This window comes from Cebidichthys violaceus, unplaced genomic scaffold (genome assembly GCF_023349555.1).
Source record: "Cebidichthys violaceus isolate CVI_PGR_0920_01 unplaced genomic scaffold, fCebVio1.0.p SCAF_7, whole genome shotgun sequence".
Lineage (NCBI taxonomy): Eukaryota > Metazoa > Chordata > Actinopteri > Perciformes > Stichaeidae > Cebidichthys > Cebidichthys violaceus.
In genome coordinates, this window is record NW_027176927.1 from 14,652,825 (window position 1) to 14,724,913 (window position 72,089).

The 72,089-nt window shown below is 39.9% G+C and overlaps 3 protein-coding genes and 1 long non-coding RNA gene across 6 annotated transcripts; 3 read left to right on the plus strand and 1 right to left on the minus strand.

Moving 5' to 3' along the window:
* Nucleotides 1–24,395: 24,395 nt before the first annotated feature.
* On the minus strand, nucleotides 24,396–33,836 carry LOC137890889 (uncharacterized). The gene is made up of 3 exons (XR_011105317.1): nucleotides 33,651–33,836; nucleotides 32,764–32,851; nucleotides 24,396–24,454 (listed from the first exon to the last, which is right to left on the minus strand). It is a non-coding gene; the product is annotated as an uncharacterized lncRNA (long non-coding RNA).
* sp8b (sp8 transcription factor b) lies at nucleotides 25,632–30,869 on the plus strand. Of its 2 annotated transcripts, none has more exons than XM_068735722.1 (2): nucleotides 25,632–25,758; nucleotides 28,468–30,869. In XM_068735722.1, exon 2 carries the CDS (start codon nucleotides 28,501–28,503, stop codon nucleotides 29,803–29,805), a length of 1,305 nt encoding a protein of 434 aa, XP_068591823.1. In that variant the 5' UTR covers nucleotides 25,632–25,758; nucleotides 28,468–28,500; the 3' UTR covers nucleotides 29,806–30,869. The 2 variants fall into 2 exon arrangements, with proteins under 2 accessions (XP_068591823.1, XP_068591821.1); XM_068735720.1 differs by lacking the exon at nucleotides 25,632–25,758 and adding an exon at nucleotides 27,931–27,992.
* A 4,012-nt stretch (nucleotides 33,837–37,848) lies between the features above and the next one.
* Nucleotides 37,849–44,605, plus strand: macc1 (MET transcriptional regulator MACC1). Of its 2 annotated transcripts, XM_068736211.1 has the most exons (5): nucleotides 37,849–37,957; nucleotides 40,568–40,687; nucleotides 40,789–42,836; nucleotides 43,031–43,219; nucleotides 43,343–44,605. In XM_068736211.1, exons 2-5 carry the CDS (start codon nucleotides 40,573–40,575, stop codon nucleotides 43,544–43,546), a joined length of 2,556 nt encoding a protein of 851 aa, XP_068592312.1. In that variant the 5' UTR covers nucleotides 37,849–37,957; nucleotides 40,568–40,572; the 3' UTR covers nucleotides 43,547–44,605. The 2 variants fall into 2 exon arrangements, with proteins under 2 accessions (XP_068592312.1, XP_068592311.1); XM_068736210.1 differs by lacking the exon at nucleotides 37,849–37,957 and having other exon boundaries at nucleotides 40,558–40,687.
* Nucleotides 44,606–58,759: 14,154 nt separating this feature from the next.
* Nucleotides 58,760–60,095, plus strand: twist1b (twist family bHLH transcription factor 1b). The gene is made up of 2 exons (XM_068735761.1): nucleotides 58,760–59,418; nucleotides 59,594–60,095. The coding sequence occupies exon 1, from the start codon at nucleotides 58,886–58,888 to the stop codon at nucleotides 59,390–59,392; it is 507 nt and encodes a 168-aa protein (XP_068591862.1). The 5' UTR covers nucleotides 58,760–58,885; the 3' UTR covers nucleotides 59,393–59,418; nucleotides 59,594–60,095.
* Nucleotides 60,096–72,089: the final 11,994 nt, after the last annotated feature.

Below are 72,089 nucleotides of genomic sequence, written 5' to 3' on the forward strand. Positions count from 1 at the left end.
AATACCCTATTTAGCTGCTTGACAAAATTCTTTTGCTTTAAAATAGAAAAACAATGGCAATTGTTTTCAAGTGGACTCCTTTACACTGTCCAAGTCTCTGAATTTAAATAGAAATAAATTATATTAACGTCGGCTGTGCAAAAAGTTAAAATAACTTTATGAGACTCAAATTATTTTGTTATCTGTGATTCATTTTTAATGCATGGCCAGACAAACATTTTGGAACCGCGATCGGTTCCAAAGCCATTTCTAAATGGATTACATTTTGTGAAAATTATTCCGTTTTGGTACTTTGCTCTCAGAATATATTAACAATTAGTCCATTTCAATTAACATGGAAATTAAAACGGCATTTTCCAGTCAATTTAACCACGATGCAGCCATTAGGGGCTTCTGGTGTGCTGAGCATGTTTGTTACTCCGATCTCCAGTCTATAAATGAAACAAAAAGAGAGAGAGAGAGAGATTCCTGCTGCATATCAGGAAAGCAGTTTGATATTCCAGTAGAAGCACGTTATTTCATCCTTTTAAAAAATCTTAACAGTAAATATTCCCACAAAACGTTACTACAAAATCCAAACATTCACACAATTTGATGCAAAACTGGGTCTGTACTGACAAATAGCATCTTCTCATTCTATTCAATTACACTGCAATCTGGGTTGAATTAAATAATAATGAAATGTGAACATTTTGCAAACAATTTTCTTGGATAATGTAGAGGTGGAGCACTCGACACATCCAAACACAAGTTGTGATATCTGTTTTTCTCTTCCCACTGAGTAAAGTCAATAGATGGTGATATCAACAGTGTTGACAGCAACAGGAAGCTGTGCTCCATAGCTGTCAGCAGGCTGTGGGATGCAACATTTGCATGAAGGAAGTAAACACAACAGCACCTAAAGACAGGGGGAGGGCTCTGGTGTAAACTGTTAGGTGAGTTTCTGAAGAGGAAAGGTGTTTTTCTGTATGTGCTCTAGTCTCACAGCCTGTGCTGTGTTGTGACAGGCGGGGGATCTGCATCAGTCAATTATATGTCCCAACAGACTTTTGTGCTAATGAGCCGGTCCAACCATCGGCAGACTTCCCCTGTCGTCCAGAAAAGATCACTTTCATTGCTTGCAGAACTAATTCAGGGCACAAAAGTGGGAGCTTCACCATTGCAGCCTCTTTTACTGCTCCTTTTGTGGAGGCTTTAGAAGTGCGCTGAAGAGAGGGCCTAGCGCTCAGGCCTCTTCATCTCCAGTCCATTGCCTGTCATTAACATACATATCCATATGAAAAGTGGGGTAAGGCCGGAACAGCTGTCCAGTTAAGAGGCAGTGATTCCCTCTCCCAAATGCTGACAGAAGCCTTTAGCCTTCCTTGGGCAATAATAAACCAAACCATTTAAACAGTCTTTCAGAGAGTGAGAAAGAGATTGGGCATTCACAGGCATCGGTGGCCCTCATTGGCTTGCAACAGTCTCTTGTAGATTCACAAAAGTTAAGGAAAAAACCAGGGGAAGAATCACAAAACTAAGATAATATCATAAAATGACCCCAGAAATAGATTATCTTCTTGTTGAGAGAAGAAAAAACACACATTAACTTCAAAACAATAGTTCAGAAGTTAAAAATGTTTGTATATTTTTTTAAGTGGTTAAGATGGATTAGAAACAGCAATTGTTGCACACAAACGCTGCAATTTCAGCCGGGTTATCTACATTAGCTTTAGATGTGACCTCTAAGTGTTGCCAAAGATTGGACATTCCAATAAAAATGGTATATTTGTTTACTCTGAGAGCTCTGTGTTGAGGGCTTTTCACCCTGAGCAAAATGATTTGGTCTAAGGGGACTTGAGAAGTGTATGGGGATGCAACTGAGCAATCCTCTTGTTTAAACTTGGGTGGTGGGCATGAAGACAGAGGTTAAGTGACTTGCCCCAGGTCACATGGGAAGTCGTTTACTTAGGGTGGATTTTCTCATAAACCCTCATCCACCTAGGCCAAAAGACTTTCTATAACATTCATTTAAAAAGATCACTTATTGAATTCTTACTGTGGTTCACATGTTTTTGTCTAAAAGTGGATGTTTGACTGCAGAAAATAACAAAATAAGATTTTATAGTTTTACAAAATCATATCTTTTGGATAATTATGGGGACGATTTGTGATTTAATTGGCACCAGTTTGGGATAACTTGGATTTGATTTCCCTAAAACATTGAGAGAAAACGGTGACTAAATACTTGCTGCATGTATACTGTATAAGCAGTTTGCAGAGTGAATTTAAATATATTTTACTGACTAAATAAATACTAAATACTAAATTATGATGATGGAGAAGATTGTATGGTGGTTGCAGTTGTCTGAGTGTTAGTGAAAGAGCTTACATATTATATCTTCTATATTAATTTTGTTATTTTAAACACAACAGATTGATATTTCTTATGTTATTTAAAATCTTTACAAAAGGATGATTGAGAAAGAAAAGTGATTGAAAGCAAAACCATAATAATAATAATAATAAGCAAATTACTGCCAATTTGTGTAATTTATGTTATAAATGACAAGAGGTTCACTGATCAAAAACAATAAGTATTATTATTATTTTCACTCAGTCATTGAAGACTGCCTATAACGTTATGCTAGACTTTAGTTCAGGGATCTTTTTGAATTGTGTCTCCTTCCACTGAGTGGTTTTCTATGCTTGAGATGCCTCGTTCTCTATAAAAGGAGGTAGAGGGAGAAGCCAGAATCCGGATCTAATGAATAAGAAAAGCCTTTGGTCAAAAGGGGACTGGTTTGTCTCTTCATGGGTTGCTTTTTATTCAGCCTTAGAAAGACGAGGAGTCCTGATTGATAAATCCCCTCCCTTGCCCCCCTGACGCCTGTGACCCCAGAGTCATCAAGTACAATGCACAGCACCGTAAGTTTCTAAATATGCAATTGAAAAATAGAAGGAGCGAATTTGTGTCCATTGAGGGAGCTCTGACATGCTTTTACAGAGATGATTATTCCGAGGCTGCACACCCAGCGGGCTACCAGCAGCTAGCTCCATGCAGGATTGATTTTCCATCTGATCCTCTTACCCCCCACCTCCTGTGCAACAGCAGCATCCAAAAACTACCGTAATGGCACTTGTTGCAAGCGCTTAAATCCAGCGGAAGTGCTATATTCATAGATAACCAGCCAACACCTCAGGCCCTTACCTATCACACTCCCCTTTTGGTCTATCCTTTGTTTATCACGGGTTGTGCTGTTTGTTGTCTCTGTAAAGTTCCACAATTCATTAAAAAAGGAAAAGGGGGTGGGGAGCAGAAGAGAGGGACAGAGTATGGAGAAGTAAAGCTGGGGCTGTTGTGAGGGAGCAGGGGGTAAAGGGGAGGGATTAGGATGACTTCTTGAACACATTTTCTCCCTTTTGCTGCAATTAAACAAAGTAGGCCTGTGATTAGTGCAGCGCAGGGAGCAGAGAAAAAGACACCCTTGAATCCCAATGGAGGGACCTGACTGAGCATTATTGCCTGACAATGCCTGAGTTTATTGCTGAAACCTGCTTACCCTCCTGCATGGCAAACCATGGGAACTCCAGTCAGGTGGAAACTTTTTCTCCTTTTCTTTTCCCGCTCCTTGTTTGTCTCCCCCCTCTGACCACGGAAGCCCTCCAGGAGCTCACAGTGTGGTTGAAGCCACACAACTCCCCCCTGTAACTGAGATGTTTAGGATAAGCTCTGCCTGGGTTTTGTGCATGAGCTCACACTTGTCTGCTGTTGTTCGAACACAGTTAATGATGAGCTTCCTCTGTTTTTTCCACACCCCTTCTCTCTCTCCTGTCCTCCTCCTCCACCTCCTCTCTCCGCTCCTTTTCTCCTTTCTTATTTGAAGCTAAGCGGCTGTTTAAGTGGAGTGCCTCCTCCCTCTGGCTCTTGGGAATGCTCTCAAGGGGCCCTTGCCTGGCACTGTGTGCATGACACATAATGAAAACAATTTTACGCTGCAGAGGGAAGTATGAGGCAATTACGGATGTGACAGCCACCTGCAGACTCACCCCCCTACAGTCTCCAACTGCACACTTCTAACCACTGCACCATTGCCACACCACCACACAGTGTCACCGCACTGGTAACCACCACCACCCCCCACCCCCACTACCATCCCTCACAAACACACACTCCACAAGCTCGCAGCTTCATGAATATGTGATGGCTTGATGATGTTGTGAATGGCTGGGGCAGGTGAGGAGGGGGTGAGAAAGACCAGGCCTGTAATAAGTTGCCCAGCTGGAGGTAGTGTTGTGGCCCTGTCTCCCTGTGGCAGTCCATAGAGGCATCTCTCCACAAGCACTGACCCTGGGATCGGCCTCCTGAGGGGAGCCAAGAGATGACGTGACAGGGGCGTGCAAAGCGCTCCCCCAAATCTCTTGTTGGCCAATTTTACACATGAAGCCAGGCCCAAAAGCCCAAGTGGCAGGCCTAACAGAGCCCTGATTTAATTTGATAACCTGCTTAGTGAATGTGAATTAAATGAGTATTTCACATACAAATTATCTCCTTTCACCACTGAGAATTACTCTTTTGGTTTGGAAAACACAGATGTCTATGAACCTCTTGGGTATTTCTGATTTGCTTTGTTTAACACATCCAGATAAATCTGGTCAATTTAGTCTTGCTCTTCTCAAGTGTAGTCAAGACAGATATGAAACTCAGAGCAAACACAACACATTGTCTGTCCACAAGGTCACGCCTTTAAAAAACCCCAAGGTATGTAAAATGAAAAAGTTGACCCACATATATGATGTGTGACTGTTTTAAGTCTTCAATCTGTCAGGTTTCTGTCCTAAAGCACTTGTTCTAAAGCCCCCAGCTATACACAAAGCCCCTCTGACCTGAAGATTATTCAGAGTGAGGCCAAAGGCTGTATTTTATGCCTGCCAGTCCCCAAGAGCTGCCTCCTGATAGCTTGATGTGTCCTTAATGGCCCCACTGAACAGCAGAGACAGCGGGGTGATGAGTGGATCCTCGGCAACAACTGACACATTAGAGACCAGCTGATAAAAGCCACTGGGTAGGTTCGCACACACACACACACACACACACACACACACACACACACACACACACACACACACGCTGCTCACGCTTGCACCGCCTCAGACAATGATGTCCTACATGACACAAAGCACAAGGGTATAAACAAAGACACTAGCGGGTTATGTGAGCATGAAGCGGATCATGAGCGCTGATCAAATGAAACATAGGAGGGCACATTGTGAAAAATGGCCCACTGAAAGTTGATATTATGCAATGGTTTCTGTACCCATCAATCCAATAAGGCCATGAGGACTATATTCTCTCAGTGCTCGGAAGAAGTGTAATATAATAGATGAGAAGATCAAGGTGAAACAGGAATGAATAAGTGAAAACAGCATATCTAAGCATGAAAAATATCACAGGAGACATAGCAGACAGTAAACTGAGCAGCTAAGAGATGAGAAGTAGTAAATTAATCTTCCTGCAATATCTTGCAGAAGAGAAAAGTGCACCATTCTTTATTTCTTATAACAACTCAAGACAAATGACCACAGCCGGTACATTAGTTCTGATAAAGGACATGCAAGAAAGACAATGGCTTTCAATTCCTGATTTAATCAACCCCTGGCATGATGTACATCTGAAAATAACAAAATAGATTAATCAGGAATCAAGACACGGAGGGGGTGCAAGGGCAAGTGTCTGATTCCTCTGCATGAAATATACATAGTATAATAAAGGGCCTGATGCTGCCAGCATAGCCTGCCACGACTAGGCACCTGTGAGATTGAAGCTGTGGACATTACCAAAATACCTGACTGCACAAAATTAATGAGAGCAAAACTTCAGTGTGTGCACATACAGCTCGATCTGGGGAGTCTTAATTTATTTTCTCTTTCCAACTCATCCTTTACAAAAATGACAGTGTCTTCTTATCGATTTTACACTCAGAGATCAATCAGCTTTGACCTGACTCAGAGAAAATGTACAGCCCCCTCCCCAACCTCCACATTCAGTGAGCTCTGATCTGCTAAAATGGCAGGAGGGGGTTATATGACCCCCCTCTCCTCTCACTCACACACATATACACACACTAAACCCATCCTCTGTCTGTCTAAAAGCCTGACTGCAGTTAAAATAAGCTAATCTACAACGGAGGAGAAGACCGCTTCCTTGTTCAGACTGATTTGAGTCCTCCATCTCATCACCCCCCTGCCCGTACTACACTCCCTCACCTCAGGCAAAGACATGAGCACAAAAGAACTGAGGATGAGAGCTGTTTATATAGGAGAGCGACTACACACAGAGAGCTGCCAGAGTAGAATATGACTGGACTAAAGGAAAGCCTGTCATAGCCTCAAAAGTGCCCGTTTTCTGTTTTAGATGATTGACTATAATAACTCAAAGACCCATAAGTGTAGAATCAATCTGAGATAAAAAATGACAAAGTGTTTGGGTTCACAGTACACAATCTGTTATAAGAGTGTGACGATACCTGTTGAACCAAATGAAGCGGGGGAAAAAAATGAATGTTCATGTTCTCCTAAAGGATGCTTTCCCATGTTTGTCAAAACGAAGACAAGGCCAGAGAGCAGTGCTCCGTATGATCCTAGCGGAAATGCATGGCTGAGTATTATCCCTGCCTGGCAGTGGCATTCGAACGACCAGCTGTACAGAGATGGCCATGCTGTCGTACTGCCCCTCAGATGGAGCAAACTGTGCCAGCGAGAGTCAATGGTACCTGGCATTGGGCACACAAAGCCATTAGCCGAGGCCATTACCTTGCACTCGGGCCTGGAGGGTTAATCCAGGGTTAATTCTATTGGCCTGTCTGGCAGAGGAGATGTGAGCAGACTGACAGCACTTCAGTACATTCAATACAGGAATACCAAGTCCGTCTGGGGATGAAGGCACTTTTTCATCATCATGCTTTTGAGACGGTAATGAATGAAAATGGAATTTTGTAACTGACAACTGGACGGATGAAAGAAGTGTTGATTGCAGCAGAATACAAATGGATTTTTCAGTATTCAGAAGACGATAAAAGTTCTGAGTGTGGCAGTGCTTTTTCCTGGATATTGTTTTGTAAACCATCGGACATTGAATAGTAGAAATAATGATGTTGAAAATAAAAAAAGAGTACAAGAGTGTGAGTGAAATCTCAGCATCAGGAACCTTAGGTGAAATTCTGTTTATTGTCAAATGTCATTATTAGCTCCACAGCCAACTGTTGTATTGCCTAAAACTGCCACAGATGTGCAAATCTAAATGGCCACATCCAAATAAAGCCTAAGCAGTAGGTATACGCTCATGATTGATAGTGTGACCAAATATTTCTATATTTAACAAGTCTCTCACATGGACAAGGTTATTATAGGCTTATTACTGTCACACATTGACAGGGTATAACTAAAACAGTCCATCATTTTAGCAGTGCTTTCTACAAAAGAAAAAAACATGCTCAACAACATCATATCAAATAAATGACACTTTATTCCCTGAAACCAGAAAGTTCATTTACAAAGGACTAGCTGTTGCAATCACAGCTCTAATGTAGTAGTGAGGAGAAAAAAGGGTAATTGGTTTGGTAAAGATTGTTTTCCATCGCACCATAAAGCACTACACAATAGAAAAGGTCGTCAATTAAGCAATCATGAATACCAAGTACCATAGCTGATGAAAATAGGCCAGTGGTTTAAATAGATTTGCAAGCAATTTACCTTTTCACAATGTTGGCAATCTGATGCAATTTGCTCGCAATTTTGTCTGCTTTCAGTAGCACTCTGAGCTGACACTACATGGTGCAAATGGCAAAGAGGACCACATAGAAAATGTAAAACTATCTTGGCCACATCAAGGTATCAGAATGGCGCTTCATCAGGAAAATTACAACAATTAGCATAAGTGCTCCAAAATCAACACTTTAAATGTCAGCGCCAAAGGTTGGGCCACAGATGAGCAAAGGGTGCGCAATGTCCTCCAGGATGGACTTGCCATGGAACGCAAAGCAATCACCCATCATCTCTTGCCAGTGATGGCCCCACAATTGCTGTGACATTCTCTCAGGCCTGTCATTCTTGGTCACAGACTGTTTTTCCTCTCTGCCTTGATTTGCTCGCTGCAGAAATGTGACAGCCTTGCGTTTATACTTCAGAGACTAATTTGTTTTCCTCTAACTTTTTCCTCATCATCTTTCTTCTGCACAGGGAACGACTATTATGTATCTCAGGGTCAGGTCTAGATATTTTTTCTATTTCACTTCATGCGGGTTCACTGATTTCTCACATGAAACGATGTGAAACTGAAATAAAGAAGTGTTGGGAGCAAAGATAGTGGATCCACGATGACCTGAGACATTTTGAGCTAAATATGATTAATATTCATACAGTGCTCGACATTAAAAACAAAACAAAAAACAAACATGTGTGTATACTCACTACATGAAGACTATTTAAAATTCACTTCTGAGAAAAATATAGCAGGTGCCTACAGTTAAAAAAAGCATATGACAATATTATTAATGTAATGAATACATTTTGGGAACCATGAATTACTTACTAAGAAAACATATTCAAAAGAAACTTTAGCATATTGTAAACTATATTCTGTCAATGTAAAGATGTATGATCCCCTAAATTAAAACAAACCTGTGTCACACTATTCCTGTTTTTAATCTTACATGTGACTACAATACAATGTAGCTAACAGACAGAACATGATTGGATTAGTCAATCATCAAATTGTCTCAACATTGACGGGAAGTTGAGTATAAGTAGTTTGTGTAAACGAACGTCTGATGACACCTGAAAGAACACAAGTTACTAATACTTAGCTGTACATGGCAGCTTTCAAATGAAACATCTGATTTTTAAGGCGGCATGGCCAGGACATCTCTCAGTTGAGGTTAAGTATCTGTGATAACAACTCAAAATTATCTTTATGTCTCATCTGCTGCCTGAAGGCAACACCCAAGCTAAACTTCTCCCCTCCCCTCGCCTCGCAGTCTCTCCGGTTGAACTTGTCAGAGATTGCCAAAGGGGACAGATGTGTACGCTGTCTGACTATGTCATGACGGAGCAAGAGCCAGACGAAGCGGTTGAAAAATGGAAATAACGTTTTATTGTGTTTGAACAGATGTAAGCGTTTACTGACTAGGTTGCATTCTAGTGATTGCTCTCTTTCATGCATTTGACTGTCGAATTGTAAATGCTGATACACTGTCAAAAACTACAAGTCTAGAACTCTAAAGCAATAATGTTTTTGTTTAACATGAAGCAAAGTATTGACGTTGATTTAGAGTAGATCAAGATGACAACATCAAAGTTTTCATGCAAGAAACCTGATTTATCAAAGAATAAGACCAAATTCAATTCAGTTTTAAAGCATCTGGCTTACTTAAAATGAAATGTGTTGTACTTAATTTGAGATAGTTTTGGAAAATAATGTCTATTTATGCCTTTTAACTTGATATTGTGACTATTCCGTAGCATGTGACAATCCTCTTGGGATTTGCATTGATTGAATCTCTGGTCCAGCTCTCTTTTGAAAAAAATATTTTGATTTCAAAACTCTTACAAGGTTTAATAAAGGAAACATGTAAATGAAAATAATAAATATTAAAGACTTAATTAATCTGGTGAATAAATACAGAAAAGTAATGGCCCTTGCTGTGTTTTTTCATTTGCAAACAAGAAATATTGATTAGCTGCTGAAATGAATTACCTGACAGGTCTGTGATGACCGGTACTGGAGTTGACCTATAGAAATGGCATATTGTGTACACAGCTAGTAATGAATGAAATGAAACTGATACAGTTTAGAAGGTCACTGAGATGCTAAAAAGGAAGTCAATCTTATATATTTTTAAACATTCTGCTAAAAAGAATCAATTAGAGATTAAAGAAGCTGAATTTGATAGTGAAATGTTAGAGACATATGGTTTTAAAACAACAAGGCACAAAGTGTGTGAATGAAAACACCATCAGTTGTGAGTGTCTCTTTGAGGCTCCTGTGTTTGTTAATTTGTCTATATAGATTTCAGCTCATTCCATCCCTCTAATGCTGCATTTTGTCAATAGCTGGTCACAGTGTTGTCTGTTCCTCACTGTGGTGTATTTAATATTTACCAGCGTCTGAGCCTTATTAAAGCAAGATGAATTAGCCCCGTTGCGATAGATTTTCTTTCAGCGCAGAGTGAAAGAGAGCAAAGTGAAAAAGAAAGATAAAAGCAGGGAGGAGGGAAGCAGAGATAGAAAGTTTGTGTGCTCAGATGATCAGCATGCGGGGGCCCCGGCTCGGGAGCGGCCCCCAGCGTTGGAGGAGATGTGAGCTCTCTGATGATGGGGTTGCACAGATGGGCTCGAGCCTGGCTCCCAGCTCGCTCCTTTGTATAGACCCTGCTCTCTAATTACAGCTGATGAGTGTGTGTGTGTGTGTGTGTGTGTGTGTGTGTGTGTGTGTGTGTGTGTGTGTGTGTGTGTGTGTGTGGGAGAGTACGGGGGAGAGGGGGAGGGAAAGGGGAACTGGAGGAGGGGAGGTGGGGGACACACAAGCAGGTGACAGTACGAGGAGAGGAACCTGTGGCAGATCCTCGGCACCATCAGGCACAACGTAGCCGCAGCCTGACAGCTAATTAGAAACGACACGGATTTCTCCCAATGTAACAGATGTTGCCTAATCAGTCCAGCTCGGGAGAACCCTGCGCCAGCAACATTTCATGCACAATTTAACCATCTAAAAGGGATGAAATACTTAATGCATTGTAAGGCCAGCACAGCTGTTTCTCTCGTCAGAAAATTTCCCAGTCAAAAATATGCATGTTTTATGTAACTCTAACCGAGTGTTTATAATGCTATAATAGCTGACAAAAAATTGCTGCCACACATCTGCCAAAGATTTCAGCTCTATTGGTTACCATAACATCAATAAGACCGAATGCAGATTTGACTTTTCTCAGTCGTGAACAAGTTGTCTCTCCCTGACAAAACATTCAATAACTTTTCATACAACAGAAAAGATCTTCTTTTTGCAAGGAATCAGCAATTCCAATTTTAAATACATTTAAAAAAATGCTTGTGTGGCTAAAGGAACATTTTATATGTTGTTGCTTTCTTTAAAATTAAACAATAAAACATAGATACAATCATTGAATAGCCTAAGTGTTTTAAACCTTATAGTTTCATAGCATTTTGTATTTTAGTAGCAGTGGAAATTCAGACATGTATTTTTTTCCCTTGCAAAATACTAAATTGTATGCATATACTCCATTAAAACCACATAATATAAATCACAAATCTCTATGCCAAGAGGAAACCGTCTGCGATTGCGATGGTAATAATATGTTCTATTTGTCTCACTATCAGATAAATGTAAATTTGTGTCCTCACTGCTCCTTTCACATCTAACATTCTCCATCCAGATCTTTTTCTTCCTATCTGCTCCAGTATTGGCTATATCTCCTCAACTCTGCATTTTTATCTGATTCACTGGATGACAGGTAATCTAGCTGAAAGTTCCAACAATTGCGCACAAAGAAAAAAAGCCTTGGCTGATGAAATCTGAGCAGTTATCACACTAACCATTACCTGTCAAGCCCTCTGCTCCAATCTAAGGGTGCATCAATTTTCTGAAGAGGAAATCAAGGGCGAGGAAGAAAAGCAGTCCAGATAAACAGTGACAAAGGCCTCTTTTCTGCTGCTTTTATTTATGATGGGATGTTGCTGTGCGGGGACCAGGGCAAGGGTTTTATCAGACCAACTGATACATCTTTGATAGCCAGGGAGTCTTCACCCTTGATGAAGTGTTGCACTTGCCAAAGAAGATTTCAAACTCAAATGACTTTCCCTTGAAAAACCTGTGGAGATAGGGGAGTCTCTGAACGGCCACACACGGCTGAGTGAAGTGACAGACTGAACAAACAAAGACACAAGCCTGTGTGTGTGTGTGTGTGTGTGTGTGTGTGTGTGTGTGTGTGTGTGTGTGTGTGTGTGTGTGTGTGTAGTCTTGCCTGTGGATGACGTGTAAAGCTTGTTTTTCGTACGAGTGTTGTGAAAATAAATAATCCTTAAAAATGGGACACTGATGCTTATGTGTCATGTAGATGCCAAGTTATTCTGCATTTGGGAGGAACTTCTGCAATATGTCTCGAAATAAAGAAGCCAAACTGTTTATTCCCTCCTTTTGTTTTGAAAGAGTCTTTATGAAAACCATTTCTCTTTTACACTATAGACAATGTGCACAGAAATACTATCCACTGTTTTATCAAATACTGTTGAATAAGACTGACACACTGCTGATGAAGATTTAGAGCTGATGATGCAATATAAAAACAATTATCAATTGGTTTGGAGGACACACGAGTACAAAAAAAAAATACACAAAATCAAAAAACAGTTCTACTTTACAAATATATCTAAACCAAATAAAAATAAGTCCTCAAATCCACTTTTATCGTTTTTAGTTTACTTTTAGAAAATGTTCAGTATCTCTATACTCTGATAATGTTTCCCAAAGAGAGACATTTTATCAGTACATATAATTTGCATATTATCTATAAGGGGGATACATACTCCACCTCAAGGCCTCTGTTTAGGAGAGATGTTAAATCTATAGGCTGACAGCATCCTGTTTTGTGTCTATCCAAACACAACATGAGCTGTAGCCTCGCGCTAAATTAATCTTGAGAGCATTGGTGATGTGTAAATAGGGTTGGTTCCAGATTGCACTGGATAAACACATCATGATGTTAGTTCCGTTACAGTGAAACATTAAAACACAAATAATGGATCAGATTAGATGCTCCATATAAGAAATCCAGAAGTATCATCAAGAAATACAGCTAAGTGGATGACAGCTTAAGTATGTAATTCCTCCAAACAAATCAGTATCCATGAATGACTGAGATGTATCATAAGCCATCATCATAGCTGCTCTTGCTTTAGCACCACTGTTAAAGCTTTATGGTGGGATGTTAAGGAAGGAGGTGGGACTCTAAGCCAACTGTCCTAATGTTGTGATAGCTTTGTGTGTATTCGTGTGTGAGCACATACTGGACATACAGGCTAAGGGCTCCCATGTCGACAGTTAACTGAGTAGACAGAGAGGAACCATAATTAGATTCATCTACTGGTATTGACAGATGCGACAAGACTCCAGTCTGATCGATACACACACTCACCATATTGTCCCAAATACCAATAACTGTGAATATCCATCTTAACCGCATTAGTTACAGTCAAATAATTAAATGTGCCCTTTAAACATGGATGATCCTAACCGTCAGATGTTAATAAATAGATCTAATTTTGGTCCGCATAAAGCAAAGATTGTCATATCTGGAAATGAATTGTAATTGTGCCATGATAAACAATCTAATCAAAACATTCAAACATTTTCAGCTGAGTACATTTTCATCACGCTAATTAAATTTAATGTCGAAGGAAGAAGAATAAAATCCTGAAATGATTCAAGTGCAACAAACCAGTTACTTGTAAAGTAAACAGGTGATTGTGTCCTGTTGTTCAGTAACCCTTGAAGTGATTTTCATCGTGTACTTGATGATGGATATTTTGAAACATCAAAATCACAATCTTTAAAAGGGTAAAAAACAACATCAAGATAGTTGATTTGGTCAAGAAACAGGAAGAAGCTCATATTTTCCGTCTGAATCACCAAATTTCACAGAGGGAAGAAAGCCAACACATCCTCAATCTTAATCACGTGTTTGGTCTGCTTTATCAGTATGTACATGATATAGTGTTCTTGCATGGATGACTTTGGCCCACCACATTCCGCCCACAAAAAGCTTTTCCCTGTGAATCCCCCCCCCACACAAACAGGGAATCCATTATTGACAATACCAAACACTCTCCTACTCCCTGCCATTGCCATTTGACCCCCTTAGTACTTTTTTCTCTATTCAGAATCACTGATAGCTTTTTGTTTGCCATAACTGCCCCACTTATATTTCCACAAGCGTAGTCCTGCATTGACTGACTGCCTGGGAGCAATGCATATAGCCAAGCAGTATATAGCACATAATCGTCACCATCGTTTAGCCTTTAACAATGCCATTAAAATCAGCTCAATGGTGACATCTCAGCAGCTGCCAAGGACATCAATACGTATTTTTGTGCAAGTCGAGGCAGAACTTAAGCTAAGACACGTGATAATTGATACCAATTAACCAACGATAAGCATTGTCCTTACAAACCATATGTCAGACATGCTATTTTGTTCACAGTGATTATTTTTGCCTTAACTAATGACTGAGATGTGTATCACCACATAAAACTGACAAACCTGATTTGGTTGAGAGGATCTCTCGCTTTCCTGCTCATTGACTGAGCCACTCTTACTTCCAACTGTCAAACAGCAAGCCATTTGAAAACTGTTAATACTTCACAAAAGAAATATACTGTCTGACACATAACATGCGAAATGTCATCATGAACAAGTAAGCGCTTAATTGCGATACAATAAAGGATTGAAAGATCAGTGAAAAGGAAACAGAAGATATTAAGTTAGCGAATTTGGTCATTGCTAACAAACTTGGAGCTTGATGGTTGGCGAGTTGTGACAGGTAATTACTCACCCTGAGAACAGGAGAGACGCTCATATTTGATGAATGATTCACGTGTATTTTAATTACGTTTGTCCTTTGACCTCCAGGGCAGACTAATGTCTTTTGGGTCACCCCCTGCACACTCACAGACAGACACTTTCTCTTTCGTTCGCTCTCTGAAACACACACACACACACACACACACACACACACACACACACACACACACACACACACACACACACACACACACACACACACTGGGAGAGAAGGCTACAGGAGTCCCAGTTAATGGGATTACCCCAGCAGTCCTGAGCCATCCCTAACCTCACCTCCAGGTCCCACTGTGGCAATCAGAGGCATCAGCATCCTTAACGCATCATGGAGAGTGCTTGTGATACCACGCTGTGGGGACCTCTGCTCTCTAACCTCTTAACACAGCAGCACTTTAACTGAAGTGACCTCTGCTGCTTTATAGAGCTGCCCCCAGAGGAGACCTAAACGCAGCATCCAACGGGTCACGGTATAAGACACCATTAACCCGAAACCTCCAAGCTGGACTCGGTGTGTTTAAAAATCTCTCCTCCGGCAATCACAGCAGCATCAACACCTTGTAGGTTGACCCTGTCACACAGGAGTCCAGATACTTGATCCTTAATGCGAGGGTCACATCTCTAATGGATCTGTACTCGTGCGTCTGTGATATGTGTAGCTGACAATAAAAAGACATGCTAATTTTTATGCTGCTTTGATACTGAAAACACAGAACCGGGTACACATTCCTTCCTATCCACACTCCCAACACGATTACTTAGAAATGAAGCGGAAAATGGAAGCGATTTATTAACGAGACATTAGAGGCACTTTTAATAACCTTCCCATCCTGCTCAGCAGGGAGCTGGGGATTACACCACACAGGTTTCGGTGACACCAGAAAGGAAGTCCCCCGCCGGGTGTGTGAAGAGCGCAAAGGGACACAATACCCAGCCTGGGGTTCTCACATCCCGCTCTGGGCCCTCACCCCAGGGGGAAGGACAATGGGTTAAAAAGGCATGAATGTCCTGCCTATCCAGGATATAATGTAGGTGGCTGCCACTGGGTCTGAATGGCCTAACAGAGCAGCGGAGGGAGAGGCACAAAGAGCCCATAATAAAAGAGATTCCTCGGGTCAGTAAAGCATTGCATTCACTTTGGCCTCCACAGCTCACAGCCTCTCCTCTCACATTCACCTTTAGTCTAAACTGCAACAGCTATTGGTTATATTTAAAACAGCAAATATATTTGTGAAGTGCAAGTGTTGTTCTATTGTCTAGAAATAGATCTCAGAAAAATAATCAACATTTAAAAACTTTATCAGCCTTTATCACTTTTTTAAAATGTAGTAAAGCGAAACATGTTAAAGTAAAGGTTAATATAATAACTAGTACTTTTTTATTGTTACTATTATAAGCAGCAGTAGTAGAAGTTGTACTGGTACAGACTGTACATGATATTTAATAGGAAGCGTTAGGCATTCATTGGAGCTTGTTTGAGTGCACTTAAGAAAAAAAGGATCCAGTTTAAAAGGAAAAGTGTCACTCCCACTAAAAGTAGGGGAAGGATTAGAGTAATTCCACAGTATCAGGTGACATATGTTCGTGCAGAAGTGTGAGAAATCAACAGCTTGATTACATCCTTTTAAATGTCTGTCCGCTAATAATTTGTCTAGTGTCTAGTATTGGCAATATGCTCAGGTTAACTTAAAATACTTCAAGTATTCTAATAGTCAGAAAGTGCATAGATTGATCTGTTATGCAGCACAAAAAGGAAAAGAAAACACTTATCTAATACATGCAAGTGTGTCCATTGACTGCATGGAGAGAACAATCATTAAAATGCGTAACCATTGTCCAATTCACTGGCTGGGACAATCAGATAATGCAAGGAGACAAGGGATGATGCCCACACAGACGCATGCCTTTACTGCACCCTTAATCTAATTAAAGCAAATAAACTTATAACCGATCTCCTCTGTGACAAAACACTGCTGAGGAAGCTAATTTGCTTCCTTGTTGTGGCTCCAGAAACAGATAATACTGTTTTATTACACAAAGGTCACCAGGGAAATTAACTTCTGGGCCAGCAAATAAAAGAAAAGGCCCGGCACTCAGAATAACAAGTACATACTGATTACATTCAATCATGAGAGTCCCAGTTGGATAGGACACTGACCTTTCTGTCGTCTTGTCAGGAAAGAAGATATGTAAACGCAGGATGCGCCACTTACACAGGACCATCTCTATGTTGCATTGTGGAGACAATCTAGCGAGGCAGCCACTACAAGGCAGATTGCACAGGTTGTCCATTTGAAATAAGTTTCATTTTAACAGTTGAATAGAAATTCATGGCTTTTTTTCAGAATCGAAGAGCACTAAATTGGATTAAGAGCACACCACTGAATTCACAATGAGTGAACAAAAAAAGTTTCAGTGTCTTTGTTTCCCATTTAATACAGCCAAAGTCTCAGGGTATTATTAGTCACCCTCCATTAAACTGATAAGACAATTTAAGTTTTTCTACTCAGATGAGATGATTTACCATAGATCGACAAAAAGCAATCATTCGATGATTATCTAGCTTAATTTGTGGTATTATTTGTTTCAGTTTCTCCTACAAACACCAAGCTGGATGTTACTTTTAATGTAAACTTTCATTTCATTTCGTGCCTCTTGCCGGTGCAGTTATTCACTGTCTCCCTCTTTCTCCATGATTGATGTTTACAGGTCATAGCAATACTCTTAACTCATTAGTTAGAAAGGGAAAGATGGGAGCACTTGCTGGAGTGAGATATTGCAGAAGAACAGAGGGAGCTATTTCAATGTAGAGACAGAGAAACTTAGCGTCAGTGTGATAATAGCCCCTGAACTATTGCATGTTTCAATCAATGGAGACAGAAGTAAATAAAAACCAGAGGGGAAGATTCACCAGCATCGATCCCAGCTCAACACAGACCTTGCTGACAATCTATGGTCTAGGCCAGTAATGCTCCCAGTCATCTACAAAATCAATGAAACTCATCCTTTCAATAGCATCCAATTATTAGCACAAAGTAAAGGCAGCCTTCCACAATAAATCAGAAAACTTTATTGAAAAGGGTCGCAGACAAAGATGAATGCTAATTGGAACGTGAATAAGTGCAATACTAAAAGAAAAATACTATTAAAACAATCAACAAGGGTTGCAAGTTTGAAAAACTTTACTTAAGTAAAGGTATAGAAGTATTTGCAGAAAACATATACTTAATAATGTACCTAAATTAAAAGTAGTTGCGATGCAGAACAGCCCCTGTCAGTGTTATACAATGATATTATTGGATAATAATATCAGCAGCACTTTTTAACTGCTTCATATACTGTTGGATCCTTAAATGTGTAATAATGGATTATATCATATAAACTGATCATATGCTTTGTATGTAAAACCTTGATCTGATAAGTAACAAATAACTTCAGCTGCTAAATACATTTTGTGGAGTAAAAAGTAAAAAGTAGAGAAATGTATCTTTGAAATGTACTGGAGAAGTAAAGTATAAAGTACTTGAGTAAATGTATTTTATACTAAATGTACTTTCCACCACTGCCCAAATGACGATGATTTACCTCTAGTGGAACCGTCATATGTGGAAAAAAACTGGAAAAACAAACCTCGTTTTGGATTCATTTGCCCAGGTTTTGAGATATCTGCCTCCACCCAAATACCAAGAAGGTCAATTGAATTGCATTTGTGGTGCTCATAACAAAGGACATAAAAAAACAGACACAATGTCCCATTTACCCAAAATAACGCAAAGATCAAAAAATATTCCCCTATTCAAAATACTTCCCTCCCTTTTTCAACCCTTGACAGTGTGTTCTGTGGGTTACCTGGAGTAACAGGGGCATTGCTTTGAGGAAAGAGAGATTCCTGAAAAATTCTGTATCGATATTTTTTTAATGTTGTGGGAACCACAAATTAAATTCCATTCACCTCCATCATGTTGGGGTGGCTGACAAAACCTCACAAAAAAGTATCTCATAACTTGGACAAATAAAAACCAAAACTATCGGCATGAGAAGACACTGCTAGAGGTGAATGATGAAATATGTTTTTGTAATTTAGGTAGACTTGTCCTTAAATAATCAATCCCTGCATGTTGTGAAACTGCAAACACTACATGTGTGATCCAATAATCTATGGGTTTTCTTTGTCATTTGTACCGCAGCTTACAAATTGAGATGAATATTGTAATAAATCTATACCACTAAGTAATCATCACGACCAGCTGCATGTGAACCTCTCAGGACAGTCTGGGTTTTTTCACAACTGCTGTGTGGTTTACATTAGGTGAGGGAGTATCCAATGTTCCCCTCTGCTGGCCCCCAAGTAATAACCATTAATTTCCCATTATAGTTTGTGTTAATTAAAAAAGCTGCAGGTTTAATTGCCGTTAAATGTAATGATGTTAGATCTCATGTTCATGTGTTCAGCTCCACCCATCACCAGCTCGTTACTCAGACTTGCTGGATTTAATCAGATAGAGAAGGAAGACTTGTCTGTAATTATCTGCTCTGCTTCATCATTTAATCTTACTAAAACAGCTCCTTGCATGTGCTGCAGCCTCAACTTATAATACGTCTTGCTGAGATGAGTGTTGATGATGAAACACTGACATAAAGTGTATATATATTTTTTTTTTCAGAACCACTCTTAATTTCTTAAATGTATCCGATAGTGAGTGCAATGCCTGGTGGAAAAAGCAACATTGAATTAGCTTAGCATAAAAACAAGATTTGTGTGTTAACATAAAATCAGCCACATTTGGGGAGCAGACAGGACAGTATCGTGTCAAACGAGTGAGTGCTCGATTGAATTTTAGTAGATGAATTCACACCAACAAAGTAGTACCCTCAGTGGTTCAACTCACTTAAACATTTTTATGTCCGAGCATTTATGTAGAGAGTATGGTATCACTCCAATCGTCACTTGTTTCTATGGAATGTATATGCTTGTTTCACAGTAAACAACATCATGATCGGGGATTACAAAAATGAGTACCAGTGAAAGAGATACCACAAGTCATCTTGCTGTAACTCCTTTGGTAAATGAGCCATACAGTGTGTTGTGGCTTTGATGCTGACCCACACTCATAAAGTATTACAGGTATTAAAAAACAATTATCTGCCATTCTTCTAAAATGGCCTCTCCCAGTGCGATGCTCTGCATTGTAATTTAGTCGGCGCTGCAACGGAGTGCAAATCCAGCTGTTGTGCAATCGTACACCGAACGGGACGGTTCCTGTAGCGAGTGTGGGAGGATCATGGTTATTACTGCGCTAATTTATGAGCCTTTTCCAAATGCCATAAATCTGCTCTGTTCAAGAACACAGTACCTGGTAACTGTGCACACGAGATCAATCAACTCCTCTTCATCCAAAACTACTTTTGGGTGATGTTACCATTCATAACAGGAAGCTATCAGCTGGCTGTGTCAATTCTCGTTTGTTAAAAGAGGTATGTTATCATTAACAGTGACGTTATAATACTTGCTTCAAAAGTCTAATTCTATATGAATAAATAAATGATACATAAAAAGAGTCAAACACCGCATCCATCACTGTGGTAAAATGCATGTCTAGGTGCATTTATTGTTGTGGCACACAAGTGAACATGTCAGTTCTGCAGTATTTGAGTCAGTACAGAGGTCTAGATTTCCAACGATCACCAGCTCACTCAAGAATCTCATATCAAGAGCCTCTTTCACTGCATTGTTGGATGAGGTGCTGGTAGAGCACACTTGCTTGCAGTATGGTGGGGAAGAAAATCTGATTAAACAATTAGTGTCAATTAGCCCCGACCAAATCATTCTACAAACAATTGGTCTCTAGTGCCCGGCTTAATTACGAGCGACTTTCAGCTCCTTATCATGAGCCATGTCGCCCGTGATTCATGTCCGACTCACGCTTGTCCCTCAAGCACCATCAATTATCCACCAGTAAACAAATTCACCAGGCAAAGGATTTAAAAAAAAAAATTAAAATCACAGCTCCAGGTCCCAGGCCTGATTAGCATACCTCTATGTATGCTCGTCAGCTGCCGTGCAACTACAAGTGATCAAAGCAGCGATGGGATGAGATGAAAAGTACGCTAAAGGACAAGAAGAGATAATGATCTAGATTTAGGTAAAATCACAACATTTTTTAAAGAAAGTGCCCCGATTCCCCTCCAGGCTGATGCTTGATTGAAAACTGCCACATGAATTAAAATATATCATGCTATGTTCATATTATGCCAAATACAACATTAAGTGATTCATTCGTTGTCAGTCTCTGGAGAGACATGCTGTGTGGTTTACGGTGATAACAGGAGGAATTTTAAAGTTTTGATCATGCAAACACAAAGGCGCACAGGCACAATCACATCTCAAAATGTGAGGTCAGAGTTCTTGATTTCAACGCAATAACACTCACACATATACAGCGAACATACACAATGCACAGAATGTGTGAAGGGGAGAGACAGCAGGCAAGATGACATGTTAAATTACCCTGGTGATGTATAGCTTAATGAACCCCTTGTGTTGATCACGCTCCACATTAATCAACAGCCATGAACAGATTCCCTTATTTTCTCAATGCTGCCTTGATAAACTGCAATTTCATTTAACCTTGGACAGCAACTTTAATAGCTTCCACAGGACAACTGTCAATACTTCCCTGGGTATACAGTGATTAAATTGCAAGGCGAGAAGTGTGTCCCTGCTTCCTCCTCATGCTCATCCTGCATCTCCCCTCCCCCCTTTCACTTCACTTCAAATCACAATTTGTATTTTCACACTTCACACAGTCCGCACTTAAAAACCAAAGTCGAAACAAACATTTTTGGACTCCACCTGGCAATCACTGGAATTATCTGTTGCTGTGGTTTTGTTTTGACTCATAAATTAATTTGTCATTGTAGCAACTCACTTTTACATGATATATCATTTTATTTACCAGGAGAACAACCTAGTGATTCTCTTGGATTTCTCTCGGACTTTATTACTTCACATTGTAGAAGCTGATATCCTTTGCAGTTTTAACGTTCTGTCTGTGTATTGTTTTACTCTGTAGACAATGAACATATCCCTTCATTTTAAACTAGCCTATAATCTCAAAGGCTATTGCATCTATGTGCCCAAAACTTTCACACAATGTGTAAAACACACGCTAAATTACTATGTTGAAGACGTGAGGTGAGCGGTCTTCCAAGCTTATTTCCATCTCACTCATTTCTGAATTTTGTTGTTGTCCATGAGTTCAGTGGACAGGATAAAACAAGATGGTGACAGGCAGTGACCTGAGCCCTGTCATAATGATTTTCTGTGATATCCTCCACCCTTGTCAATTTAGCATAAATTATCAGCCATGAAAGGCCTGCTGGCTGATTAAAACCAATTGTCTGGGTAGAGAAGGACAAGGCAACCTCTTTATTATATGATAAACTAAGTTAATGGAAGAAGACAATCTCCCCTCTGGGAAATCGGACTGACTCTTAATTAAAGCATTGTGTTTTCTCTGCTAGATAGAAGGGCCTTTATATTGTTCCAACATGCACTTGAATGAAACTTTAAGGATAATGTGATAAATAAACTGAAGCTACACGTCAGGAGTGGAAAAAAATACATATGTATCCTGTGTGAAGAGAGGGAGAAATGGGATCACATATCTGTGCAGCTTGCAAATGTAATCAACGCCAATCAGGTGATACTCATCGTCAAAAAAATAATGCAACTGTGCACTTTAACAGATTTGTTTATCAAAAACACACGCCTGACACTTGGTAATTACACTTGATTTCAAAACACATTATCACCTTTGGAGAACATGTTTCATTATCACATCCGCAGCAGAAAAGATTCCAAGTTGCGTGTCACATGTTAAGCAGAAGAAAATCAGTGTGTGTTTGTGCAGCTTCATCTCCGCTCAGGGAACAATACAAGTTTGCCTTACTCTTGTGCTCCGCGGATGACATAACAGAAAAGCAAACATTTCTCTGTCCTGTGCCTCTCGTTGGTTTCCTCCACCCACACTTGAGAGGTGACAGGCGTACACCCGGACTTCCATTATTATCCAACACAGCAAGAATGCCTCCAGGAGGATAATTACTGAAACTTGAAGAGCCAGGGCTAATCCTAAGTACTTCACTTTGTATGACTGCCTCGCCCGCCTGTCTCTTAGGCTGCCGCTCACACTGACAAAGTGCAATGTTGGGCTCAGTGAAAGTCAATAAGAAGACCTCATGGCTCACAGATATAGCATTCAAGCCAAATGGCGGCAAAATACACTGTTATCTCTGTTTATCATAAACAGCCTGCGTTTGAAACACTCTAATCTATCACCTCAGATGGGCAAACAAGTGGCCTGGGAAATACAGATCATAACATCCAACAAGGCTATCCAACAAATGCCTAAATTAATTATTCAACTCATTTTATTTTGATAATAAGAAGACAGACTTTCGTTGAGAGAAGAGATAGATTGTGGTGGGCTTTAGCAGTTTCAGGAGGGCAGCCCTGGCAGCAATATATCGTGAACTATAAAGTCTTGGCCAAAGAATTTCCCTGCTGCTGCCATCAGGCGTGCTCTGACTGATAGGACGAATCATTAGCAGTCTTGACATATTTGCGTGACAAGACCCATCATATGGCACCCACTGCAAATCTGAGGATGTTAGTTATTTAACATACAATTATCTTAATATAGGGAGGCAAATTGCGCCCATCCAAATTACCATTTACATGGTTTCCATGTAAACCAACAACATGGCAACAGTGAACAAAGCCAGTGCCGGGGTTGTTAAATATAACAAGCAACTTTAAATTAAAGCTTTCAAACAGCCTGAGGAGCCTGACAAGCTCATTTTATGATTTTATTTTATGTGGATGTAATAAATATATACAATTTTGACCTAATGGAGGGGATGACCAGCTTCTTGTTTTGATTTTTACTCCCGTCAGACACAACTTAAAAAGCTAAAGAAAGTTTTTTGGGCGGCTCTCTCCATTCATCCCAGGAGGAACCAGATGCTCCCGTCCTGCCAGACAAAGCCGGGAACAGCTGCCTGATCGATACCCGACAAAGGCTCAGAGGTTAGAGCAGTCAAAAGATTGTTAACTAGCCATTTTATTTGCCAGACATTTATATCATTGTTTATGGTTCAGTGCACCCCTTCAGTACAGGCCATGCTGCACACCTGTGCTTGGAACACTTTCAGGGGCCCACATTTCATGACCCCGAAGGAAAAATGGCACACCGTCTCCAAGTTAGATAAGATACTAATATAGATACATAGATTAATATGGTTATTTTGTTTTACTATTTTTTCAGCCATATTTGCATCATTAAAATCCATGTCACCACATTTTGAGTCATTGTCAGCAGCCCATTTGAAAGATTAAAATGATATCTAACTGGCTATCAATATAAAGGCTTTTAAAAAATAAAAAAGCATCAATATGTGTAGGTTTTAGGTTGAGTGTAACGTGTAGTTGTGAGTGTGCATTGATGGCAATGGAGGGTGGTATTGGCCCGTATTTGCACATTCCTGCATATGCATGTGTATTTATGTTTGTGTTGAATATGAGTGTTGGTTTACCATGCATCCCAGCCGGCAACACATGGCTTTGCGGCCACCGCTCTGGCTCGTGTTGTGAGTGTCCATGCAGGCTGGCAGAGAGGGGAGACCCTCTCTGTGGCTCACCCAGGCGGAGAGGGGCTTCCTGCACATCTTTTGTCACACCATTTGGGCCCTTGTGTCTGTGGCTGCCCCGCTCCGGACCCACTTGGCAGCTCACAGTGCAGACGGACATCTGCTCTTTCCAACCTCCTGGTGAACAGAGAAAACAACAACCAACAGACCTTGCTCTCTTAGTCTCTGCTCTGCATACTTTACAGTTACAGAGTGTCTGTTTGGACAGTAACAATGTTATGATGCAGCAACAACAAAAGTCACATATCTACTAATAGGATAGACCTAATAGTGGGGATACTCTGTTTCTTAATTGTTATGAGTTAATAACAGAGTTTTAACAATGTACCCTGTATATTTCTATTTTTAAGATAATTATGCAGGAAACGAAGGAGTGAGTAGTAGGTATGAATGCATACACCCTGAGCAACAGCGATCTTCTAATTGCTTGTGAATGCCACAAGTGATTACCTCCGGTTTTCTTCCGGAAAAAAATCTTTATAAAAAGGAAAGCCTTCAGATTACCGAGTTGCGATGTAAATGTCCACATTAAAGTATGTTTCTGCATCTTTGGCTTGACTCCTTTCTCCCGGTTCTCTAAGCGGAGTGATTCTGCAGTACGCAATATTGAACCCACTTTGTTCGTGCTCAGCGGCCCAGAATAACTCGGTCATTATGGTGGCGAAAGGGACAGGTTTTGAGTTTGATTTCATGATGGTAATATAGCCCATGTGCGTAGGAGAAGAAAGCCTTCAATGGGGACATCTGTTCAACGCGGCTTACAGTTACAGCCGTGCGATAAGAACAACCTGTGCACACCATATGAACTAGGACCAACCCTGTCCCTGCTGAACGCAACAGGCAACAAAAGAGGGGGTTTTTAGAGGTAGTGCGCTAAGAATAAATTAGACACTCACATTTCGATGTGCACGCGGATTAAATATAACTTGTACCTCTGTAGCTCCAGCAGCGAGACGTTTCCTGTCGAGCAGTTATCACACTGACCTCTGACATCAGTCTTGCTGCTATGATCGCTTGGTAATTTGTCACCAGAGGCCAACATGTCCCCTGTAGCTGTAGCCCATATACCTTGCTCTCCGAATGCGTAAAATCACTATTGCGCATAATATTGTGAATCATCTGGGAGGAAGAGGAAAGGGGAAAACCAGTTTGATCACAAGTGTTTAATTGTGTATGCCGAAATTTAAACTCGAAATATATGAACATATAATATGCATCTTTATATACATGTTAACAGTTTGGATGCGTGTAGTGGAAACAGGGCTCTGCAGATATTTTCCAAGTTATTCCTCATTGAATTGCCAGTGTAACATTTATCTGGCATGGTCCACAGTCACACCGGCAGCAGGAGATGTTGTGTTTTACTCTGCTGAGAGCAAACGTCGAGGGTCAATCAATGCGCTGCGGAGCGGAGGAGCACGGTATGTAGGTTTTATTCTCATCATTACTTTGTCACATTTTATTCGCCTTTAAACGCTGTTACATAATGTTCACAGCTTGTTAGGATTTTCGATAGTTTTTTGTGATTGGGTAGTTTGACGGAAATAAAATAATGAATGAGCAGAAAACAGATCGATACAACTTCTTTCTTATCTCCAACGTCAATAAGCCATGTGAATGTTTGTTTTCTTCTGTTTATCTAAAATCTGTCCTTGCTTTCATATAAATTTAAGGCTTATCGTCATTTCTCTTTTTTCCCTTAAACTATTTAAATCGACACTTTACGCGTTAGTTTGAGAACAAGCGCTCATACATTTAAAGAATAACTTAAAAAGAACAATATATTCTATTACCGATTTAAATAAATAACAAATGTCATAAAATTGTTAAAATGGTCCCTAAACATTGAGGAATAACACGGGTACTGTAAGAAAAATTATCACGATAACTGCATTTACAATGTTGCTGCATCTGTTTCGGAGTTGTTTGTTTTTAAACTGTGCAACCTTATGAATAATTTGGGCCGTTTTAGTTTTAGCTCCTTCATTTTTTACATCTGAAGGTAAAGCGGTGTAAATTAATCCCAAAAGCTGTTGTCCAATCCTAGAAACACAGGAATTAATCAGATAGTCCATCTATCACGCTGTGTAATAAAGGAAGCGACATGGGTTAGGCAGATGATGTGATGAATAATCCCTGGTCGTTTTAATTAACTTTTCCCTGTCCTGTAATGACCAAGCTGGTCAACAGACCCGGTCAATAAGCATGTTAATATCAAACAAATAAAACTGCGGATGATTAAAAACCTCCTGCGTTATTAAATTTGAAATTCAAATGAAATTTATGCTCCCAGTGCGCACTGAATGCTAATAGCGCCCACAGAGTCCCAGGGTTCAACGCACGTTTTGCCTACAAGTTCTTATTATGTAACAGGCGCTTCCTCCGTAGGTTTAACTAAATGTCAGTGGGCAAAGTGATGAACCTATTCAATATAACCAGCTTATCATTTTATTTTCAGTCTGACACAGAGTGTAATCACTTACCTTAATAAATAACCTCTGTTAACCCGAGGCACCAACACGCTCTATGTTGCCAATAAACCAGCTTGAGAACATTTTACTTTTTTGAATTTTGTCATTTTGATTCTGAATATGCTCTAAAGTCATCGACCCCCTTCATCATCTTCTTCTTTATTTGTTTCAGACTAATATAGAGCATAATAAAATGAATAATCCTCCACCGGAATGCACCATCTACCATTTTTAATCAAAACTGTTAAGATAATTGAACGCAATTACAGTAATGTGAAAGTTTAAGACTGTGTAATATAGGTCCACAAACGGAACAATGCAGCCTTTATATCGTGTGTAATAGTTTGTGTATATTAATTCTTAAGAAGTTAAAACGTGCAAAGTCCCGCAGGGTGATTTATGCCAGAATAAGTTTCTAATATGAGGAAGATGGGGGGGGGGGGGGGGGGGGGGGTTATAAAATAAAACACCTGAGCAGCTTAAAATGATAAAGTGATGCGCTGAAGTAAAAACACGTATGCGCAGGATGAAGTGCAGTTGACCCACTTAAAGTTGTACCGCTGTTAATATCTAGGGAAATTGGTTTACATTCAACTTTTTGAGCTGAGATGATCTAAGACGGCTCACCGTCAGGAACATTGAAGAGTAGCCTGATTTGAAAATGGAAATTGAAATTAAAACGAGTTTGCAGTTTTATTGCGCATGGATCTTAAGCTTTTTGGTGGTGTCATAGTTTACCATCATTTTCATTTACCGACATGACCAAGCGCAGCCCATCATCCCGCTTTCTTTAAATTTATGGAACGTGATGTTCTGTAAAATTTCAATAAGTGGCCCCCTAATTCCTCCTTCCTAATTCACTCTCATTTAACTTTACCTTCCTTCCGCTGTCTTTTATTATGGAGGGGGCGGTGGGGGGGTGGAGGAGGGTGGAGAGCTGTCTGAGGCGCTCTATTGATGACCTCACGGTAGTATGTGGCAGTGCGGCGGGACGGAGCCGCTGATTGGTCGCCCGTGTCACAGCGGCACTTCAAAGCCGGAGAGGAGCCTACAATTGTGGAAGAATGGGCGGAACACATCATTGTATTGCACACCTCTAAAAAAACAGTGCTCTGATTCATAAATATAAAAAGATCCTCTGAGGAGGGCAGTGTTTTTGTGTGATGGCAACTTCACTTCTAGGGGTGAGTCGAAAGGACTTTCTTACTGGTTTAATTAGTTCTTGTCATTGTCCGGCGAAGGGGGGATTAAACTTACAGCCGACGCAAAGTAGCAGCAAAGGCAGTGCGTTGGTTTTATTTTCAGCAAGCGCTTCGTCTGAGACAGCTGAGGCTCTGTAGACGGGATAGGAGTTTGACCCTGGTGCTCAAAACACGCATGTTTTCCTTGGTGTCCTGTTTGGCATGCATTTGTAAGCGCTGTGTGTCGCATTTCAGTTGTCTACTTTCTGTTCGTCCAGGTAGGAACTGATGAAAGGCAACTCTGTTGTGTTAATTTATTTAAAACAAATATTAACTAAGGGTTTATTAGACCATCTGCTTAAACTGTTTGCTACTCATCCTTCTATTTCGAGCTCAAATACTGCAAAGAAATGTCTGTAATGAACTAGTTAAACTTGTCCGACTGACCAGTCACTCACAGCTTTTCTTGTTCTTTCAGGAGGAGCCGAGATTAGGATCGACTCCTTTAGCCATGTTAGCTGCAACATGTAATAAAATAGGGAGTCCGAGCCCTTCACCGTCGACAATTTCGGATAATTCCTCCTCATTTGGGAAAGGCTTCCACCCGTGGAAAAGAGCCGCTGCGAGCAGCTGCAGCCTCGGATCCGGTCTGTCCGGCTTCGGGGTGTCCCGCAATGGATCCGGCATCTCGGACTCTTTCGGCACCAACACCTCCACCGGATCCAGTGCTTTTTCCCTCACGTCTGGTGCCTCATCCGGTTCACACTTTGGAAACGATTATTCTGTTTTCCAAGCGTCGGTTTCGGGCAGCACTCAAGAAGCCAGCCACCAGCCGGTATTCATCTCGAAAGTGCACACCTCAGTGGACAGTTTGCAGGGCATATATCCGAGGATGAGCGTTGCACATCCCTACGAGTCCTGGTTCAAATCGTCTCATCCCGGTATCCCCACAGGAGAGGTTGGAACCACCGGAGCCTCTGCGTGGTGGGATGTGGGAGCGGGATGGATTGATGTTCAGAACCCTAACGGAGCAGCACTACAAACGTCCTTGCATTCCGGTGGACTCCAGGGCTCCTTGCACTCTCCTCTGGGCGGATATAATTCTGATTACTCGACTTTAAGTCACTCTGCTTTCAGTACAAGTCCCTCTCCGCACCTGTTGACAACCAGCCAGCACCTGATGGACGGTTTCAAGCCGGTGTTATCCTCTTATCCGGACGCGAGCCCCTCTCCATTAGGCGGGGCGGGGGGCACTATGCTCTCCGGGGGTCCACCTGCATCTTTAGCAGGGTCTCCGAGGTCATCTGCCCGGCGGTACTCAGGCAGAGCCACCTGCGACTGTCCGAACTGCCAGGAGGCGGAGAGACTGGGACCGGCTGGCGCCAGCCTCCGGAGAAAGGGTCTCCACAGCTGTCACATCCCCGGCTGCGGGAAGGTTTACGGGAAAACGTCGCACCTAAAGGCGCACTTGAGGTGGCACACCGGCGAGAGGCCGTTTGTGTGCAACTGGCTCTTTTGCGGTAAGAGGTTCACGCGCTCCGACGAGCTCCAGCGACATTTACGCACACACACCGGGGAGAAACGATTCGCCTGTCCGGTGTGCAACAAGAGATTTATGCGTAGCGATCACCTGAGTAAACATGTAAAAACTCACAGCGCCGGAGGATCTGCCGGCTCCGGCTCCGGTGGCAGTGGAGGGAAGAGGGGTAGTGATACCGACAGCGAGCACAGCGCGCCGGGAAGCCCTCCGTGCCATTCCCCCGACCTGTTGCACCCACCTGAGTCCACCCAGGGAGTAGGTATGAACGGCCTCTAAGACTCCCCTTAGTGAAGTAAAAACTGTACAACAACTAAGTGTCGTGATGGAATTGTCCCGGAGGACACGGAAGTGGACATACTTTGGTGTATGCGAAATGCTTCACAATGAGTGTTGTCATTTAATGAGAAAATAGGCCTAACGTTTCTTTGACTTTTTCCAAGTGTTTAAGACTACTAATTACTTACATAGCTGTACCATCACAAACTTCTCATTAATAGGCTACATCTGCGGTGTGACAGTGTAATCAAGTTATTGTGGGCACACTGGAACAGGGCACAACTGAAACTTTTGTCCCCCATCCGATACTGAATTCAACCTTGATGTTTTATTTCCCAGCATATGAGAAGCAAATTATATAAGCACTGCTGTGGAAAAAAAAATGTAGGCCTGCAAAGTTGTGCTACTACTGTCATACATATTGTTCAAAACCAAACTCTGGCACTTTATTATCGAGCAGAATAAATTGTTCATTTGTGTCCCTGCGGATGGACTGCTCGGTAGGAACAAATACCTGTAGAGTGTGGTAAGATACGGGATGGGATAGTTTCGTTTTATCTGTCTGATCCTATCAAGCGTTTGATAATGGAGGAGCAGTGGTAGGTTCATATCACATATTGCTATTCAACAGCCTGCAGTATGTGCGTCAAGTTTGTAAGTAGGCCAGTTGAGGCTGCTTATACTTCGCTGCAAAATGTGTTGTACATAACGAGAAATGTAGTTTAGCATAATTACAGCCCGATGTAAAGGTGAGTAATGTATTTGTCCAGGAGACGATTTTGTATAGGTATTTCTAGTTGTATATGGACTCTAGTAAATATTTGAGAATATACGGAAATGTACTTGGATTTTTCTTTGACATGATATGAAATGTATTGTGGGGAGTTATATTTAACCACGAGTTTTCTTGTATTTAGGGGTCTATCATTAGGCGCACTTTGAATTTATTTGTGAGGTTTTGAAATCATTTACTGTTTACCCGCTCATTTAATTTAAGTAAGCATGTTGTAAAGTGATTTTATTTTACAATGATATTTTTTTTCCCTCCGAGAATGGCTTTTTATGTAAGCCACTCAATAAAGTCAGTATGAATTCAGAAGCAGTGGATCGACTCCGTTTGTTTGAGTGCTGAAGATAACATTTTTCTCAATGGCAGACCAGGGAGTGTAACAATTATTATATTGCTCAGAATGTATTATTTTATATTATAAAATTATGTAATTTTAATGAAATAATACAGATGTTGCGTTTCATGACCTCCGTGTACAGCTGGTGGTTTTTACACGTTTTTCCGGCCAGGGTGGGAAAAAGGCCTGCAGCACCGTCGAGGCCTCACCCAGAAATGAGATTACATTTCAATAATACAACTGAACAATTCAATGCTTTAAACAAATACAAAGTCAGTGTTGAACGAATTTAAATTCAGGCACAATTCCCAAGTGTTTCTGTTGAGCTGGAAAATAAAACGTCTGAGTCCGAAGTCAACAGGTAAAAAAACGCCTAATTATGTTAACCCACCTACTATATATATCATACAAGTATCATCCCAAAAGGTAGCCTACACTCTCTTTCTCCTTTTGTTTGTATGTATTTGTTTTCTCAAATTCAAAGATATTAATTTAGAAGCTTGTTTTTTTTCTCTTTGTAAATCAAACTTTCTTGGTCACCAGACATTCCTCCAAAACACGCACCTTTTGTTGATTCTAATTTGTGTTGATAATAAATGCGTAGTCGATTTTAATGTTTACATAAAAACTTACATTACGGTCTGTAAATATTCAAATAGTATAATACACTTTAAAAAATAATAATTCTGTAGCCAGCAGTCTTGTTTTAAGGTTGACCTTAATATCAAATTAGACAAAATCAGTTGCCAAAAACAAAAATTAAAAATGATCAGTTTAAGCTTTCAGAAACTACAACTAATTTAATTTATTTATTAACAATGTATTTATCTTCATTTGCTATTTATATTTTATCTCTGTAACAATGTATAATTGGATTCAAACCTTGAAGCCACACATCGCTTTTGTATTTTCTGTCGGTTACAATTGATAATAGAGATAACCCCAATGTTTCCTATTTCATCTTTTTTCTCGTCTCTGGTGTTTTGACGCACACGCACCTAACCCACATTATAGTGTGCGCACTGACGTTCAGATCATCCCGTAAACCGTGTTACAGAAATGATAAGCACGGAAAACACCAGCCAGTCTAATTATGCCATCTTTTTTTGAAGTGGTCTAATGTGTTTTCTGTTTCTAGGGCTTATCGTTGAAGGGTAAACTAAAGCAAGTATCTTTCAAACTTCTGTTGGACTGTTTGCTCTGCACAGCTCTGTAGCGCCATCTAGGGCCTGTACGTTCAACCAACAGCAATTATAGTCCAACCAATTTAGAACAGCAGTTTATGGTTGTTGTTTAAGCAATCTCTCTTCCAGTATTGCTGCATCAAACCATCTTTACAAATTCAACTGTTTGGCACAGAGACTAAAAGTTTGATTTCAACAAAATCAGCTGAACATTTGGGACTATCCCTTTCTCCACATTAGACATGTGCATTGAAAAGGACGACATAAGGTGATCAGTTCACCACCTTGAATCAGACATGCTGCAGGTCTGGCTTAGATGTCAGTCAGTCAGTCAAGGATTAATCACAATCTGGTGACAGATACTCATTAGAATTACTCAAGCGTCTCTGAGAATGCTTTCAAAATGTTTCAAACAATAAGCAAACTAGAAATGAAAGACAAAGGACTTACAGGTCTTGCTATTCAATATGCCTCATTTTGTTGCAGTAGAACCAGCGCTATAGATGTTCTCTGTTTCCGTCACTTACATACTCTGTTTTGTTGAGATTTCTGGGGGGGAAAAGCCCATAACGACGTTTCTTTTTCTTTCTCAATTTTATCTTCCCACACACACTAAAATGTACAAGTGCACACACATACATACATACGTGGGATGAAGTTGCAGCTGGTTCCATCTTTGCGTCCTCTTCCCCTGCCTCCTCTACTCTGTTCAAACGTCTTCTCAACCAGAAGACGCTGCGGGGGAAAATATCAAACGTTAAAAGTGAAACCAAGCAAAGTTTAGGGGGAACCAAGGAACTGAAATAGCAGTGCAGATGGACTTTGACTGAGGAGATCAAGCCTTTGTTGGGTCACTGAAGCACTGTGGGTTATGGAGGCAGTTAAGGCCTACAGCCCAGTCACACTAAACCCCTTGAATTACTTCTAATAATCCCAAAACAATAAGTAATTACAGACAGAGATTGTCATCTGCCACATGTATTTATACAGGCCAAGGTTTCAGTAAAGTCAGAGACACGACAAAAAGCTGTTCACTACTTATGCAGCAAATGTGTTCACATAACAATGACCATCAGGAGAACGTGAATACTTAGTTATGTTAAGTCAAGTTTTCTTAAAGTTTGACGTATTAAGTTTTTTTCTGTATTTCATACTGTATTATTTAATATATAGTCATGAAGAAAAACACTTTTAAATTCCAGGCAAGACTACACTGACATTTTTCCACTGACAGAGTAGTGGGTAGTTTTAAAATACATTTCATAAACAGACAATAACCTGTACTGGATGACATTTGATACATTCAACAATTACTCTCTTATTACCACAAACTGCTACTGAAATGTGTGAAGAGATACGTTTTACTCAAAGTGGCCTTGAACAGAAGATATATTTTTCTGTCAAACAACAGCAGCCTTGAAGTTTTCCACTGCCTCAACAGATGATTGAAGTGTCAAAAAGGAATGATTAAATATGAACAGAGTAATTTCAGCTTAATGTCTCAGAGTGCACTGTGTTGTCATGGTATTATCACCTTCACAGACTGTTGTGGCATCACCTGGTCCTCTAAGGAGGGCCGCTGCTGCCCGTATTTGAGTTAAATTGGCTTCAGAGAGGAAGGGCACACATGCCATGATGAAGAGGGTGAGCTGCCAACTGCGGATGAAGTCCACAATAACAGGTTTGGTCAGCGCACCCAGCGTGTAGGCAGCCAAACCCAGCTTTGATCCAGTCACCTAGAAAACACAAAAGATAAAAGGATATTATCCTACGCTGGTTTTAAGAAATGCCGAAATGTCATATTCCGCTTAATAAAAGTCCAGCTGAATCACAGTCTTGACTGCAGGTTTCATGGAAATACCAGCTCCTATTGGCATGATGAGATATATTGGGTTTTCTAGCTCTACCAGCAAATCACAGTGTTGCGGTAACACCTCTCACCGATGATGCATCTGTGGCCAATTTTGTGGTTAAAACCGCCAACCACACGGTCATTGTCATCAAACCAGCCAATCTCCCGGGAAAGGCAATTTGACGAGGCTAAGAGGTAAGTCAAAAATAATTAACAGTAATTGCTGCAACACTGACAGCGGTGCCCTTATACAATGCTTTCGGCAATTTAGATTAATTTACATCACAGGTGGTGTTTGACCTGTCTGATAGCTGAGTGGAATACCTGCAGACTGAACCTCAGCTCTGTTGCTGGTTTTCGAGAGTCCAATTTAATGACTTCATCACATCATTGTGTATAAAACAAATATTGTGTATTTTCTCCCATGATATCAGGGTGAACCACCTCAAGGTCTTTGAGGCTGCTTACACTCACATGAACCAGAGTAGGCATGAGATTAAAAGACATGATCACATTAAATGTTGCCAGAGGTCTCTATGAAACCCATATGGTTTTTGTAAAGATTATGGGAACAAAGTGACAGACGGCTCCACTCAAGATGAAGGATCTTGTTGCAGGTAAGGCCTGAGACAGGATCTTGGTGAAAGTGATGCAAGCTTTCACTGTTTATTCGTTTTTGTAAACAAATGTCTGAGCCATCACAAGCGGGTTTCCCAAAGCTTTCCTATCACTGTGAAAGTGATGGACAGAGACATCGGTAACATCAATATTACAATGAGAGCTGCAACAATTGGTCAAAAAGTAAATTTATTGGCAGCTATTTTCATAATTGATTAATTAACTTGATTTTCTCAAAATCAACTAAAAAATGCTAAACATTTGATGGTTCCAGCTGTTCAAACAGAAGATGAGGATTTGCTGCTTTTTCTGGACTTACATTACAGTAACTTTTGGTTTTAGACACAAAAAAGGACATTTGAAGACATCAACTTGGACTCTGGGAAACCATGATGGACATACTGTATATATGTATATATGTATATATATATATACACACCAAGTTTTACACAGCTCTATTTGGGCCTTTTTAAAATATCCACAGTCATAATTGGCACAACATTTATCTGAATCCCTGCTTCTGCTTTGGTGTTAGCAGACAGTTTCTTACTTGTTGGATTGGTGAAAATCTAAAACAAACAGATAAGACAATCTCTCTCTAGGTTTAGAATAAAAAAACACTGAAAGGTCGGACCAAAGGAACGATGGCGAAATAGCTCCACCTAGTGGCCAAAACATGTCAGCTTCACCCTTTCAAGAACTTGATCCTTAAATTCAGTTTGTCATATGATAACGCATTTAATTATCCAGGGGGTTAAAATTGGGTTTGCAGATTAAGTTGGATTCATTCAAATCTATAAATCTGTTACAAAGTTTGTCATTCTTCCTGTTTGTAAATTTTAAATAAAACAGAATAATTCTTTTCCAAAACAAACACTTAAAATGATCTTTATCTAAAATAATCTAATTTGACACATGTTATCAGTGAGGGCGGATGTGAAGTGTATCCACACTAAAAATCCTTTCCCCAAGGTGTAAATACTATTTTAGCAGTAGGGAGGTGGCATTGACATGAAGAAACAGACATTGTTTTAAGCTGAAATAAAGGACAAGGGCTCTTTGTTAAAGTATTAAAAACACCATATGTAATAGTGTACATACACCAATGACTTGATTTGTGTACTTAAAACACACATTTCTGTTTAAAACAATATGGGTTTTTTTATATTTACAGGCAACATAAATGCAAGTTTAAAAGTGACTCCTAGATTTTCAGGCACGGGCACAGAACGGAAATTGTCTACAGAAAATTCAGCTAAAGCATTTTCATTAATAACTGCACCTCATAATGTGGTAACAGCCCCCACATAGTAGGAAAAGCAGGTCAAACTAAAGTTAAAGATGTCTAACCCCGACAGTGTGACAGAGAGTTATGCACAACACCAGGACCCTGACACTGAGGCAGCTAAATGGACTCAATGGACAGCTTTGGATACACAGGCAATGTATCAACATGGTGCAACAATGGTGCAACAATGTACTGATCCCCTATTAATGGGATCAGTACATTGTTGGTTTGGGTCTTTTGATGAAATTTGTTGAAAAAAAGAAAAGAAAAATAGAGCATGCCACCAGCAGCATTATCCCATCCATATGTTTACAACAGCCACAAGGGAGCAGAATTTGCTAACACATCTTTCTTTTCAGATACTCAATAGTGACTGTGCGTTCCAATACCCATATACCATACCATTTAGTATGCCAGAAAATATTTAGTATGTCCCAATACATACTGTATGTCATTTGCAGTATGCCAAAAATACCAGGATGTCCTGCATCTGGTCATATTTAGCAGCATGCTAGCCAGCATGCTTTTCTGGCTATTCTGACCCACAATCCTTTGCAGCGACATGAGCAATAGAGTCAAAGTTTAAGATGCAACGTCATGACATAGCAGTGTGTCCCACATGTATGCATACTGCATGCAACAGTTCATACTTTGTAAGGTCAGCTGTATGTACTAAATCTCGTAAAAATAAAAAAGTATGCGATTTGGAACGCAGCTCAAATAATCTGGCTCAGTGCTGATAATGAAACGATTGCAACGGTGTTCAGGTGAAATGTGGCAGCTTGTGTCTGTTTTGTTTCATATTCAGGCAGTTAACACCAACATCACGCATGCACAGCTCAGGAGCATAATGAATGGTGCAAAACAGAGGGGAGTTCAGATATAAAACATTTACACGTTTCAACATTCAATTAGTTTTGTGCTCAATCACATATAAAATACTTTTACTTGTGTAGGAGGGGGATGTTAATCAGTCATGCTAAAGTCCAGGCTGCAGCAGCCACTGACCACATTTGCTACATGAAAATTCATAATCTACTCAAGAGTGCTTAGTTGCATTCCTTGTGAACTTGGATGCCAGGGCCTCCATCCAAAGACCACAACATCTCTGACAGACCATTTAAACTTCAGTGTGGATATTCATCAGCCAAGATAACAGTTACAAAACAAACAGTAAGTTTCTCCCAAAGGGGTAGTAGAAGTTATTAGCTTTCATATGCTTTTGGAATGAACCTCCAAAGCTATAAGCAGCTGAAATAGTGGTTTCGTGTTGGATTATTTCTATAACAAATATAAATGCTACAACAGTCTCAAATAGTGATCAATTCAGGCATTCATCACAGTAAATGTATGTAACCTGTTCAGAGAGATAACATGACTTGTGTCCTTGATGAGATCAACCTCTCAGTTCATTTTAGCTTTGATCTAGTCACTCGAAACCGCAGTGATAAGACAGTAACATCAAGAAAACCCAACTATCTGTTTCTAAAATAAGTCTCAAATGAATGACCGAGATGAATAAGATGAAATACCATTATAACCCTTATTCTGTCATTACTGGCTTATTACCGCAACAAGCACATAAAGTACTTGTCAATTTGTTTTTACTCTCAAATTCCCCAAATGCTGTGACTTCACCGTATGAGTGTAAATATATTTAACAAATAATGAAATGCTCACTGGGTGGATTGACCTTGGTTATTGTGTCTACTCCAACCGGTGTGAGCCTGTTACTGCAACGTTGTTTGGACGCTTATCACTAAACTCGGGACTCCTGTCGAAACTACAGAGGTATCGCTCAGTTTCAGGTGTTGCAAGTCTCGTGCGTAAACAGAAATGTGCATTTCGGGTATTGTAGTCGCAATCCGCGAAAGGCCACTCCTCCGCCGGAGTTCCTGTACCATTCGAAACTCCCAGTCCCAACATGCTCCGTGGCTGAGAGCAAACAGGGTAGAGATCCGTGACGTGAGGAGGTGAACATCATAATCACGCCCTAGAAAGAAAAAACGTGTTTATTGACAGTGGATTGGCCTCTTTTCCTGCCAACACTCCGAAGCAAAACTACAACCATCTCATGCCGACGGTGAGATCAAACTTTGTTTTCTTTTCTCGCATTTGATGGTTTTTCTTCTCTCATTTTCACAGTAGGAAGTGGCCTGTACGGGATAGCTTTATTAATGTGTAACTACTGAGTAGCTGTAGCAATACACCTGCTGACACTGACAGGCTACATGTCAGTGAGACTGGTGCAGCTAGTGACGCTGGAGCTGTCTGAATCTGTGCTGCTGTGTACTTCTTACTCCGCCTGGATTATTAATGAATGTCAGATTTGTTTGAGAATTTATTATCTGATTACATTTTAAAAAAAGGGAAACATGCACAAGATTATAATCAGCCTAGTTTATTTATTATCGAGTATGGCTACTGTACAGGAATCACAGTACAGTGCATCGTTAATAAGCCCGTCATGTGGTATTTCATCAGAATATACATTTGTACTGTCAGGTGTACAGTGGCACTGCACTTTGATCACAGCAAGAAGCGCTGAGAGAACAGACTACTGTGCCGTAGGCTTGACAAGACCAACCTGTTTTTGTGCACTGGTGTAAGAAACCACATTATTGATGACTGACTCACTGTGACAAGTCATGAATGGGTAGTGTCCTTTTACGCAAACAGTGACAAGCAGAAGAGTTGAGGCTTCATACCACGCTTGGAACTGTTTTCCTGTAACAGACTACAAAGAGCCCGAGGCTCTCTGTGCTGAAGGAAACATAGTTGAGACAGAACAATAACTTTACTCTCATGTCTTTATTTGTTCAGGTGTCGGTTGTTGTCATGTGTCACAGCACCTCAAAATATAAGTCTGCTTATGTTTAGGCCCGCAACTAAAGATGACTTTTATTTAAAAGATATATCTGCCTATTAATTGTTTTTGAATAATCTTTTGTAAAATGTAGACAGAAAGTAATGAAAAATTACTGAGAACCCATTACAAAAACATTCAAATTGTTTGTTTCGTCCAAACAGCAATCCAAAAGATTTTCAGTTTGCTATGATAGAAGACTAAAAAAAAGCAGCAAATATTCATACTTCAGAAGCGGTAGACAGTCAAATGTTGGCATTTGTGCTTAAACAATGACTTATGACTTGAATGAATGCAATAATATTGTTGGCAATTTATTTTGTGACCTACTAATCAATTCATAGAATCAACTCAAGAAGGGTCAAATTAATTCAGGTGATATCAGTATATCAAAAACAACAGGAATAATTAACGGGAAAACAAACCCATCCTGCAAAGCTTGCATGAAATGTATATAAACCGAAACAGATCGTACAGCTTATTTATTTCCTCTTGCTTATCTTTTCACCTTCTCCTTTTTCTTCTTCTGTATATTTAATTTAGTTACTACTTAAAAAAAATATATATATATACACACACACACAGACACACACACACACACACACACACACACACACACACACACACACACACACACACACACACACACACACACACACACACACACACACACAAACTGTGTACCCAACTGTGCAAGTTTTAGGCAGGTGTGAAAAAATGCTGTCAACTAAGAATGCTTTGAAAAATCTAAATAATAATTCTTTATTTTTATCAATTAACAAAATGCAAAATGAGCAAACAAAAGAAAAATCTAAATCAAATCAATATTTGGTGTTACTACCCTTTGCCTTCAAACCAGCATCAATTCTTATAGGTACACTTACACAAAGTCAGGGATTTTGTAGGATTAAAGACGCAGTGGTCGGCCAAGGAAACTTAGTGCAGCAGATGAAAAACACATCAAGCTTATTTCCCTTTGAAAGCTGAAGATGTCCAGCAGTGCCATCAGCTCAGAACTGGCAGAAACCAGTGGGACCCAGGTACACCCATCTACTGTCCAGAGAAGTCTGGCCAGAAGTGGTCTTCGTGGAAGAGTTGTAGCCAAAAAGCCAAACCTCCGACATGGAAACAAGGCCAAGCGACTCAACTATGCACTAAAACATAGGAACTGGGGTGCAGAAAAATGGCAGCAGGTGCTCTGGACTGATGAGTCAACATTTCAAATATTTGGCAGTAGAAGAAGGCAGTTTTTCGCCGAAGGTCTGGAGAGCGGTACAATAATGAGTGGCTGCAGGCAACAGTGAAACATGGTGGAGGTTCCTTGCAAGTTTGGGGCTACATTTCTGCAAATGGAGTTGGACCTACCAGCCGAGTTCCTTCAAAAACTGTGTGCAAGTGTACCTAGAAGAATTGATGCGGTTTTGAAGGCAAAGAGTAGTAACACCAAATATTGATTTGATTCAGATTTTTCTTTTGTTCGCTCACTTTGCATTTTGTAAATTGATAAAAATAGACTGTTAACACTTCCATTTTTTAAAGCATTCTTAGTTGACAGCATTTTTTCACACCTGCCTGAAACTTGTGCACAGTACAGTATATATGTGCCCCATGCTGACCCATTACTTATTTGTGTCCTTTTATGTTTTGTAAACCAATGACAGCTGTTATAGTATTTGCTAGTAAATCCAAATTGTCTACATATGTAGGCACAAGTTGGTAAATAAATGGAGAAAAAAATCTGTCTTTAAGAAATAAAGTAAAGTTGTTGAATAGTAAAAGCTGCAAGTTCATTTAGAAATTAAAACAATATAGTTTTTATGTTTACAGATGATATGGCAGCTGGAAAAGCAAGGTCCTTCCGTCGTGTTGGGAGTCTCATGCGGAGTAAATCTGAGGGGACACTGATTGATCTGGATGACAAAGTCTCAACCAGTGACAACAGGAATGGTAAAATATCACTTTGAAGCAGAGACAGCCGGTGCTCTGAATTTAAAAACCTTAAGATAATGTTAATCAACGTTCTAACTAAACTCCTAATATTTCCACAGGTGTGTATGTGACACAGAACTCTGAGTGGCCCCTTTCAAAACCAGAAGACGCACGTTCAGCTCAGTCGAAAAATCCCTTTTGGAACAAACTGTCTCAATCGAATCCGTTCTTGGATGACATTGTACACAGCACCACAGTCACACACATTTCTAGCTCTTTTAATGTGAAGCAAAACAATGAAAATCCTTTGGACACAAATAACGATGACGCCTTTAGCACATCTTCGGATGAAGGCAACGTGGGGAACTTTTTGGAAAACAAAAACCAAGCCATCGACAGATCTGGGAGATGCAGAAGTGCCTCTGACATCCTGGATGATCTGGAGAGAAAAGTGCCAAAACGGGAGAACAGCTTCAAACCTCCTGGGCCGGTGCTGAACCCAGACTTTGAGTGGCTTAAGAACGACAGAGAGGCCTACAAGATGGCCTGGCTGAGCCACAGGCAGCTAACCCGCTCGTGTCTGGACTTAAACCTGATGAGCCAGAGTCCAGGCTGGGCTCAGACACAGGCCACTGACTTTCAGGTCATCTGCAAGATCGGCCACACTGGAGGCTCGGTACAGTTGCCCGCCTCAGAAATTAGCATCCATGTCCCAGAAGGCCATGTTCCTCAAGGAGAAGTCCAGGAAGTTACGCTGAAAGCAATGCTAGATCCTCCTCCTGGACTCAATAACAACTACGTGACAACCATGAGTCCACTTCTAGAGGTGGTCCTCAGCAACATCAACATAAAGGAGTGCATCTCTCTGGAGATGAAACTGGCCGGAGAGGTGAAGAGCGACCCGTTGAGTCAGGTGATGACTACTGTGGTCGGCCTGGTGTCCAACAAAAAAGAGGGACCTTATCTTAAAGTGAACGACTGTTACATTTACAAGAACATGATGCAAATTAAGCTGCAGGACCTTAAGACACATTTTTATGTAATTGCAGTCGCGGAGGCCTCTGCAATCCAGTCTCCTGCTACATCGGTGTGGGATTACCTTGATCGCCAGATCACGGTAGCAGTTTATGGCCCCAGGTATATCCATCCATCATTCAAGGTTGTAATAGTGGTTTGCGGTCATGAGGACGTTCCGCCAAGGCTTCCGTTTTCAGACATCTGCAGGGGAAACAAAAATATACCTCCACTTGTGCTGCAGCTTTGGGGAAAACATGGGTTTAAACCAGACAAACTGAACAACCTGCATGTCGGTATCAGCCTCACCGACTCAATGTTTAAAATCAAACCTGAGGACGAACTAAAAGAAGTGAGACAAAGTCGGCTCAAAATAGGGACAGTTTTTCATCTGCCAGTTGCGTTATCTTGTGCGAGTAACACAGAAATGACTCCTTTTAAATTAGATCTAAAGGTGAAAGAATCAAAAGATGCAATTGTTGCACATTTCCAGGTGCCTTCCCCTCCCGCAGCACCCGTCAGATCAGAGAAGCGAGTGCCGAGGCAGACAAGCGCAGAAAAGCGCATTGAAATGACAAGAAGCTCACCTATCCCCGAGGAAAGTGTTCCAGATTTGCCCAAATTCACAAACAGACCGGTGAACCTACAGTGGTATGGTGTAGCCTTAAAGTCAGTCATCCGTCAGCCACGCGTAGACTACCTTCTGGAGTATTTCAAGGGGGACACTGTAGCTCTCCTGTCCAGAGAGACTGTCAGGTCAGTGGGTAACTCCAAAGTAAAGGAGTGGTATATCGGATTCCTCCGAGGCAGGACCGGTCTGGTTCACTGCAAGAACGTCAAGCTCATAACCGCAGACCAAGTGATCGACTTCACCGGCATTGAAATCACCACAGAGGTCCTCTTGGACAACATGACGCGACCCTTCAAGAAGCTTACTTACATGTACTCCGCCATCCAGACGCTGGTCACTGAACACATAAGCAGCTGGAGAGGTTTGGCTGATGCTTTAGGGTACGGCAAGCTGTCACTGGACACGATCACACGAAGGCACGCTGAAACTCAGGCTGATAAAGTGGCCTGTGTGCTAGAAACGCTGAAGGAAGACTGCCACGCTGAGAAGAGCAAGAAAAAGTTTCTGCATGAGCTCATGGTGGTAAGTCGAGAAAAACGATACAAATAGAACATTCATTCTAGCTATTTCAATCTTTGTGTACAAGAAAAACTAATCTTGTGAAAACACTGCAAATTCACAAAATAATACACAACCCACCACTCACAGCACATGCTCCGATGTCCTGTGCTTCCCATGGCTTTAGTGACCGTTTATCTCTGCGTTTGTCACCACAGGGTATGTTGAAGATGGACTCTGTGAATCTTGTGGCCCAGCTGATTCAGAACACAGTCATTTTGTCCACAGCTGTGGAGCTGGGTGCTCGATGGCGGGAGCTCGCGGAGAAGATGGGCAAACTGTCCAGTGCTCAGATAGCGGACTATGAGGCACCGCACCGAGGGAAGAGCAGGGAAGTCGGTGCCCAGGTCAGCTTAACAGCACACACTGACACAGCAGGCGATGGAAACAGAGTAGATAACACTGATTTCATGGCATTTCTGCAGTGAATATGATGTATGATGATTCCTGTATTTTCTGCTCCGTTTAAGTCAATGTGGAAGCCCGCCTACGACTTCCTGTACTCCTGGAGTCTGCGGTATGGGGACAGCTACAGGGACATGATCCAGGATCTGCACCTGGTCCTGGACAAAATGAAAAACCCTGCCACCCGACAGTGGAGGCAGTTGACCGGTGCCCTCATCACAGCGAACTGTCTGGATATCTTTCGAGCCTCTGCATACCCAAATTCCTAAACACGCACTTGGGGGAAAACGGAGAGGTTTTGTTACACAGCAATAAGGCTTTGATGCTGTTTTTGATGTTAATTTGCTCTGTTTTTGTCATTGTATAGTTTTTCTCATTTTTACACAAAGCATCAGAAGCTACTTCATTGAAATTCAATCAGGTACTTGCACTTCATGTTTGGATCTCACTTGGTGAATGTGAAATATGTTTCTTACATTTTTTAGCAATGAAGGAATGTCCTTTCATCTTACGAAGAGAAGAAAATGAAGTGTAGTTTGTCACTTTTCTCTATGTCTCTATGTACACACACGTGATGAAGCGTGAAAGTTAATTTTGGTAGATCATTTTCTGTCAAATGTTTATGAGATCAGTTGTTCCTGACTGACATCAATTGTCCTGGGTATGAAAAATCTGTTAATAGCAGGCTAACATTACCCAATCTGCAAAAGTGCATTACCTAAAGACCAGGTTCAATTTATATTTATGAATCTAATTTGATTTCTTCTAGTACATTACTTAACTCACCCACTGTATTCAGTTTGTTTTTTAAGGATCCACAGTATTAGGATCCACATCACCTTTATGGATCCTGTGAAAGTTTGTATCAATGGGATTTTTAAGTTTTAGTTTTCTGTAAAATAATGTAGGTAGTTAATAATGTGAACACTGTTGCTAACTAGCAATCTGCCAGGACATTAAATAGAGTTTGTGCTGAAAATTAGAATGTTCTACCAAAGTGACATTTTCTTGATGTCAGTAAACAAACCATAAAGATGCTACTATACAAGTGTCATAAACTATCGTTTCTTAAATATGTTATTATTTTTATACTGTAGTGAAATGTTTTAGATATGTACAAAGCAGATCATTTCATAAGATAGACAATGTAACCATTGTGTTTGTATGATCATGTTTTCTTTGCCAAATGGAAACCTCACTGTTGAGAGTGGTGCCATATACAGTACGCAGTGCCTTCAGTCACAGAAATGTCAACCAACCATTGATATCTTTGATACTGAAATAAAGATGTGTTGCATGAACTATGAATAAATACCAACTGCAGTAAATTATCTGATCCGTTTTCTAATAAATGCAGAGGTTCAACTAATAGCTAAAATGACATGGAGCTATAAAACTACATACTTATATTCAAATCATATTTCAATACTTAACTTATGTTACATTTGTCATTTTTCCAGTTGTGTTAAATCACGCCATAGAAACAAATGACTTTTCCCTGAAGTGTTTTTCACAGATTTTCTCAGACTGTTTGCTTTTTCTGACACTGTTTGTTTAAGCTAGTTTCAGCTCAGAGCTTTGTGTGCTGGTTCTCTATCAAACAGAGAGCACAGAACGCTGAACTCACTTTACTTTGGCTCACTGACTGCAGCCTAGTGAAAGTAAATCAAATAGAGAAAACAGAGGGAGCTGATTCAATCTCCCAGTTGAGAATGGTTGTAAGATTGTATTTTTTTTGAAAGGGCTGATGGTAAACAGAGTAGCAGTTTAGAGGGAACATCAAGGACAAACTCAGGGATATGAAACACTGGAGTTGATGTTTAGTGAGATGTAAAACAAGAAATGATTTCACTCCTGAGTTTTCTCTCGCTAATATAAATAACTTTGTAGAAACATTCATCAGACAACGTAGTGACATCCTTTTATTACCCTTTAATACCTCCAGGTTAGCCCAAACAATGTCCCTTCTCTGGCAGCAAGTAATTCAATGTGAGTGCATACGTTCCTGATCATGACAGAAAACTTTAGGATTACTTAAACAATGACATTTAGCGGACGTCCTCAAACCCAGAGGACAAAAGGTTCACTGTTTCAGAGAGTCAGTTCAGGAAGGAAGGATTCAGTTTATCTACATGAAGCACTTCCTCACACATGTGACTCATCAAGAGATAAATGGTTAACAATGAGTTATAGAAGCAAAATCAATGATAAATATCAATACTGAACATTGTTGCTATAGCTGTGAATATCTTAAGCATATAAGATTATGACTATAGCATCATGTGCTCGGTTACAGTGTCAAATATTAGAGGTTACCAAAAAGTAAGATAACAATTATTATTATTAGAAATATGCATGTATTATAAAAATATATGTATGAATGTGTAGTGTACTTACAGTTTAGTGTACTTACAGGCTTAACATGTTTTCAAAATCGTCTAATTGTTGGGTTGTTTTTTTATATATTATAAAGGATGTAGCTACAAACAACAACAGTCACAAAGAGATACAGGGTGAAGCACTGACAGTGAAACAGCGAAATCGGGGACACAAAAACGTTTGAGGCATCCAATTTAAAAATGGACACTGCCTTTCAAGGCCCCCATTTCATAGATGCAGTGAGGCATTAAAACTTTGCGACTAATGAAATGTGACCGCTTTTGTTTTGGGGGCCTTTTATAGCAGCAGTGAGAGAGTGCAGATAGCAGTTAATTATTATGAATATTGCTGGCTGTCTGAGGTTGTATATTTTTGTGAAAAAAATATTGAATCTATTGTCATTCATGTTATTGTAATTGCAGAATGTGTGAAAGGATAAAACAACACCGTTAATAAACATATATTTGACCTTTACAGCCCTCCACGTCTATGACGGAGCTTGATATTCACCCCGTTCACCTGGCAACAAGGCACTACTAAACAGCAGAGGATGTGTTGTACTTGCCCACAAAGTGAGTGAAACAGAACATTTTAAAGATTGATTCTAAGCTGTATTTACTTGGGGGAAATGATCCTCCATGACTCCTAAACAATAGTCTGTAACTTGAGTGGCTCAAAGGGTTCAACAGGTAACCTGGTATTACTGAAAATACTACAGTCCTTAAGAGCACGTTTAGATATAACTTCTCAAATTGTGTTGTACTGTTCAAATGTACATGAAATGAAAAACATAGAGAAACATTTTCCGGATACAAGATTGCAGGGCTAGAACCTGTAAACAAACTGATTTCATAGTATCTGAATGACTGCTCGACGCATGCACACTTTAGCGTCTGTATGAGACTCACTGGGCTTACGACTTACTCCAATGTAAACCCATCAGCGTCATTAGGACAAGGGATGTAGTGCGCAAGAAGAAGCCTACAACTAAGGACTTTTACTCAGGAAACCTGCATTCGTGTCCCTTGTGAAACTAAAAGTTGAGTGATTTTTTTACTGACAACGTTATGTCACAACACCAAGCCACTGAGTCATGACAGTACATCTGTCGCTTACTTTACGTTACTTAATTTATGCCAATCCATGAAGTTGTTTTTCTAACCCTTACCAAGTGGTTTTGTTTCCTTGACCTAACAGCAACTGTTTCACAACATTTACCATGTTCAAACCCCTTTCTACAGTAGTCCGGAACAGACGAAGCAAACACTGGCTCTAGATAGGACCATTCACGTTTTTTCGCGTTGGCCACCGTCGTTTTTTTATCTGCTTGGAACACGGGACAATTTTCATTTGGTTGCAACCTCACCACTAGATGTCGCCAAATACTACACATTGACGCAGATATTTTTTAAATAGGCCTACACAAAAACAACAACTTTGTAATAGTAGCAAGAGTAAATGTAATTTGTTACTTTCATCACGTTTTTCTTTTAGTTCAAAATTGGGCATCCAATTTAAATGGCATGTAAATGTTATATTACAATACTACCTTCAGCTTCCAGTGAGGTCATTGTCATCCATTTACAATGAGAAAACATCAGTATATACAGTATGTAAGTCTTATACAATAATCTTCATCAGTTGTTTTGATGTTTGTGCTGTAAAATTGCTTTTAGCAGAACGGTTTGTTTTTCCACCATTAAGTGAGCCTTTGTTCGCCAGTATTATGGGCTTTGTTACTGAATGATTCAGTTTCCATTAGGAGAGAACTACTTTGCTTGCTTGTTTCCTGGCATTAACCCAGTCTATAGAGCAGGAAATGTACTCCAGTAAACAGGAACTCTATACCACAACAGAGCCACCACAACACTTTGCCTTATGCAACTGTCTTTTTTTTTGACATACCACATTCACTCATCCACTTCTCAGTAGACCGCTGTCTGTCTTATTTTTACCACTTCACTCACAAAAGGGCATTTTTAGTTGCAAGAAAGGCTGACTAGCATCTCTTTTTTGAACTTTGGAAAGGCTGTTCTCAATGTAACTGTATGATAAAAAAAAAACATAACATATCAGTCATTATAGAGTATGTGTTGAAGACCACAGCTTCTTCCAGGCTGCTGTTGTGTTTCACTCAGAGATCCCTGCTGTTGCTCATGACACATCAACGAATTAACACATTAAGTCCTTGTCACCGACACGCCTGCCAAACCTGCACCAACACAGAGTGCTGCCTTTCAGTGTGAGAATATTTGACTGTATGAAGGAAAATACAGATTCTGTCTCCTGTTATCATTGCCGAGTAAAATGTGACTGAAAATGTTCTGGCACTCTAAAGTGCATCCATTTACTGCAGCATTTCTAAAATAGGCACACAGTTAAAATGCTAAGATTTTGTTTCTGATAAGCACATTAACTTTGTTCAGCATACTTTATGTATATTTCATTGTATTTTCCCTGGTTTTGTTCATTCAAGGCAAACACTCACCACAGACTCGTTTCAAGAAGTGTCCCAGACGGACCCTATTCTTCATCGGGACAACGGACAAGGTGAGACCTCCCAAACAAAGCCCATCTCAGCTGCTCAGTCTGCTGTGGTGATCCAGGCAGGATTAAGGAGAGGTTGGCAGGATATTATTTCCTTTAAGGAGAAGAGAAAAAATGCTGAAATTGCTGTTCCATCTGGCACTTGTCCCAGCTAACCGCCGAGACAATCTTAGTCCATTAGTGTATTTTTTTTCACAGAAATTTGGATGATACATTAACTGAGAAGATGTTGTCTATCCTTCATATTACAGCGAAGCATTTTATATCCTGCCCTCAAATGGTTTCATGTTTTTCCAGTAACAAAACTATCTAAACTATTCTTGGCTGTATTCAGTTATTTAAAGTTGATTTCACCCTTATTAATGTGGATATCAAAAATGAATCTCACTATACAGAAGCTTGTACAGTATATCTATAAAACAGTACTGTGTGTTTTTAAGGTAAACTCCAAAAACACCTTGAAGCATCACAGACCCTGGTGGTTTCAGCCCAGTGGGTGGCGCCATTGTATCGATGTTGACAGTTTCAGTGCTCTCCACAGTTCCTCATTTATATTAATTAACTCCCATGTGTTATTTGTAACGAACACCTATTTAATGAATAAGATAACATAATAATGGGATCATCATGTATTTTATCAAACACAATGAGTTCCCTGAATTTTTCAGCATGGCAAGTCATAAGTAATAAATAATAAAGTTTGGGAACACATTATTTTACTTTAACTTTAAGCTAAAAAACAGCAAGAAATTGCAGTTGTACAGAAAATGTGTGAGTATATTTGAAAACAGAGAAGGATAAATGTAGAAATTAATGAATTTTTGGGGTATTCTGTCATAATAAATTGATTTGTGATACACATAACCATGCTGCTATAAGTAAACACACATGAGTCCAAACAGTTCGACTCAGATTTCTGAAGTCAACAGTCATGGGGGCATCCACAAATCACTGTAATGAACAGAAGCATTCCTCTGTCCTCTGGGGTATACACAGCTTCATTTGGTTTGCCTCCATGATATATGTGGAGGGCAAGAAGTCATTTAGCTTTCAATTTATTAGCCTGGTGATTTATGCATGCTGCAAAAGGTAGTGGTGGTGTCTCCTCCACCCCACCACCTTTTCCCCACCGTCCTTCCCTTTCTCATTGCGCCGTAATAATTTGGTAATAGATGATGTGTAAGAGGAGAAAGTTCAGCAATTAGAAAAGTCAGAAAGAAAGAACAAGGGCTTACAGTTTCAATAGTCGCACTTCATTTATCACTGGTGTTTTAGTCACTAAGTAAAGGATCAAATAGTGAGACCACAGCAACCTGCACTATATTTGGAGTCCACATACATTAGGAAAAGGAAACCCTACCACAAGACAACGACTACAGCAGATTCTTGCTGAATTTATAAAATGGGGAACATAAAATGCATTTATTGTGTATACTGATGCACAATATACCTGAAAACAAAGCATTTTTAAACAATATAAACAGGGATAGAAATTGCTCATATGACAAAAATAAAGACACAGTTGAAGCTTTGCAAACCTGTAATGGTCTGCGCGTTTCCAGTTTTAGCAGAAAATGTTTGCGGTGTGTGTTACAAGGTGTTGATCGTTGCCCAGAGTTCAATGCCTTTCTGCTGACTAACAGCCTGCTTGGAGCCTCTTCCCATGACCACCGCTGGGATGGAGGAAGCTCTGTTACCAAATGACTCACAGGGAGAGAAAAAACAACCTGAAGTGTTTGGCAGCATTCAGAGCGGCTTTGTGAGTAATAACCATCCACATCCGTGGACACCTCATTTTGCTTCAACTCAATCTCACTTTTTCCATCAACCAACCGAACAGAAACCAAGTTTCGTCATGGCAGAAGAGCACTGTGATACAGATTAAGGAAAATTACAAGACGTAAATAAACCCAAATATTCTCGATAAACATCCGAGAAAAGCATCTGCACCTCAGACCACAACAAAGTCCCTGATCCACTGAGATTATGTTCCCATCAGTGGAATAATAGCAAAGTCTTTCTAAAGTTCCCCTTGTAAGAAGGTTAGTTTATTTTTGTTGATGATCACATCCTATCTTGCAGAAAGAGGTTTTGTCAGGTGTACCACGATAGTTAGGGGGAGGTGCAAAGAGCGTGTCTGCTGACAGGCCTGATGTACCAACCGTGACACTCCCAGTTTGTCAATAATCTAAAACACAGATGGAGGAGGGCTGGGAATGAGACTTGGGAATGTTAAGGATTGCAGCACAACATTTTGATGATGAGCGCTTCACCATTGGGTTGTTTTCTTCTCAAAAAAGGGCATAAATCTAACAACACAAGTTCTATTAACAGACCACATTCCATCCTCAAATCTCAGGCCTATGAGCAATTATTATAAACACCTGGCTTCTGTATTAAGTATTACTCTGGACACCATTAGCGGAAGAAGTATTCACATCCTTGGATAAGGTCCCATTAAGAATACTTCATTACTTGTACTCTTTTCAGCTAACAAAATGACCAACTCTGAGAGGGTGTAACAGGTAGGCCAAGTATAGGCTATTTAACTCAAAATGAAATGATTCCTCGCTTTATTTTAAACTAAAATCACACAAAAACAACAGAAGTCAATCAAAAGCACACTTAAAATGCAATTCCAACCACTCCAACTCAAGTATGATCTGCCTCATAGTCTATTGTAGCTGCTATAGGCCTACACACACCTCCATAGAAGCCTACAGTACCTATTCGGACGTAGCAAAGCCATGGAATATTGATTGTTTGTTAACGAGATATATTGTACGGTGGCCCCGACAGCTCAGCGCACTGCAAATCCAAAAAACACATGCAAATAGAAAGAAAAAAAAAATCGAATTGCAGAAACATCTTCGACAATTTTGGCAACACATACATGCAAATAGAAAAAAACACAACCAAATCCGCAAACATGCTGCAAGTAAGTAGCTCACACGATGGAAACTGTTTCCAGGGGACAGTAAAAGTTGATGCACAAGGCTAGCCTTTTGCCTCACATGTTTTGCTTATTATTAACTTGTCAATTCAAATAATCTGACGACATAAACACAATCAATTGTAAAACAGGCTAACTTTATGTTAACTGACTGAAGCTACTTTTAGAAATGTCACCAAGTAACGCTAAAGGACGAAAATAAATTGCAACATTTAATTAGTGGTTTAAAACCAAAATAAGTTGCAGTTTGATGGCATGAATACAATTTTAAAATGTATAACAAGTACAAACACTACATTACAATGTCACTCAATATTAATCACAGCAGGAAATTAAATATTGACAAACTTACGTCCGCCAGGTGCAAAATAAACAAAAGGTACGACGACTTCCTGCTGTTTTTGGGAGACACACCTGCGACTTTTTCTCCTACCGGCATTACTCTTTCAAAATAAAATAACCGCCCTTTATAATGTAAGTAACGGGCTACAACTTAAACAGCCTTAATAAGAAAACACAAACAAAATGAACCAAACAACTGCTTATCTAAGTATGCTGGACTAAACCGAAGGTCAGATTAATTAATAACAATCCAGGGGCTCCAAAACTTTGCCTTTTTATTTGTAATAATTGTACCTCTTTGGTCAGAACAGAAATGTGAATAAACCATCTGAGAAGTTATGAGGGGAAATAAACATATTAATCAGTAAATCAAAACTGTATTTATGTAGCACCGTTCATACAGGTTATTGCAATTGAAAGTTAATAGTTGTTTTTTTTGTAAGGGGTTACAATGCAACAAGGCTGGAAAACATTGGTTAGTCTTTTGAATTAAATTGTATTTTGAAATAAATGTTTTTTTGTAAGTCAAATCTTAATCTGAAAAGTAACTAATGGCTATATTCATCAAATAAGTAGGAGTAAAAAGTAAACGCAGTGGAGTAGTGTAAAGTATCTACCATGGAAATGTTCACATAAAAGACAAGTATCTCAATTTGTACTTAAGTAAATACTTTCCATCACAACAACGGCTGCTTATTCTTGTAGAATAAAGACACATTCCTGTTACCTGCTATAACTTAAAGAATGTCCAGCAGATGGTGAGAGCAGCCAGAAGCTGCAGGTGTCTACACTTCACAACAGCAAGTAATGTCTTTAACAGATTTGAGCCATCAGTCAAACCACTTTTATCCTGATAGAGAAGTTATCTAATGCTGGGTATAATGATGAGGAAATCTAGAAGATGTAAAGAAAGCCGTATGGTAATTATAATCTTGTTTATGCTTATGCTCTTCTAATTGGAAACATTGAAGGTGATAATCAAACTGAATGACTTCACATCTTGAAGAGATCCCCAGCTGGGTGGCCGTGATCACACAACTTCCACATTGATGAGTGAAAGTAAACAACACCCTGAGAAAGAAAAAAAATGTAAAATCTACAGTCAATTGAGATAAATCCCTCAAAGAAGAGTGTCTTCTTGACTAATTTCTGTCAACAGAGAGGGAGAACAAGCAGGGCTGAAGGGTTCCCGTTCCAAAAACAACATAGCTCGAGAGGTAGCCTATTGTGTCCTGACAGATTGGTCTGACTGAAGGAGGAGGTCGCCTCTAACTGACACACAGGGAGGAGCAGAGGTGAGCAGAAATCTGGGGGAGATGAGAACACAGCTGCGGTTCAGCGGAGAGTTAGTGCCGTTACTACCTCACCTAATATAGAATTTACTGCCTACAAAAGGGTTGTTGGAGTGTCTTTGAATTTATCATGCTGCATGCTTGTTGGGTGGATATGGAATGGCAAAAAACATTTACATTTTTTTTTGTTTTTATGCTATCTATCTATCTATCTATCTATCTATCTATCTATCTATCTATCTATCTATCTATCTATCTATCTATCTATCTATCTATCTATTTTTCTGATAAGCAGCCAGTGTGATCCTCCACACTCCTGTTTTTTTTGGGGGGCGGGGGGGGTTTGGCAAAAGATGGGAGACCCTCCTTTGTCCGGATCACTCCCCAGGTCCTCGCCCCCACACCTCTGCCCATCATCCCCCCTGTTCGCTATTCATCCTCATGTGCAGCTGGAGCACTCTGTTTGACCTCCTCTCTCCTCACAGAGTCTTTATTAACAGGGACTTTGGTGGGACTCCTCGCAGCACTCGCGGTTAGAGTGAAGAACCACACTGGACTACTGACATTACGCTCATCACTTACATAAGTCTATGTGACATGGCATGTTATACGCTGCTTTCCAACATGTGCTCTGCCAGGGTTATTACGCTGGGCTTTAAGCCACAGAAGAAGATAAAGACACTGCTGTTATTCACAATAATAGTTCTTTTTTTATTATTTCATATTGGGAGCATGACTGATGACGTTCCAACCAGGTGGTCTTTGCCAAGTCATCTTGTCAGTTATGCTCAATTTATGAGACAATAAAAGAAGAACTAGCTTGTGGAAAGATGGCGGCAGTGTACGAGAATAATTTATTTTTTCTTGTTTTCGTGATTGCCTGCATAGCACTTTTGGATGTGGATCTGCTCTCCATTCCATACATGCCATCATTTACCGTAAGAGTTTTGTAAGAAGGAATAGTTTGAGAACATCCCCAGGAGTTGCATCTGCTGCTAGTGTCAAGGGTTATATTGTGTTGTATATTTGAATGCATGTTTAATATCATGATGCAGTCAGGGAAGTGACACGTATTTGTCGTCTTGGCTCTCTTCCCCAACACGTTTGATCTGATAGTTAAAGCAGTAAATATGAGGTTAAAGTGCTGACCTTTAGCTTTTATTTGAGGGCCTTCATGTCCACATCAGATGAACTGTGTAGGACTTGTGACCTGTTTTCTTTTCAATATGTATTTCATCGAGACTGATGAAATGAAATAGTTCCTATAAAAACAGTTGACAGCGAGGTCTGTGGATTATCAAAGACAACTGGGGCTTTATTTCTGAAAAGATTTTGTTTCACAAAAGCCATTTTTCAATGTTATCACCACCAAAAACAAAACTGCATTGTATTAGGATGGCGTCAGATATCACAAAAAAATGTATAAAAACTAAAAACTATCTGTATAGATACCAGTATACATATATGTGTGTATATATATATATATATGTATATATATATATATATATATATATATATATATATATATACACATATATATATATATATATATATATATATATATATATATATATATATATGTATATATATATATATACATATATATATATATACGTATATATATATATGTATACATATACAGTATGTACAGTCTACAGTCTACTACAGACTGTACATTTACATTTACATTTACTTTTAACAGTTAACAGTTTTTTGACTGGCAGTATAGTGTATACTGACATGCAGCCACATTTACCATTATTCACAGTTTCTTCCTGTCTAACATTCCTTTTAATCTATGCAGACTTTTTTAGTATACATATTATACTGTAGGCCTTTTTGTTAATGTTCTAATATGTGCTTGTGCATTTGTTTAGTCTACCCTTATTGATATAAACAGGGTGGACAAATTATTAGAAACACCTCACAACGCAATACAGTTTCGGCAGCACCATAAACTGCAGCCCTCAAAATGATGATACAGGTTTGACTGTTCATCAATAAGTGTATTCTCACCCATGTAACAGTGACAAATGAATCACATTTCCTTATGAGAGAGATGCAGACAATATCTCAAAACTTACAGCAGCACCTGTCAAGCTCCTACAGTCCCGCCACAATATGGTAAAGCTACTGTAACTCTGTGAACAGATATTTTCACTGCATGGGTCAGTGCACTGGTCTCCATGCTGCAGCAGCCTTGGTGAATGTGTGTGTGGTCTGCTGGGTGGCAGTAAGCTTTATAGGCAGCAGAAGGCATGGCTCAGTGGTCTTGAGAATTAAGTTGTAGCAGTGGCCAGGGCACAAAATATATGTGTGGACATTCATCTTCATTGACAGGAAGTGAGGTTATGTGGGTTAAATGCAGAATTCAGTGACTCTCCACACTTTTGTTTAACTTTATACATAGTTTGTGTTGTTGTTTTGTGAGTAAAGTTAGACCAGTGAGACACTTTCTCAAACCCTTTGAGGAAGGCTTATGTTTGTGTGTGTGTGTGTGTGTGTGTGTGTGTGTGTGTGTGTGTGTGTAGCAGAGATTGTACTGCTTGGATGCCAGTTCGTCCACAGACCCCACATCTCCCTGAACTTCCAAGCTGTGAAAACATACTGGAGGTTTGTTGGTTCTTCGTGGCTAATAAGGTGTCATTGTGCGGTAGAGCTGTCTGATATCCCACAGAGTCATTAGCACTACGTGAATAGATTTAACAGAACATCTATCACACCCACACACGTGCATACGGACATGTGCAGCTCTTCACGTGCCTTTCGCTCAACAAAAATCAATACTATTTATGAGATAAGATTCCAGGAATGGGCAGGCTTAGCTCAGTTTTCTCTGACATGGTGAACTTGTGCTCTGCTACAGGAATACGGGACTTGAACCACGATTAGAACCTGCAACATCAAAGCACTCTGCTTTCAAAGGCTTTCTTTTACAGCAAACTTCAGGAGTCCTGGCTCCTATGTGTCCAGACAGCTTATAAAGGCCTGTTTTCATCCTCACCTCCTGATTCAACACCCCAGATCCTCTCTCTCTCATTGTGCACCACTGGACTGTTGTTATCAGAAATCCCCTGATATGATGTCTGGATTTCTCGACACAATGGGACATTTTGAGACCTTTGCTAAGGAAACATGCTGTCATTCAACTGCTTGACCTTGTTAGTCCCGAGGGTTGATTAGAGGCTATCTGGGACTGGCTCTTTGAAGAACGCACCCCTGTCTTTTCTCATCCCATGCAGTTGATCCATCTTAGCAAGCTGGCACTGCACTCATTGCGGTTAAAGTTTAATGGAGTGAACATGAATATCACGGTCAATTGTGGGAGCCTCGTACATGTGGAGGACTGTGGTTTGTTATTTTAATAGATATGAGTAGGCTGATAGAGAAACACTGCCTTCCAAGGCTAGAGCAGAGAAAATAGACAGGTCTCTGTGGATCTGGCTGTGGCTCAGGACTTAGTGAGTGAGAGCCTGAGTTGTGTCTGCCTTGATGTGACCTCGGGGGCGGGTGGTTAATGACGCTCCGGGGTCACTCATGACTGGTGTGTCAAGTTGCATGAGTCAGAAATATACACTTGACTTTATCATAACACCCACTCACTGCTCATTGATAAGGACAAAGGCTTTCTTCATCAATTATTAGCCACCGCTCCAGACCGAGCGGACGGCAACGTATGGTAAAACACACCGAAAAACAATCGGCGCTGTTTATCTCCTCTTGGTTTACTTGTAATCGTCAGGCACTGACAGTCTGTGACTGACTGATGAAGGTTTCGTCTTTATTAAAGATCAACACTGGAGGAGTTGTCCTGTGGTGACATCATATTCCCGAGAAGCAGCTGTGTTTTCTCAGAGTCACTTCAGCAGCAAAGAGCTGAACTCAACAGAGCAATCTGCCAAGAAATGTAAATGTGGAAGTTAATGCTAGCTTTTGCATTATCATCATTTCCAAAGTAAGGGATGATGGTGTTCCCTAATGGCCGAGGGCTCTAAGATGTAGACCATGCCGTCAAGACATCGCTGGATGTTGTTTTCATTTGCTGTAATCATAAATATGCCTCAACAAGAGACAAACAACAAAAATAACAAGAATAAAGGAAACAACAGACATTTGTTGCATGTAGGACTGGGCAATAATTATATTGATTTCATAATATGACATAGATATTGTCTTAGTTTTTGGATATCCTAACATCGTAATATGGCATATGTGTTTTGCTAGTTTTAAAGGCTTAACTCTACAATATTGTCGCAATATTGATATTGAGGTATTTCTTCAAAAATACCATGATAATTGATTTTTTCCATATTGACCATCCACAGTTGCATGTCATCTCACCTCATTCCCTCTCACCTCTTTAAAAAGTATGCAGGACAATTTACTCAAGGCTCGCTTAAAAAGCACACAGAATCACACACTTTCTGTGAAAAGCTGTCGAGATTAAACATCAAAGTAAATTCTCCTAAATTGTTGTTACATTTGTTACCAGATACAGCAGAAAAATGATGGCAAAATGATTCAGACAAGGTGGTTGGAGCTCCACCTGCTTACCTGTGAGGTGCAGCAGGTAGAGAGTGGTGGGTGCTGAGATCAGCACCATGGACAGGGCCAGCAAACAGGTTCACTCACCTTGAAGAGGCTTGAGCCGCTCTTTTTCATGCTTTTCCAGTCATACAGATAAATTACAAACTTCAAGATAGTAAATTCCACTTTTACTTTGGAGCATATGTATATAAATGAATGAGTGTGTATTTTTTTTTTGCCAGAAAATGTAACAAATGTGACAAATTCTTTGGTGAAAATGTAAAAATGCCTGTGTTTCACCTGGAACAATACTTCACTCTCAGGCCTGTCCGAGGATGTAAATAGATGTTCGCTGGTGTTGTGACCTCTGACCCGGACTGCCCCCCTGTTTCCTGAACCAGATGCTGCTCCTGTGGACCACAGCCATCTTAACCTAAACAAAGTAATCCTCCACTAAACAAGATGGATATTGTATCACCAAACTAGTAAATACCAGAGGTTCTTAAACACAGAGCTGCCCTTTCCTCATCTCTGACTAGAACCAACAGGGAATAATCACTTCTTGTATTGTTTTATGGATGAACAAAGAAACATAAACTTTATTTTACAACTGTTTTCCAAATATTTTATGGTCTGATTTATTACAGTATACAAAAAATATGCCCTCTTGTGGGGAACATAATTAGAGCATTCAACAGTCCTCCAAGGAAAAGTTTGAAAATCTGCAGTACTGGCTGCTTGTCAAAAATGTTAGATTGGGATCATATGTCTCCTATGTATAAAAGTCTTTTGATCTCACTTGGTTTAAGAAAGACAAGATGGAAAAATCCGTGTGGGTTTGGTCTGCAGAGATATAGCAATTAAGGTTGCACGAAACTGTTTTGAAAGAAAAAAGAAGTGTCAGCTCATACAATTACTGGAGATTACAGCATAGCAGCAGTGGTGTGATGGACAAAAGGCATTTTATTGGATTCAGGCTGGCTGGATAAAGGGATAAAAAAACACGCTTTTATTTCGACGCGCAAAAGCAAGGCTGTTACAATGTGTTCATTTAGATTATAATTGGCGGTTTTTTAAACGTGATTTCGTTTCGGGGGCCCTTTTAGCCCACATGCATAATGATACAATTTACAGTTCGATTTCCTCTCGCTTGTGTGAACTTGATATAAAAAGATGTGATAAAAATAATTTTAGAGTCATGATTATTAATTGGTTGTTTTTTGTAATAATGATGTGGGGGAAAAAACAGCGTTACTCAGTTGTCTTTTCTTACTCGGAATTCGTATTAGGAGCGTTTCTGATAGTTCCTCGGATGCTCCCACCCCTCGCCTCACGTAATTCATCTTCTTGGCCAATCGTGTCCCTCCCCAAAAAGTTTACGCCATGCAGCCTATAAGAACTGCCTAAGTTTCTCAAGTATCAGAGAAGACTTGTCCTCCCAAGAACCCATCTATGGATACTTTGGTGTCGTCAAAGCCAGAGAGACGTACAGGTGGACCAGTTCCGTGACTTCATGAGAGGGAAATCAGTGTCGGGACACTTTCTGGCTGCCATCTACCCAAGAGGAGATGTCTGAGGAAAATCTGGGGGAAGAGTCGAGTAGCTCCCCTGTCTCTCCTGTGGACAGCCTGAGCAACAGCGAGGGGGAGTTGGACAGACAGCCGAAGAGGTGTGGGAGGAAGAGGAGACCGAGCAGGAAAAACGGGGAGGACTCAGATAGCCCGACCCCTGGGAAACGAGGGAAGAAGTCCACCAGCAGCAGCCCCCAGTCGTTCGAGGATCTCCAGTCGCAGCGGGTCATGGCCAACGTCCGGGAGCGACAGAGGACCCAGTCTCTCAACGAGGCGTTCACATCTTTGCGGAAAATTATCCCCACTTTACCCTCGGACAAACTCAGCAAAATACAGACCCTAAAACTTGCATCCAGATACATCGACTTCCTGTACCAGGTGCTGCAGAGTGACGAGCTGGACTCCAAAATGTCTAGTTGTAGTTATGTGGCTCACGAGAGGCTGAGCTACGCCTTCTCCGTGTGGAGGATGGAGGGCGCTTGGTCCATGTCAACATCTCACTAACATCTGGATAAATTATGCCCTAAATGGTACGCTTGATTTTCAGTTAAAACGCATGATCCAAGTCTTCAACTGTGTGTGTGTGTGGGGGGGGGATACCCCGCTAGAAAATGTTATTTAATGGCTGTACCGTAATGCAACCAAAGTATGTTGTGGACCTCTCTGCACAGTTTAATTGTAATGAATTCCTTGTCTAACCTACAGGTGACTGCTGAATCTACTTATCACATTCTGACGGGACAAATCTGGAGTCCAATGCTGGATACATGGGATCCCTCTATTTAAACCAGAGACGGCATGAAGTTCAGGGGGATCATTTTTGCAGAGGCCCGATATGGGACCAGCAGCCGCGCGTTAGCGCCATACACTCCCATTCTGAAGCGTTTTCATGTTGTTGACGACGAATGCTAAAAAAAATGTCATGTGATTTTTCTGAAGGAAGGGACATTTTAAATGCATGTCTTATGAGTTATTTCTGTGGAGGTCAAAGTGTATTATCAAAGCAGTTGTGAGACTGTCAACTGGTGGTGTAGCTCACATTATAGACTGACTGTGTGGATCTAACCTGTGCAAAAAAAATACATTTATTTATTTATTGGTGAAACGTGTTACTTTGAGGAATAGATCCTGTGTCTGAAATACAAAATGCATTCCTATTTTTTACTATTGTTTTTTTTGTAAATGTTTGTATATGTTTTGCATTAAACAAAATGACGATTAAAGTGTTTGCCTTTGACTTTCTTTCTTTATATTTTTTCGCAAAACTAATTTAATTGTTCCTGAGGCCCCAAAAAATGGTGGGCAACGTACATTGCACATTTAATGAAATACCTTTCATGCATGCATCACGTGGCCTGCACTTCACATCAGATTCAATGACAAAAGCTTCCACTATATCGCCAGTCACTTGGGAAAACAGATGGAGTTATTATTGGCTTGAGTGAAAGAGTTGGAGAAACATGCAGAGATTTTTTTTATATACTGTTACACATCCAAAAGGAAGAAAGAAAAATACATTTTTCTTGTCATGTATAACTAAAACTATTTAAGACACAATTTAAACATGAGGAAAAGTATTATCGAAAAAAAATCTGCTGTAAAAAAAAAACAGAGTAAGTCTGTGTAAACGAAGGTAAAATTCCATTTTAATTAAAAATGTTAAAGCTTCGTGCAGTCTCCAGTTTCTCTCTCACTCTCCCTTTTCCTGGATTTGTTTACAGTTGGATTAAGGACCTGGGACTCACCATTATAAGTAAATAAGTTACACTGGGGTCATGTCAACCTGCTGTTGGACTCATGCTACAGTCTCTCTTCTGCCTGCACTTAAACATAAACAGCGAGACAGTTAAATGCTCAGGATTTCAGACATGTTGTCAAACTAACTCGTTTTTCTGTTTTAATGCAGAATTCATGATGACACAATTTAAATACTTAAATCATAAATGGAAAATGGCAATAGACTCTTGTGATTTTTAAGATTTGCAACATAACAACCAAAATATTCACGATTATCGTCACTAAATAAATCGTTCATATTCTACTGTTATCGTGCTGTGATTGATCTCAGTGATCTGGGAAAGTGTTTCTCACTGTCCAAATCAAAGTGTGTGCCCGTTTGAAGGTGTGTAATTGGCTTGCGAGGCATGTATGGAATTCCCAGATGTCTATGAAATTTAAGGAGGCCGTCGAGGTATAGGCTGTAGGTCTGTACATAGAGGCTATTCTCACTGAAATGTTGGGGGGAAACGCTTCACAGACACAGTCCAGATTAATAAACAGCGGTTTCTGAACCTTGATACAGTTAGGTTTTCACTCAAAACCAGATACATGAACAGAGTTTATAATAATTGATATGCATCACACAAAAGAACTAACGCTTATTCTTTTAGAAATGTCCAGCCCTTATGCAATGCAATAGGTTAAAATAAGTTTCCTCTCCCTTTTTTCAGCAGAGAGGAGTTGGCAATTGACACGATGCAGAGGCACAGAATGAAACCTATTTAGAACAGATGTTAGTATTTTTAAAAAAAGTCACGTGAAACGAGCAGATGTTCAGACTGTGCAGAGACTCGCCGTGCAGCGCATTACTCTGCAGAGAGAGAGCTCGGAGGAGCATTGCTTCCACACAGACACGAACTGTGCTTCTGCAGTCTTACATTCAGATCATCAGTCGGCTTAATTAAAATGGATTAATAAAAAGGCCACCTGCAGGGAGTAACATGGAGCTGCTGACCGCGCTGAGACAAAGGTAGGCTGTAAGAAAAGGTGGACAGTCGGTAGCAGCCATTGTGTGAGATGTTGGCTTGCTGTTTATTTTGCTGTAAGATATGAGCAGATCAGGATGTTTCTTTAAAGCTTCCAACACTATCGGGCCTACTGCCGTCGAAGTTTCAGGCTTCTTTGAAGCCTGCGTGTGTGCGTGTGTGCGCGTGTGCGTGTGCGTGTGTGCGCGTGCGCGCGCGCGTGTGTGTGCGTGTGTGTGTGTTTGGGGGGAGAGAGGGGGCTAAAGGAGGGGAGTAACTGAAAAATGGGTGAGAATTTATCATCCAGCTATTGGGAGAAAGAAAGAAATGCATGACGCATATAAACCCTTGACTAAGCCTATATACGAGAATTGTTGTGTCATGGACGATAACTTGAATGATAATAAATAGACTAGATTGACTGCACTATATCAAATTACAATTTACTATTTTCTGTATTTCTTTATTATCTGAGTAACATGCTTCCAGTGTTGAAATTAATAATTTGCTCTGAATATCTTTGTGTAGCTTAGAAAAAGTTATACAATCTGTAACGTTGATATGAAATATATCTATTGCGATTTAAATCAAAAGTGATTAAACAACATATATTATTATTATTATTATTATTAATATATCATCATTATTAATATTATAGCATTTTCCTGACAGTGTATTAGGCTGTATGGGCGCCTGGCGTAAACATTCTAATTTTCGATAGATTTGTTTTCATAATAAAAGCTCTCGGGTGTGTAACCAAACATCGCAGTTCCTTCACGTGCATCAGCAGCTGACAGGTGATATATCACTTCAGACAGGTTATTCATAAATTATATTACTATACAATTTTTGTATCAATTATTATTTTTGACTTCCAGATTTTGCCTCTTTTTAATTTTTGTCAAGTTTCAATATATTTTTTTTGTATTTAAAAAAGATGTTATTTGAATAGTTTTTAAATGCAGCTTACTTAAAATAATATGGTGTAACTGGTAATAATGTTAAAGCCTGTTAGAATCATTTATACAACATTTATCAAACAATGAACAACACACTCAAGGTGACTTAAGTTTGTTCTATGTTGTTGCATTAAAAAGGTTATTTCTGAGCTCAACATGTGCAGACTTTACAGCCATTTCCACAAGTGGAATTCCAGATTTTCCATTTTGAGTTTCAGTGAGAAAGAAAAAGTCCTCTGGTTGGTAATCAAACTTTTTCAGGCTCACACTCAGTTTCATCCACACCTTTAACAATACCTCAGAAAGAGAAAATTAAAGCCAGTAGTAGCTGCTGCATGCAGATAAGATCAGAGTACATGACTGCTCTTGAGGCAAGAAAACACAAGAGAGGCTAAACAGAAACAGTGCATACCTCCTGCATATGGAGTGTTCTAAGTATTGAATACATTCACATCTAGAATGCAGCTCTTTGTTGAGAGAGCATTTTAGAAGCAGAGCAGTTGTGATCCATGAAAAATCAAGTTGAAAACAGTCATATTGCGTACCATCGACTCCATAAAAGTGTTAAAAGACTAAAAACCTTTTTGGTGAAACAAACTGTTTGAGAAAAAAAGTTGAAGCAAACAAAATGCCAAGAAATCTGAAATTTCTTACTTATAGAAATGCCAGCTATAAGTAAAGGTCCAATGACCTGTTGCTGCTGAGAATAAGCAGCTAACAGCAGCTGCGCGTACCTTTTCAGATGACAGCGCCTGAGATCAGGCCTCAAATTATGAAGAACTGTGGGTCAAAGAATAAAACATGGGATATTTCCACTGCCTTCATCTGATCACTGCAGGAAGAAGATGATGACGTTTTGAACTGTTTTGGTTTAAAGATTTAAAACTAACAGAAAATCCATCCGCACTGTCAGATTAATTGAGTTTCTTTGTCACCAGATGTGTGCAACAACATCATTTTGTTTCACTGCAAATTAAAGCTAACATTTTACTGTATTTGCTAACGCATACTTCAAACTTAAGATGACAATCCTGTCTTAAATCAAAAACATACAACCGTGGATGTCTTTCATTTCTTTTTATGCACAAGCACAGGTGTGTTTCTGAGAATTCATTGCGCACTGAGCTGGGACTGACTTTTAGAAAATGCATCACGACCAAACGTGCTTCAAAACTCCTATTTCTGCAAGTGATGAAGATTATTTGGTGATGAAAGTTTTAACAAATTCTAAAAGTTTAGAAAGTTGTGTTGTTTTTTATCATCAATTCAAAACGTATCTCCTGAAGTCACAGATTACGCTCTTAATAATCAATTCAATCACTGTGGAAACAAGTGGGAAATCCAACTTTCAAAAGTATATTCCTCCGAATATAAAACATTGTCTTTATATAAATCAGATGTCAAATAGTGTGTCTTTAACCTGGAATCGAGAAGTGAGGAAAGTCAATGCCGAAAAACATTTGATATGTAAATGGCGCAGACACCTGCGCTGCACTTACTTGATATAAACATAAAACAACAAAGAAGGGTGATTTGGTATTTGGCAGATTTACTGATTACTGCTTATGCTTTCATCTCAAACTGCATTTTTTTTTCTCTCATCTTGCAAAAGACAAAGAAAACTAGTTTTGATCATATAGTTTTGCATTTAGGAGTGAATGTGAACTTGCAGAAAGAAGACCAAAATCCTCAGTGTTGAATGAAATGTCTCCTTTCTTTTAGATAAACATTCATTTACAAACATTTAACAATTTTCATCCTGAGATTATAAAACAACAGAAAAGTTGTGAGGGCCTTTAGGTGACGTTGACACATTATTTCTTGAAATATTTGGAGAAAAGTTGATGCTACAGGAGGAATTGTACGCCTTTGGCTGTTTGAGAAAATGTTAAATAGATGCTTGTTTAAATCTTTTTGAAGGCTTGTGGACACACACAATGTTTAGGTTGGCAAATTACAGATTTCAACTGAAAATGTGAAGCCATAACAGGTCAGCGTTTCATCACGGTGAAAGGTGCACTGGTCATGAAGAATGACGGCATGATTAAGGCATGCGATGTGATCGTATCCAGGACCAGAGATGTCCTTTGATACGCAGTCAAAACGTGTGCACCTTGTGTTTAACCTCTGCTGCGTGCGATGTGTGCCACCCAGGCTGCAGACAAGACACGGATCAATGTGTTTTAGGGGAATGCACAATGATGTCACAGACAGGAAAAGGTTGGAAAAGACTTGGCACCTTTTGGAATTGGCCGGATCCCCATTGGCTCAGCAGAAACGTTGGAATAATAAACAGGCAATCAGAAGGCAGCATGAACGTGAGCGTACACAAAGGCATTGCAAAACTTTGCAGATAATAAAAGCAGATTTTTCACTGGAGGGGAATGCTTATTTGTGTTCTTCAGTTGTCCATAAATAGAGGGCCTCTCACAGGAAGTATAAACATACAGATGGAGTGGAGGGCAGTCGTAGTCCAACGCAGTGATTTCAAACATCCCTGTTTATGTTCAATCAAGATGGAGTATATAACTTTAGCCCCAGTTTGAGCATGAAATACAAAGGATTATTTTCTGAGGGGAGAGAGAAAAAGAATAGCTCACTATAGAATGTAAACTGTTTGATGAGCGTTTCACTCATTATGGAAACTGAACCACACATTTAGTAAAGCTTATGAAGCAACTGCATCAGTTCCCTGAGATAACTACCCAACACTGTGAAAAGTTGAATCATATATCTTAATATAATTATAAATTCAATACCATTCTCTTATAATAAAAAAATATGTGATGTAAGTAAAAGTAGTTTTTTTTAAAAATCTCAACTGATTTAAAGTAACGTCTTCCTGGATGTGAATAAAGACAGAGCACAATTTGTCCCTTATTGAGCCAATGAGTGTATTGCCCGGGGGCTAATAGGGCTCTAATGAGGCAGCGTCCCTGCTCCTGTCCCCGAGGGCGCTCCACCACTCCCCGGGTATTAATCCCATTGTCTTCATTAACCTGCTGGCCCACCAGTCACACCAACACTGAATACCGGGACTAGAACATCCGCTGATAATGGATGGATTGTTACCTAGAGTTACCATGATCTCCTTATTCATTGTGAACCATCTTAAATACTTTATTCTTATCCAATTTAGTGAATACTTAGAGAGCATGATGTGGATGCAGGGGGAGTCTAATGGACCATCATTGCAAAAACGTGGTCTAATGCAGACTGTGGTCATTTTGGTTGCGTAAAAAGGAACATGCACAACAAACCAACTACTATAATGCATAATATCAAAAAATGCAGAAAACTAGCATTAAAAAAACTAAATGAAAACGCTGTTGAGGGACGTCAAGGTGATGCCAAGCCAAAACTTAAAATTAATCATTGGACTTTTGCTTTCAACAATGCATTCAAATTCCTCCCTCCTGCCTGCATTGAAGTTGAAGATGCAATTAATTTCTTCATTTTGTAATAACAAGTCAAGTGGATTTTTTTAAAATGTATAAGATCACAGAAATTGTGCTAAAATCAAATATAGCACCAACTAAACTGATTATTGCAACTGAAACGAAACGAAACTATGTGGTTGAACTGCTTATGAAGAATACATAAATGAATACAATTTGAATTCTGGACAACCAGCTGTGAGTGAATGTGATGTTTTATCTTGTAATTCAAGAACTTCTTGAATCATCTTTTTTGTTGCCATAAGTCACTGAGTAATAGACAGGATACATTTTCAGATTGCTTTCGGCAAGTTCACACTTAGCTTTAATGTTTTATACAAGTTATGACTCATCATGTGTTTCCTCACATCCCAACAGGACGCTGACTCTTCACACTCGGCGTCAGGATCCTTCAGTCCACCGACAGAGGAGCCACCTGGTCAGATGACAAACACAATGACATCAACAACAACAGTAACAATATGAAAAACGAGTTTGTTTGTTTTTGATATAAATAAGAAGCTATCAGCTATTAGTTTTATGGTTTGTTTAGTTGATAAAGATATGGTTTTTCATGCTAATTATTAAAAGCATTTTGTATTTTTTTCCGATTTATAACTTATTCTGATGCATTGTTTTATAGAACAGCCATTAATGTATTAGTTTTATAAAGTATTATTACTACAGTTTGTGTAAATATGTATATCTAATCATTGCTCATATTTATACACACAAAATTAACTCTCCCCTATGCATAAAAGTGAAAACTTCAAGTTTAATAGCCTGAGCAGCTTTATAATAATTATAAATTATAACAATGAAGTCGGTGTGTGACCCCACTGAGAACCCAGTGATAATCTCAGTGTAAGTCAACATAAACCTCATCTTATCTCCTCTATCTGCATGTCATCAGGGTGCTGGCTTTGTCCTCCATAGTCCTTAGTGCTAAATCAAGTTCAAAGAGGACCGCTAGTGTTTGGCAGATAGTTTTTCATAAGGGCAGTGGGAGAACAGTGTTTGGTCAACCTCTGGCTCCCTCTTTGATTCGCAGCTCTCTGTGACCCCTGGCAGAGCGACACCACTTAAGGCCCTTCATTCAGCCACACTGGTCAGTCTGATAAGATCTGGGTGATAACTGACTTGACTTTCAATCTCTTTGAATGTTTATTACTTGGCATTTTTACACAATATCCCTGCCTTTTATATTCATCAAGAAAATCCTTTATAGAAAAGTCACACTCTAGTAGAAGACAGGAATCCGATTAGAGAAAGGTTCTATGAAACAGTAAATGTGAGTGGTTGGATTCCTGAGCAGTAGAACCACATAAGTTTGGTACTGAAACACACTTTCACCCAACCTTTATTAACTTCATCACTGCCTGTCTAGATTTTGAGAATATGAAGAATAATAAATTCACGGGCAGACTAACTGAATATATTGTTTTCTTTTTTTCTTAATTTAGTTTGTTTGAGTTTAATTCAATTTAAATCTGCAACATCACGGACCGCATGATTGAATACAATCATCTTGTGCATGAGTTCAGCTGTTGACATGTGTTTCTTTTTTATGTATTCATCCAAAGTAAATAGAACATGTAATAAATCTTAACTTTCTTGTGCAGTGAATTAAATCTGAGCTTATCATTTGAGTAATTTGATGCAGGTGATTGGCAGCCAATCACAATTTCCTTTTTAAAATACATGAACAAGATCTACTGCGTGAAAAGCAGCAGTTTAGTCTGGGCCATGTTCTGCTGTTTTTGTACCAAATAGTCTGGTTCCAGCGTACATTATCCAAGAGCAAAAAAATACATGTGGCACATTAATTTTCCACGGACGACGTCTGAACACAACTGGAAAACCATCAGGAAAAACAGCGCTACGTTTACTTTGTATTAAAAGTGTATTATCACATTATAAGAATGAATAATGAATTGTGATTAGACTGCTATTTTTTTTTTTAGGACCAAACTCAAAGAGTTAATAAAATAATTCTCTGAAGCAGGAGAGTGCCTCATTATTTCACAATGCATGCAGTTTCCTGTGCTTTTAAAAAAAAAAAAGTACAGTGAGTTAGCATGACAATCAAAAGAGCCAACAGGTAATGGTACAAAGAGGCTCTTTACTGTAACCTTGTCAAAATACTGCAAAAAGTTGGGGGTTTCAACTGTCCTTGGGAACATGTGTTTAAGTAAGTAATTCAAGAAATGTTTAACAAAAGAAATGCCTGCCAAAGTATTGCTTGTGTTGCAGTGAGTCACCTTTTCTCAAACACGCATAAGTCTGCCCTGCTGTATTCATGTTATGTGGTATTTTGGTTCGTTTCCCTGACCTTTAACACTTGCCCCAGAGAGATGCAAATGCCCAAAGAACATAATGGCTCCCTTCCTGTGCAAAAACTAGGCCGTAAAGGAAGATAATTAGGGTTTTCATGACAACAGGGTCCAGCAGGCTGACGGTGCCGTGTTCGCTTGCAGAACTTCAAACGGTATCAAAGCTCCACCAGGGCTAGTACAGGAGCTCTGGTTTGAATTAGGGAGCGACTTCCACAGTCTCCCTTCAAATTCAAGATCAATACGGAACACCCCCTTCAAAAAAAAAGGAGAAAAGGAGAAAAGGGAGAAAAGGGCCCAGCTAGTCCTCGTCCAGACAGACCTAGAGATCTGGATTTCATTAGAGACAATCATCTTATCTGTTTCATCTCAATGCTGCCCCAAGGGTTGGCAGGCAGACCAGTGGGCTCTTTGCAGTTTGAGAAAGCCTGCAGCCAGCCAGAGGCCTGTGGATCAGGTCATTAAAACACTCCTGCCCCTGCTGCTAGTGATAAAATATTTTCATGCTTTTGTAAATAGATTTTCTTCTTTCAACCCCACAGGACACAAAAAACACAACTTTTCTTCTCTGTGTATCCCAGGATAAGGATTTCCAAAGTTTTGAGAGGAGTCAGCCAAAACATTGTTAGTTTTGTTCTCAGGTGAAGCTTTCATGAGCGTCCCTGTTTTTTTGTTTTTTTTCCAATCTGTGACTGTACTTCATCACCTATGTGGAGCCTGGTTGCTTCAGTGCTCCGGGCTTGTTAAGGCCTATGGCAGGGACACCTGTCAAAGCAGCATGTACAGTTATAGCTTTAACAGCACCAGTCTTTGCTGAAACATGGGGAACTCTAACAAATGATGTCAGGTAGTTATGCTTCCGTAGGCACTATTAAAGGACGTTATAGGAAATACATTAATTGTCTTTCTTGCCGAGAATGAAATGAGAAGAATTGATACCACTTCCACGTCCCGCCATTTGATATGTAGCGAGAGCCGGTAGTAAATTAGCTTCATTTTGCTTAAAAACTGGTAACGGGGAAAAAAACTATCCCTAAAGCCAACCCTGTCAGCTTAAAATGACATTTATATATAACTAATTTGAAGCAGCAAATTTTATTTTAAAGGAACCTTACGCCACATGATTATTTTGCATATTCTTTTTTCTATCAACGCTTTTATGTTTTACTGTTAATTAATCTGTCAACTCACAACTTGTTGATAGCAAATGTATCTTCAGCTAATTGTTAAATGGCAATCCCTTTTGCAGCAACGTGTTAATTACTGAGCTTTAGAGGTGCAGGTAGGCAGATTTTGTTCCATAGGACAGCCCCTTGTGTCCAGTCTTTATGCTAAGCTAATCTAACTAGCTGGCTGTAGCGAGATGTTTACCTTGCAAACATGAGAGTGGTATCGATCTTCTCATCTAACTGGCTAGATTGCGAAGAGGCGTATTTCCTAAAACGTCTAACAATTTCTTCAAACAAAATGTAAAGCGTGCTCAGGCTCTGACGACCAGCACTTGTTCTCTTTAAGAGGCCAGAGGGGACAGTTTAGGTAATCTAGTAGGCTACAGTTTGGCAAAGAAAATAGCTGCTTATTCATGGAAGGGATGCCCTTTGTGGTTGAATGGGGGGTGGAACGGTGATGGCAAAGGAGCAGAGAGGGATGTGAGGCCCATGCAGGACCTGGAGCTGAAATTGAGAACCCTCCTCATCAGGGGTTAGGGATCATGGGCAGAGACTTCCCTTCATCACAGCAAAGCTGGGAAATGCAAAGGACAGCATGGGTCAACCCAGACAGCCCGCTGTGTGCTGTTACCATGGCAAACATCCCAAGGGCCAAAGAAAATAGATGACAAGTACAATAATATGAGGTGTAATCACGAAGGGTCAGTTGCCTGCTATGTGCTGCCTCTACTCTCAAGGCCCCATTTTCTGCAAAAGTGAAAAAAGTCAGTGTACTTTAAGGGAAAATTACTCAGTAATGTGGTCATTTCTTCATGCCTCTAGAAATCAGGAAACATTGAGGGACATGCTCTAGAGACTCTCCATGAGCAGCCATTGAGAGATTCCAGTCCACTTACTTCCATTGCGAGATATTTACTTTCCGGCTCTTTGTACTGGGTGCCCTGCAGATGGAATCTAGCATCCTCTTTAAGGGGAAATTTTATGACTTATTAACTGTCAACAGTTCATAACCTCCAAGGAGCTATTAAACTTCCTCCTGTGGTCAAACCAGAAATGGCAGTGTTTGATTTGGACTGGGAAGATATTTGAATGTTTTCACTCTTCTCCACCCTGCATGCAAGGGCAACAAAATACCCACATCTGCCTCAACATCAGTTCTGTCAAGACAAAGATAATAATGTGTTTGCTTTTATTTTTGAAATGACAGAAGTCATAGTGTGGATTGCTTGTCTAATAACACAGTTAATCAGTTAATGTTAGAAAAAACACAGTGAGGAGACAAATCAAGCAACTAAGAAGGCTTTGTGATGATAAACCTGTGCAAATATTTGATCACCAGTAAGCCAAAATAATATATTTTAATATAAATGAATAGTCCATCTCTGCAGGTGAAAAACTGCAACGGTTTCCTCATCTAAGGACCAAAAAAAAAGCTTTTTCTCCACATCTTTTTTCATTGAGCTATATCATAGTTATATTTGTACTTGAGAAATGGTGTCAGCGGTGCGACTAAATCATTTATCACCAGCCAAGAACAACCAGGATGAATAATTGAGTCCAGATGTAGCTGATTCAAGCTTGATACCAGGGTTCATTTCCTGTCTGTGCTTTGTAAGGCAACCTATTACACCTCCCAGGCAGCTGCCGGGTTTGCTGGCCCAGCCTGAATATCAACACTCCTCAGGTGTCAGTGTAAGAATCACACAACATACAACGCTAGTCTCCTATTTTTAAGTCATGTCCTGATGAATACAGAGGGATTATGCTGCATTAATTGTGTAAACGTGTGTCCTGTTTTATTATTGTTTTAATTACATATTAATCCTGATTAACCACAGGTGAAATGTAAATAAGAACATGTACTCAAGTACCTTTGGGAGATACTTGTACTTAACTTGAATATTTCCATTTTATGCTACTAGATACTTCTACTTCATTACATTTAAGAGACTATTATTGTTTGTTTTACTTCACTAAATGTATTTAATATCGAGATTTTACATGTCAGCTGATAAGATATGATAAATTGATACAGTTCAAATTAGCCGCCTAAACCTTAAACCTTTAAGTAATAAAAAGTCTGTAATATAACACTGCTGTAGGCCTTCCTGTCCCCTAATGAGTACAATTTTGTAATACTTTTGTGCACCTTCTTTATGATATACATGCAGGACTTTTACTAAAGTAAAATATTTCAATACTTCTTTTTACCCCGCTGTTGTAACTGACTTCTTGTATCAGCAAACAAGGATCGCAGGTGGGATCAGTAATTCTACAGCTATCATTATCATAAAATGGAAAAACAAAATACAAAAGGACACAAACAGCAACCCACGCACATACACTTGCACGCAGTAGCAGTTCTCTTGTTTATTTTATACGCTAAAAGATCTGGGGGGCCATAACTCTCTGGCCGCCTTAAAAGCATTCTCTTCCGGCCCTTTGGCTCCCATGTGGTAGTAATTACGTTCTCTGGCTCGGCCATGCAGGTGACTGACACTGAGTGACCACTCCTCAGCACCCATGCATGTGATAATGAAGCAGAATTTCCTGGTTGTC

Coding starts and splice junctions, on each gene's coding strand:
- sp8b (XM_068735720.1), top strand. CDS start 27,972: ATGGCAACTTCACTTCTAGGG. Junction 27,993..28,467: donor TGGCAACTTCACTTCTAGGG/GTGAGTCGAAAG, acceptor TTGTTCTTTCAG/GAGGAGCCGAGATTAGGATC.
- macc1 (XM_068736210.1), top strand. CDS start 40,558: ATGTTTACAGATGATATGGCAGCTGGAAAAGCAAGGTCCTTCCGTCGT. Junction 40,688..40,788: donor AACCAGTGACAACAGGAATG/GTAAAATATCAC, acceptor ATATTTCCACAG/GTGTGTATGTGACACAGAAC. Junction 43,220..43,342: donor GCAGGGAAGTCGGTGCCCAG/GTCAGCTTAACA, acceptor GCTCCGTTTAAG/TCAATGTGGAAGCCCGCCTA.
- twist1b (XM_068735761.1), top strand. CDS start 58,886: ATGTCTGAGGAAAATCTGGGGGAAGAGTCGAGTAGCTCCCCTGTCTCT.